This window comes from Scomber scombrus, chromosome 8 (genome assembly GCF_963691925.1).
Source record: "Scomber scombrus chromosome 8, fScoSco1.1, whole genome shotgun sequence".
NCBI classification, from domain to species: Eukaryota; Metazoa; Chordata; class Actinopteri; order Scombriformes; family Scombridae; genus Scomber; species Scomber scombrus.
In genome coordinates this window covers 21068781-21129728 of record NC_084977.1, presented here as the reverse complement: position 1 = coordinate 21129728, position 60948 = coordinate 21068781, and the positions used below count along the sequence as shown (strand labels likewise).

Sequence of the window (60948 nt, the reverse complement as noted above, 5' to 3'; positions counted from 1 at the left end):
TCAACGTCTTCAATTATGGTATCACAAAATGTGCCTTAAATGTTTGTATTGTTATAATACTGGAATTAAAAAAACAACAACTCTTGAACACATGCAACGAACACGGGGACCAGTTTGTCTGGTCTACATAGCTTTACAGCCTTCAGCAAACCAGGTGCTAATATTTTATTCCTAGGATGGCCAAGTCATAAACCGCACTACTCTGCCTTTGATTGGCTTACCTCAATATTCTTAACCCATACCGAATGGATCTCACTCCACATCCCTAAACCTAACCAACCAAACCAACAAAGGCAGCGAGTACAAGCCAGTTAGAGTCAGAGTAGGTCAAGACTTTGCCATCCTAGGAAGAAAAATTGGCAACCCAGCGATGTCTACGTGCGTGGCGTGCACATCGTTAAGTATGAGTGTGTAGGACCTCAGTAGTAGTGAGCGTCTGTTTTCATTGGCTGTAATGTCTGTCAATAACTGAACGAACCAATGATATTTCCGGGTTTGTGAGAAGAGAATTCTATCAATCGCCTCAGACAACCAATCACTAAGCGTATCTGCAGAAGTGGGCGTGGCCTTAAATAGCCTCTGCTAGCTAATGCTAGAAGAAAATCGATCCAGGGAATTTTTACAAAACGAAACCAGATCGATTGATCAAAACAGGGAGAGGGCGTTACAACTGCTGCAGGAGGTAATATTTCCCAAACGGGATTCTTTTTTTTATTCAGTCGTGAAGACCATATTCTTGTTTTAATCGTGATGTGTGATATCTGTCGTCGCGGTGTTTTTTTTTTTTCTAAATGCAGACATGGAAGTAGTTAGCCTGATGCTAGCTCGTAGTAGCTAATAATACATTAACGTGAGGTGACGGCGAAGTGTAGCTCGGTTTTAATAGTATAGTTGGTTTTGCGTTTGTGCACGGTTACAACTCATGCAGACTGCACTGGATGTGTTCGTGAATACCACCTTTGTTTCATGTTTTAAACGCTTCAGCCACAGTTTCTTCTTGTCCGCTGTCATCTTAGATTAAAAGCTAGCTGTTCATGTTAGTTGTGCAGAGCCATCGTCGCCTTTAGCAACAGCAGTCTGTGGAAACGGCAACTCGTTTTTTTACTCTCACCAAGCCACAGATATGAATCAACTACCGAGAGGGATACATGCATTCAGCTCAAGAGTGTTAGCATCTTTACCACTTGCTGCAGTATTACAACTAGGCCCAGATGGAGTTAAAGGGTCGGTAGGCCCCTTTTTGTTGTGGTTAGACAGCTGGGGGTCATGTGGCCTTCCGTATAGTGAGTAGGTCAGCCCCCTCATACAGAGAGGGTCCCTGCTTATCAGTTATATGTTAAAGATGTTATCCAGGTTTGCAAAAAAAAAAAAAAAAAAGTGAATATTACAAACCGTGAAAGTGCATTGTTTGTTGTTTTCATTCACTGGTCAAGAAATAGCATTGTGTTTGAGACAGATTTGTGTATATATTTGTCAAATTTAGCAAAAAAATGCACTTCCTCTTTTAATTCAGATACCTGAAACCTGGCAATGTAGATGCACACTAATGGCATGTTTCCTGCACTACAGGTTGTTTGTGCTTAATGCAAATAACTTTTTAGATTGCTGCCTCATTTGCCTTGTAGTAGTAGGAACCTTGAGTACAAGTAAGAAACCTCAATATCCTCGTTTAGTTCTGTTTTTGATGCGTGTAGCAGAAGTGTGAAGTTGTACATTAACAGTTGGATACGGGGCATATTTGATGCAATGATGTGTTTCTTTTTATGTCTCATGATATTTAATCTTATTTTAAATTAAATGTGTTAGAGTGAAAATGCAGATAGGAAGTGGTTACATTACATTTTTGTCATGTCACTTTTAAAGCTGAAATCTGTTTTCCACTATGTCATTGTTATATCCATCTATATGGTGGATGGTGTGATAAAACATTAAAAGTTGCTTATGTGTTGCAGCTGGGGGCAATCTCATTACTCTTCTACTGAGAAAATGTTGATTGACTTTAACAGTGCCAGTATAAGTTAAAATTTAAAATATCTTATCTCAACCTGTTTTTTCTTTTCAAGATAGGGAAAAAAAGACAAAATAATTGAGTGTTCAATGCACCATGATTTCCTCTTGAATGATTCAGCATCAACACTACAACTTGATCAGTACTTGGTGACTTTTGGGGCCGATACTAATGTTAAAAATCTAACATTGTTATGTAAACATTTTTTTGCAATGATCCCCTAAAATATCAACCTAATTGTCCAAAATAACATCAGTGCACTTAACAGTAAACTTCACAGGGAGTTTAATTATTATTAATAAAAAACGTAAATAGACTTTATATATAGTGTGTGTGTGTGTATGTGTGTAATTAACTTGCATTAAGAGAAAGGATCAAGTATGCATAAAATGCGGCCTATATAACTTTATAAAATAAAATAAAATAAATTGCCCCATGTAGGACAACATACACACCGATACTGATATATCTGGGATAGGCCAATATCTGCTGACTGACAGATATTTGAGGCTGTTATCAACACACACAACTCAAAAGCAAGGCTAGAGATAAAACGCTTGACTGAATGTGATGGACATGACCTCAATCAGCGTGACCTGAAGTTTTAAATAACTATCATCTGCAGTTACTTTTCCAGGAACATTTTAACTTTACTCAAGAACTGTGCTTGCATTGTGACTGGTCTAAATTTGGTTCCTGTGCCATATTTCTTTACTTACAAAAAGTCAGTATTCATGTGGTTGTACTTGCTGTTGGTCTTGTGATCATCAAAGTGCAAGTATGTTGTATTTAGTGTTGCTAATAAGTTAAACACCTATGGCTGCTACACCGTGTACATCTTTCATTCATGTAATAAACAAGCATTGGTTGCCAATATTGTCAATATTAGGACTAGGGGTGGAAATGTCTCTTGAACAAATGTAAGAAGTAGCCTTCCTAAAAAGATAAAAAGGGAAACAGTGTCAATGACAAAGAAAGTGTCACTTCTGGTGAGTGAGAAAAACAGAGCAGGATATTTTTCAAGTGTGGTAAAGTGCTGAGGTAAAAATAAGTAAAAAGATTGTCCCTATTTTGTGGTCATGTTCTGACATTTCAGTCCCCCTCTCTGGGTATTTCCTGTGCAGAATCCATTCAAACAGCACTAGATATATAGTTCAGTGTTGTGTCTTAAAATACATCCAGGTAATGTTATTCCTCTCTTGCTGATTGAAACAGCACTTAAGTCCACTTGCTGTCATGGTGATAAACGACAAATGTGGCTCATTTTTAATCAGCTTTGCAGTTTTGTTGCATCTTGCCTAATAACCAAAAAATCTGTAATAATTGATAACAATAAATAACAAGTCTGACCTCTGCTCTCTGACCCTTCACCTTTGGAGTCGGGACATTTGCATGTGTAGGTACCACTGTGTGGGAACAGATGATTTTCTGGTGTATTACACATAATGTTAAACAGACCCGGTACCTCTGGCAGTAGATCGGGATCTCACCCAGACTTGATTGACCATATAAAACATGGCTCTGAACTCATATGAGTCCCAGGTCAGGCCTCTAGTCCCAAGGTTTGAGTAGACCCATGAAGACCTCTAGTCTCATGTACCTGATGGAAATGCTCCATGAAAGCATTCATCTCAGCGTTGTCTAATGTTACTACATGAGTGGTGTCTTCAGGCCAGTTGGACAGGTCTAAGAGTGTGACCGTTGCCTTTAAAACGCTGGTTTCTAGACTTTTGAAATACACATGCACAGAAGCTGTTGGTGAGACGAAGCTCGAAGGACCATCCACACCGAGAACGATAACTATAACGATAACTATAATGTGGGTTATGTATAGTTTAAATATCATTCTAATTCATGTGGATGGAGGAGTGCACACCCAGTGTTTCCCCTAGAAATTTTTTGTAGCAGCGGTGCTGTGTGTTGGTAACCTAGCAACACTAGGGGGGTCCGGGGGTATGCTCCCCCGGAAGAAAAATGTGAAAAATTATAGGGCTGCAACTAACGATTATTTTGATAATTGATTAATCAGTCGATTATTTTTTCGATGAATCGGATAAAAACATTTTTTTTAATTGCTGCTTGGATGTCCCTGAGCTGTTTAAGTAATATTAAATTATAAATAATAATTTAAACAAAACAACTAAATGTTAATATCTGATAGCTTTAACAAAATAACATACACATGTATGCTACACAAAAATAGGTATTTTCTGTAAATAAAAGATAAATAATAATAATGGTTTATTTTTGTACCAGTTTTACTTTTTCCATCATTAGGCTACCATACAAACTGTGCGCTAGATTCCCCTGCTGCTCTCCTCATCTCCTACTGCTGACTGTGAGATCTGAGCAGGTAGAAGCTGATAGTTCACTAACTATAACCAGGGAGCACACTGCAACAAGGTTAATGATCCACACAGTGACATTATATCATTGATATCATATGATGCGCAAAAGCGTTTTTTTTTGTGCACGCGCGCAGTCACTCTCTAGTGCTCGCTCAAGATTCCGGGAGATTGTGTCTCATTTGCGGGCGTCAAGGAGCCGGTATCAATATACGGGAGACTCCCGAAACATCCGGGAGAGTTGGGTTGTCTGCTTTTGTCCTCCCCCTACTTCAGTAGCTTATTAAGGGAGGGGGCAGGTTGTGTTATGAGGCCTAACCTACACCGAAGCCAAAAGCGAAGTTATATGGTTAACTAGCTGCTAGCAACTTCTAATGAAATCGAGCAAGTGATCAACGTAGTTAACGTCACGTTACTTTAAGCACAGTCATTTTTGCAGCAGCACTGAGAATTCAACAGCAGCGGTGCGCCTCTGTTGAATTCTATAGGAATTCTATTATAATGTAAAAAAAACAACAACATTAGCGGATCTCTGTAAGCGGATCTGTGCTCATACTGTGGGTTACTGCCGCAGTGGTGCACTTTTACACATCGTGCTTCAACATCTGCTGCGGGTCAGTTTGCTCTGTAAATACTGAAACATCACAGCAGCTATTCTGTAGTAGTCTGAAATACTTCTGATCAACACACTGAATCAGCACCCACCTCTGAACTCGTCTTGTTTCTTTTTATTTCTCCGTACAACGTACAGCAGCTCATTTAATAATTACAAATTGCAGACACAGCTGGAACGAGCTAATAATTAGAATCCGGTGTGTTACAGTGGGGTGATACCTAAAACATGCAGGGCAGCAGCTCTCCAGGGGCAGGGTTAGTTACCACTGAGCTAAAGAGTACCTAAAGTGTTGCCTGACCTCATATTAGAGATCTCTTCCCTTTGCTGATGTCCTGAAGTTCCTGTGAGGCCTTTGCAGAGCAGGTGTAGTTCTTGTGGATGGCATGTAGGATTCATTTGCTGTCTTACTGCTGAGTAACCTGCTTGACATAGTCTAGAGCAGTAGGGATGAGGGACGGGCACAAATGCTGGAGTCTGGTGGTCATTATGTTGTTTACACTCAGCATAACGGCAGTGGCATCCCACCCAAAGTCAACCAACATGTTTTTTCAGGTCCTACTTTCCAAATCCAATCTTAAGCAGTCAAGCCAGTATGGCATCTTAAATGCCCCGGCTGTGGGCATGGTTCAGGGAAACAAACAGTAGGTACAGGTAGGTACAGTAGATTAGCTCCTGGTCCTTCACTGATTGTTAGAATGAAGAGTCAGACATGATGGAGAAGAACCTGGCTGATGATGTCTTTTCCTCGAAGCTCTTCAATGAAGCACAAACATGACTGGTCATTGATTTTGTGCTGAGGTTCAGGCAGACTATGTGATGGAGAGCCAGCAGCTTGGGGAACACAGTGAAGGCAGTCTCCTGTTGGCAATGAAGTATCCTATGTTGAAGAGTTTCACCATTTTTTCTTTTATTACTGCATCCATGCATCCATTCTGTTAAAAGTTGACACTAGTACTCTTTCTGGGTGAGATCTTGGTTGTAGGGCGTCTTCGGCTAATTAGTTCACAGTCGTGGCTGTGTGCACATTGATGCGCCTCACACTTTCTGTCCAGTTACCACAGGCTGTTCCCCATGGCCTGAGCTGGACAGCTCCTGCATGTTTTGCAGTACATAAGTTATGCAGTTTCATCATATTCAATAAATGAATGGCACTTTTTCCATTTAGGGAGACATTTTCTTTTGCATTTTCCTTCACAGCCAGAGTTACAAAATAAATAAATCCGATTTGGTCAAAAGGCTCCCAGGAGGAAAGATTTTACAAGGATCAACATGACATATTATTGCTAATCCCAAAGGGAAAAAGTCACATGAAAAGTCTTAAACACGTAAAAAAAATAATTAAAAAATTGACTGACTTCTACTTCAGAGGAAAACATTGAAACATTAAATTTACATGACACATAAATGTTACTGGATATGTTGCAGATTCAGATTTTACTTACGAAATATAAAAAATAAAATATGATGCCCCCCCCCCCCCCCCCAGTTTGATCATTAACTCTAACCTATATAAGTCACTGGGAAGTGGTATGTTGAATAGAAAAGGAGTGACTTAGGCCTGAGTTATGCTTCTGCGTCGGAACGACGCCGTAGGTACGCCGTCGGCCCGACGCCGTCGTTGACCTTTTTGAAGTTCTGCGGCGAGGGAACACGTTCTGCAATTCACCGCCATGCCGCTAGGGGGTGTGTGTGGTTTCAGAGGAGTCATATCCGTATCCTTGTTTATCTTCCGGTCACAGTAGCATGTTTTTTTTGTTTTTTGTTGGTCACAGTAGCATGTAGCATTGCGCTATGTGCGTTATGTGCGCTAATAACAGAAAACACATACCTTTTGTTCATTATTAATAACAATGGCGGTGTTGCAGGAAGAAAGACCAGAAAAAGCAACTGCCGGAGGAACTGACGTTTTGAGCGGACCAATCACAGCCCTTGCGGTCCGCGGTCCGCGTTGCCGTGACGTGTAGTTAGGATTTTTTGGAGGTGCACGTCAGGCTATGGCGTAGGGGTCTGCGTCGACGCAGAGAGTTCTGCGTAGCTACGCCGTCGTTCCAACACAGAAGCATAAATCAAGCTTTAGGCTATGTTCAGACGGACTTACACCCTGTGTGAAAAAACACAGCCCTCCCATTGTTTGGAATGGGGGCAATGCATTGATATAATCTTTGAAAATAATTGCTGCTGTGAGGACTATCCACAGTTGTAAAATCCTGTCTCATAATGTTAGAAATGGTTGTGAAGTATTTTGGCATCTGATAAGACATATTTCACGTCTCACTGGTACTTGAAGCAACACGCCGCCACCAGTGAACTTCCCCGTGTTGTTTCAATGTAGGGCTATTTTTTCTGAATCCCAACTAACAGCTTCTTCAGTTTTTTCAGTATCAGTACTTAGTTCATGTTAATTCTGGCCTGTACATTGTTCAGCATTTAAAAAGTCACCTATGTTTTGTGGTCATGTTGGAGAAAGTTGGATTATTTCGTCGTTCGCCAAGAAAATGGTAAAAAAAAATGACTGAATTGCCCTAAATGTCAATGCTCTCCTTTTTAGGTTTACCTGCAAACCTTCAAGACTCCCCAATGGCTACCGACATGCCCATGGACACAGTGCCGGCTCCTCACTCTGCCCCGGCCTCACCCCCGGACTCCACCCCAGCCTCAAATCCTGTTCTGAGCCCCAGTACAGCCCAAGACCAGATTCCGACCCAGGAGCCAGCAATAGCTGAAACTCCCGACACAACGGTGACCCAGGAACACAATGCTGTTCCAGATCTCACTCAGGCTCAGCCTACAGACCCTGATGCGTCACTAGGCCTTACTTCAGGTTCTGAGCCACCTCCAGCCTCTCAGCTGCCGCCACCACCAGCCAGCGCTCAGAACCCCAGTTGCAAGATAATGACCTTCCGGCCCACCATGGAGGAGTTCAAAGACTTTGCCAAATACATTGTCTACATGGAGAGTCAAGGAGCTCATCGTGCTGGCCTGGCTAAGGTGAGGGCACATATACACGCACCCTCACATATACACTCAAAAATGTAGTTCAGACATTTCCAGCTGTGTCATTTTAAGGTCTTTGTTATACAATCATTCCCATCAGCAGCTATATCCATTCCTGCCTAACCTTGCCTAGCCAAGCCTCTCTAAAATGATTATTAATGTCTTAAATTATAACAAAGCAGGATCTTAACATTCCATATTTTGTTTCATTAACCCACAATATTATTATAAGTATTCTATTTATAATGATGATTTTTTTTTAAATCAAGAAAATTCAGCCAAATTAGCCATATTGTTATATAGTTGCTATAAATTAATCAGTAAATTTATTGTTAAAGTAATCAATAGTATCTGATGTGTAAACTGCATTTAGTGGAATTAAATACAATGTGACTGTCCTGTTGTATTTGTATCAGTACCATCCCTAAATAAAGTTCAAGACATGGGCTTTTAATATTACGAGTGTTAAATATTTAGTTGCACGTGGCTGCAGGTCACTGTAAAATTCTCGTTTTGAATGTCTGCTTAATTGATGTAAATGTCTAATTTGTCTCTTTTACCAGGTGATACCCCCAGAAGGCTGGAAGCCCCGCAAGTCCTATGACAGCATTGAGGACATGGTGATTCCAGCACCCATCATGCAGGTGGTGACCGGTCAGTCGGGTCTGTTCACCCAGTACAACATCCAGAAGAAGTCCATGACTGTGGGCGAGTACCGCAAGTTGGCCAACAGCAAAAAGTAAGTTTGTGTTCATAGACATTTCCAATCATGTGTTTTCTTGTTTACCGATAAGGATGTGAAATTGAAAATAATGGAACTGTTTTTCCCAGCATTAATATTTTTTGCACTTTTATTACTTCTCCAAACTTCAACATCAGTGAATAGCTTAAGCCTACATCTATAACAGTTTCATTTGTGTCCATGATTTGCATGTAACTCTCCCTACAAGAACAAAACAGGAATTGAAACAGAGTTCTGTCTACAAGTGGCAACTTGTGTTGATTTTAATAAAACTTCATCTGAACATGATGAGACTTTTACTTATTGAGCAGTGTTAATTTACTGATTTGAGGTTAGAACACATTGAAACATGAAAAGGGGGGATTGGATACTCTCTTTAAGGACAACATCAAGCCTCGTTGCTGTTTGTTTCGGGGTGTCTTCTCTGCTCTCTAGTGGTTAGAAAAGTGTCTATCCATCTATTTTCACATTTGTTTTTGCAGGATTTTGTGTAGGAATGGGCATGTAAAATACTATTACCAATAATAATTATGATAATGGCATATAAAATAATAACTGCTCCTTTATTAAATGTTTCAAAGCTAGTTCTTTGAGTGTTAAAATGCTGATATGAATAAATTGTACTGCATCTCTTAATCGCTTCTCATGGGTCATGTTTTCTGTTTGTACATCAAGCTACATGTCCTGTTGTGTTTTCAGGTACTGCACACCGCGCCACAAAGACTTTGATGACCTAGAGAGGAAGTACTGGAAAAACCTGACATTTGTGTCACCCATCTATGGTGCTGATGTCAGTGGATCCATTTATGACGAGGTGAGGAGTTAAGATTTGCATATTCCCAAGAAGTGTTTCTGTTAGAGCTGAAAAGTCTGTTCTGCTTATTTTGCTAGATAGTGTTATCTGTGTAATTAACTGCAGTGTTTACTCAGTGATTTCTTGACAGAAACATTCACAGTACTTTTAATATTGTGTTTCAACATCCATACGACAGACCAGCTAAAGGACATTTTATAAAATTCTACACATTAATGTACATCTGCTATAGGGATTTAGGAATAGATACTTGTTAATTGTTACATTTTACAATATAAGATTGAACCCTTAGTATAAGAAAGCTACTTTAAAGATTCTTAATGTGTTTTATGACTTAATGCATCAAAAAAGGTTTCTGCACCAATACATAGTAATTTCAATACCGTGATCAGTCAATAAGGGATGACAGTGCCCAGATGCATCTTTTTGACTACAGCACCATCTGGTGGTGTAGAATTTTAAGACCACTTTGACATCTGTATTTTCTATCCATCTATTTAATAACCATAAAAATATGTTTATTGCCAATCAGGACATTCAGGAGTGGAACATTGGCCATCTCAACACGCTGCTGGATATGGTGGAGCAGGAGTGCGGCATCGTCATAGAGGGTGTTAACACTCCCTACATGTACTTTGGCATGTGGAAGACCACATTTGCCTGGCACACCGAGGACATGGACCTCTACAGCATCAACTACCTTCACTTTGGGCAGCCAAAGTCTTGGTCAGTCACAGTTTTGTTTTGTTTAAAAAAAAAAAATTGAACGTTTTAATTGGTTTTGAAACTTGTGCTTGGGGCACAAGGAGGGAGTTGTGGAGTTGGAGTTATGTTTGATAAGTATATACTCCTAGTGAAATAACAAGGATGGAAGTTATAGGTTGCAGTAGCAGCATTCTTCTTACAGATCATGCTTTTCTGATCGCTGATTGGATTACTGATTGCGATTGATATAATAATGATTAACAACTGGTTCCTGTTTTTAAAACTTATTTTTTATTTAAGTTTTGTTGGTGTTTTTCTTTTATTTAAAGAACAGCATCATCTCTGCAGTGTTCATAATGTGATGATTCAAAAGTACATCAATATCATCCATCAATCCTGAAAGCTAAAGAAAAGTCCATGTGGCATGACCAAAACAAAACAAAAACCACAGCCTGCTCATTCCCCTTATATATCATTTCACTGAAAAAGAAATATTAATATCAATAGTGAGACATGCATTCAAAAGGCAAAAGTAGTGTCCAGCTCCCACAGCATGTTTTCTCCTTTTATGAAAGATAGAAACTGTTTCCAAACCAGCAAAGTCTCTGTATTCAGTTCTATCTTAGCTTTTTCAGTTACTGATTATAACCATAGCTGCTGAGATAAAGCCTGTCAGGGCAAGAGCAAATACTGGCTTGGAATTTAGGGTAAACATGACCTGTCCCCCTAAAGGTAAAAGGTTGTGTTGTCTCAGGCACAGGTATACCCAGCCACTCCTGTGTTGTTTTAGCTATCTCTCTCCAGAAGGGAGGAACCAGAGTGAAGGCCTGCATTGCATCTGTTTTGAAAACTTTTGACGTAAATATCTTGCGTAAGACACCCTGCCAAAAACATTTAGCTTTATATCCAAGTGATAAAGTTAAGAAGATGAATTCCTTCATACTACTGGTTACTCATTTCAATTGTGATTTCATGCCGCTTGTACCATCTTCTTATCTTTAAAATGTTTGATTGGTCATCCTCCACTGCATGCCTCTTTGAGTTATCACAAAGCAGCTTGACAGAAACAGGAGACAACATTTCAGTTGCTCTTGATATTAATTCATGTGGGCATAAAGACGGTAACGCAGCAGCGGGCTTTGTTGCCGTCCAACCAGTTTTGAGAGTTTTGAAATCACACCACTGGATCAGAAGCTGTGTGGCAAGCCTGCCTGATTGCATCTGAAGTCCTACGGTGCTTAACGGCACCATCTGAAGTCTTGGAGCTTGACAGGAACATAATCTTCCTGTGTGGTGGAGACAGGGCAGCTATGATGAGTTGGGCAAAGAGAATACGGTTTGATTAAGGGTTATTTATTTGAAATTTTACCAGATATAATTTAGAGAATCACAGGTAGGATAATTTTGTAACAAATACAGCTCATTAAGATCAGTTGGTCCAATTAATTAGAGCGTCACTAGTATTATAATGTTTTTTATTATTGGCAACAGCAAGCAGCAGAATTTGAATTGCCTTCCTTCATAAATGCTACCTTGTTGCAAAGTTTTTGTAGAGAACTAATATGGAACAAAAAGAAAAACAGTAGCTCATGATCTGATTTGAGCAGGTGTGAAATTTGAGATTTCATCATAGTTTCACACGTTGGAATACACAGATAGTTTGCTGAAACCATTTGTAGCAGATGTAATATACAGTATTTGAGTTATTTTGCCCCCTTACTTTCTATTCTGTGTGCATCATTATTACGTTTCCTTTTGTCTTTATGTCCCTCACCTATAGAGGTCCCTGGCACCTGAGGAGAAAAATACTTTTTACTTTCACTTTTCTACCCCTTGATTTTCTCTTATTCGTGTGTATATGTGTGTGTTTCCCTTTTCCCCCTGCATGTTTTTTTTCTCCATCTGTAGCACTGCAGGTGGTGAGCAGAGCCAACCCAGCCTTGAAGCACTCAGAAATACAGTATTACCTCTGTGTGTGTTTGTGTGTGTGTCTTAAGTTTTTCTTCTTCATTTGCTCTCTCACCTGTTTTTCTTTTTGTCACAGTATGCTTCTCCTCCACCTCTCCCCTTCTCCTGTCTGCCTCCTGGAGTGGTGTGCAGTGTGTGTGAGAGTGAGAGAGAGTGGGTGTGCGTGTGTGTGTGTGTGTGTGTGTTAGTTACCAGTCCCCCCTCTCTGTGATGTGATCTCATTAAAATCAGCTTTCTGTCTCGTTTGCACACCTCTCACTGAGAGCAGGTATGTATCATTACAATTGTGTGTGTGTGTGTGTGTGTGTGTGTGTGTGTGTGTGTGTGTGTGTGTGTGTGTGTGTGTGTGTGTGTGTGTGTGTGTGTGTGTGTGTGTGTGTGTGTGTGTGTGTGTGTGTGTGTGTGAGATTCATCAAGCTGTGATTTTCAGTGTGGCATTCAGTGGGCTGAGCCTAGCGTTTGCAGTGCCATGCTTATAAATCACAGTACAGGTTTATGCCTGCAGTATTCTTAGTGTGGATGCCCACAGTCTGAATCAGACCCCAATCCTGGCAAATGTTTAACTGATGCAGTTTTATACACATTGAACATAACTCTTGCTCAAGGACACTTAGATAGAACACAGTTTTTGTAACTGTGTTATGACAGTATATAAGTAAGAAAAACCAAGGATCATCTTTGCCAGGTGCAGATTTCACATGTGATTTATGTAGTAGGATTCTGATACAGATACTGTCAGCAGTTGGGTTTTCTACAATCAAAAGTATATATATTAATTTTATTCTGTTACTAATTGTGTTTATAGATTTAGAGGTGTGTACACTTCCTGTATGGCTTTTTAAAGGTGATATCTGCTCATGCTGCATCTGCAGTGACCCATATCAGCTTTCTTCGTTTTTATACTTGCACTTGCTTTGACCGTACCATCTTCACCGTCACTATGATAAGACTAATTTACTCCCAGATGGATGGATGTACACCATTCACTTCCTTTTTTAAATACATGCTTTTTCCTGTCTTTTTCTCACTTTCTTCTAATTGTCTCGTTGTTTTTGGCACCCCCCCCCTTCTGAAATTTAATCATTTTCACTTTCACACTTGTGTGTGTGATGGGGTAATTACAGGCTGTTAGGCTGTTAAAACACACGCACACACACTCTCTTCTTCTCTCATAGTGCAGTCATTTGTGAAATTAACTCCATTCCCCCTGCAACTCTGCTCCCATCAAAGTTGTACCCCACTATGACCATTACTAGGGAAACTAAAGGGTGTTTTTCAACCTAGACCTAAGTGACTAATGGGGACAGCAGTTTTTGAAATTGGTCCAGTATTGAGTGAGAGCGCTGCATTTGATGGCGCAACCGCAAACTTAAAATCAAGTAGTCAGCCTAAAATGAATGAATTATGTTAAAAGGACTTGCGTTTTGTCCTCATAAGAGAGACAAGTCCCCACAGCATGATTGTGTAAACAGATTTACATCCCTGCAACATGAGGAGTACCTGGTCCACACACACACACACACTTTGATGGATAGCAGGTTAAGCAGTCTGTCACTCTCTCCCTGTCTTTATCGCTCCATCATTCCCTTTCTCTTTATTTTCATTGCTGAAACCTTCTCAATCACCCCTGTGCCTCAGCACACACCAGCCTATCTGCTGTCAGATGAAAGATTAGCCTCAGAGCTTTGAGAGGAAGGTAGGGAAGGGCTGACGAAAGAGAACTGAAAGGGATATTTTGAAGTGCAGCCTGGCTGCAAGTTCCCAGGTAGGGAAGAGTTTGTTATAAATCCATCAGTCCTCTTTCTCTGTAGTCCATCTGTTTTGAACCATTCTTGTTTGACAGTTGTTTCCCCCAGAGGAGAGAAATGGAGAACTCAAGATCTGCATATTACGTTAGTGGGGTTGTAACTGCAGTTTGGATGTTGGGTGGGGTGGTCTGAGCTTAGGTTTTGCAGTAATTGAAGATGGGTCTCTTTTTTTTTTTTGTAGGCACATATGCTCAGAATTCACAACAAATTGCACTTCAAGTATTTGCGGTGATCGCCTTGATTTATGTGTAGTCATCCTAATAGATGATGTAGTAAACAGGAGAGAGGTGTTTACCACCATAATTAGTGTTTCAGTGAGTAGACATGGCCTTAAGCCAGAGAACACAAAATCAGGAGAACACACATGCATAAAGTGTCTGTAAAAGGTGAAGAACACACTAACACATGCTGCGCCTCTTCTCATTCTGTCACGACACCTTAATTCCACCTGCCATAAACACTGTCCCACCGCAGCTACATCATACTATTCCTCAGAGAGATGAAAAAGTTCAAGCCTTCATTTGCTGCGTGTTGTTTTATTTTTGCTTTTCTCTCTCTCTCTGCTGCCGAAGGGACAGACGTGTTGCTACCATGGCAACCGTGGGAGGGAATAGGAGGAGACATGCTGATTGGCTGATTTGTTTAGTTTGATGCCGGGATGGAGGGATCATATGAGAGATGTTCTATGAAATATGTGTACATTTACTATGCGATGTGATGTCCCCCGAGGAAAAAAAAAAACATTTTAAAAGGAATACTCCAGCATTTTAGGAAATGTACTTTATTTGTCTATCTTGTGGAGATGACATGATGAGATCAATAACAATTTAATCTCAGAAAGGAGACAGGAAACCAAAGAGGCAGAAGAGTTCGCACAGTGTGTTTGCTGGCCATTGATAGGTTGCTATGGTACAGATAGGGTCAGAAAATGAACAAGACACAGTGATGCATAGAGTGCTATGTCTAGTCATGTTGACCGGTCGTCCAAAGTTATTTCCCCTTGTTGTTGTTTTTTATACAATGTCTATAACTCTGATCTGATAACCAGCTTCATTACTATTGTGTTACTCGTCATTCTTTATCTCAATGACTAAAACCTACAAATCTGTGTAACATATAATAAAGATAATGATTATAGTGAAAAAGGATCTCAAACCACTGCACAGTTACAGAGTGAGGCTTATGGCTTATTTCACTAAAATAGGCCAGTTGCAAATCTGAGATAATAACCTGAATTTCAGTACATGAGTTCCTTGCTGAATGTCACTTTTTTGCTCCCAAATAGCATTAAGGACTTAAGTCAGGAGTCTCTGATGTTGGATATATGTGTAAATCCTGCCTAGATTAACTGAACATTGAAAGATGCTGCACCTCGCTGAAGCTCTAAGCTTCCATCTACAGGTGGCAGTGTGGCACTGTGTCTTGACTGAAATTGACTTTGTCTTTTACTTTCTTTTTGTTTATTATTTTTCTCTCTTTCTCTCACTGAGTATTATGTTCTTGCTCATTCTTTTTCTGTCTCTGTGTACATATTGCTGCCTCTCTCAATCTTTCTTTCTTATTTTCTTGCTTCTCTTTCTCCATTTGTCCCAAACATCCATGTGGCTCTTTACGCTTGAGAAAGAAAGGAGAGATGTAGATTTTTTTTTTATCACTCCTAGTTCATTGCCTGAAGTCTCTGAAGGGTTAATCAACCCAGAGGAATGAATTGCTGTAATAAAGAAGGGTGTAATAACTTCACAAATGAATGGATCAGATTTGAGCTCTGCTGGCTGCCTCCCACTCTGTTTTGCAAATAAACTCGCCTTCTAAATGTAGCATCTGACATTTGGTATAATTGTACATACTTCACAGTACTTACCTCATGTATTAACAGTACAGATACTGCGACTTCTTCCTGGCAGTGATGGCACCTTTCTCCACCTGTAAAGCAATGCAGAACCAGGGCCACATGGCTGCAGTATGTGTGCAGTAATAAAAGTGAAGCAAAAAAACAAAAACTATAAAATACAATCAAACAAGCATTAAACACTTGGAGTCTCTATCCACCAGACATAGACAAGAATAGTGATACAAATCCATTGTGTGTGCATGTCTAAGAGAGAAGAGGAGGGAAGGATGGTTAGGTGTATGTCATGGGTAATTTAATTTCTTAAAACATGGAGCGCTGAGGGCCGTGAAATAACCCAGTGCTCCCGGAACAGTTGTTTCTGCTGGTCCTGCCCTTCATCGGTCATTTCCATCACCCTCCCTGTTTCCCCTTCTTCTCCCCTGCTTCTCCTCTTCACATTGCAACTTGTTTTTAGGGCATTCTTCTTAGGTATATTCAGACTGAACATGCTACAAATGTTTGCCCCCTGGTATTTGCATGTATTTGTCCACTAGAGGGATTTTTATAGTCTTATGTTTATTCACCCTAAACATTCCCTAAATATACCAACTATACAAATGTTAGCTGGTATTATCTTGCAGTGCATGAAGAGAAATGCCAGCAATTTTCACGCTATGATTATTGCAGGTAAATATATCACGGTAAAGGTATAATCTTTTCCTGACATCCTACAATTAGTGCTTTAAAATGGCTTTACGTTATGATCACGCTGGATTCACTGAACGATGGTCTGTTTGTTGCAGCTTTGTTGGACTCTGCATAAGAAAGAGACCAGTTGACTGGAAATCACTTTATATGCAGCTCAGTCTCTGAGATTCTACACAAACATTCATACTTTGGAAATTCATACATTTTTCCTGATGAAATTGATCAACTGAATTCTTGATGGCAAGAACTTTTGTAATAAGTGTTATCTGTTAACAGTTAAATTCAGAAGTTTTTAAATGCACGCAGAACATAAATAATTTGGGCTCTTACAGGCCAGTGATGACAAAACAAAATCCAACTACTGATGAAGGCAGGATAGCTGCTCTGTGTTCATGGTGTCCTCTGAAAATGACAATAATCACTGCAATGACAGTAATGGGAGTGGTTGCTCGTATTGACAACGTCAGCATGTTTCACTGCGCTATATTATACAAGAAGAGTAGAGTAGACACAGGAAGAGTTTATTAGTGAATCATTAGTAAAAAATATGGTTTGGTTTCATGATATTTCAGACGCCAAGAAGGCAGCCAAGTCATGCCACATCCTTACAGGGCTACAGATTCCGCTCTCTCACATATTCTATTTGCAAAATCCATTAGATCAAAAAGGTAGATTTGACTAGATGAAATCTCCAGATTCATTGTAGATTATCACCAGAGGAAGAAACTGAGATAAGACGCAAGAATTTTGAGAGAATATGTTGTATACATGTGGGAAGTTGTAAAGAAATGAGAGAAATAAGCCCAAAAAAATAAGAGTCTGTTTTACTTAACAAGGATACTGGTGAAGTATGAAATGCAGGAAATTGAACTGAATAGGTTAGAGGATAAATTGTAGTATTGATGTTGCCACAGATGACAAACTTGTATCCCTCTGTTAATAAGTCTGTCTTTAGAGTAGATCAACTTTCCACTAAACTGATCACACACTTCTCCTTTTATCCACAGGTACGCCGTCCCACCTGAGCATGGAAAGAGGCTGGAGAGGCTGGCACAAGGTGAGACCCTGGTGATGCTGTCACGTGAACATCCATTCCTTTTTGTTTATTTTAGTTTATGTCAGGAATGAAGATCAAGTGATGGAGCAAGTGCCTCAGACTCTTCAACCCACACCATGAAAATTGCTCACGTGCACAGAATACATACTAGCACACATCCAAAGCACACTTAATTCTCTCCTTTGTGCAGGAGAATGGAAAACAAAGTAGCACCTCTCAGCTACATCCAGCCTCATTCCTCTGAAGCACAGCATGCACAACACTGTTAAGAACCCTTTACCACTCACGATAAACAACATTGTGTGGCTGACGCAGTGGTCCTCACAGTAAACAGTGCTGCGCACGGTGTGGGGCACACATTGAAAAAGCTTTCTCACGTAGTTGGTGGGTGAAAAATTTTGACATCCAACTTTCTCACCGCGTACAAAAACATAGATTTCTTTGTCACCTGGCTGTGCTAAAATGGAGCTCGAGAAGGAAGAGCAGCTTGAAGCATTTAGTGTGTGCAGTCACTCGTACTAAAAAGATCAGGAGGGATGTAGATGCTGAATTTATAGCAGAAGCTGGCTGCAACTCAGCCAGCAGAATCAACTGTTCTGCAGAAAGAGTTGGAGGAAACCCACAGTACAAAGCCCACACAAACAAGTCCAATCAAAGTAATGCTAAGTAATTGTAAGTTATTACTACATTGTCTCAACACGAGCCACAAGACCATTACATATTTTGACAAATAACTGACACAATCAGACAAACTGGAACCAGTATGATGACTGGGTCAGACAGCATCATTCATAGACTTTAAAATTACATCCTACGCTAATTGCTGCAGCCAGAGTTGGTTCTGATTTGGCGGTTTTGTCCCAAATTTAAAAATGTTGTCTGAGGCAGATAAAGTCTGCAGCTATTCCACCTTTAGTTGCTAACACAAGAGCAGCCTCCTTTCATTTCCCCAGTTTTTTTCCACCACTCATGTCCTCTTCCTTCTCCCATCCCTGTTTTGATCAGTGAGGATTACCCTGTGTATTGCGTGCCGCTCAAAGTGATGTGGACGATGTGGGGATGATGAGAGAGTGTCGCCCCATCCAAACTACATTATACAGACACACTGTTTTTCCTTGTCGTTGTGAAGAGCTAAGGACAAAATCAATAATCTCCAGTGCACTTGCTATCCTTCATCTGTGCTGGAGTGGGTGGCATATGTAATGCACAATGTGACATGACACACAGAGAAGTACAGTACTGTTAAGCTTCTTGCATAGTAAAATTAACTATCCAGTTAATATTAATGGCAAACTTTCAGCAATGAGCCCACAGAATGTAGCCCTTTCTAATTTACAGGGTGATTTATAATAACAAATGCTGTTGACACGCAGCCATCGTTCATGTTGTTAGTTCCACCTACGTTCTAAATCGAAATCCTGATCAACAGTGACCGAGCCCCATTTCTTTTCAACATAGCCTTCTAATCAGTGTCTTTTTCACACTTTAGTTCAATTTCTCAGGAAAATGCTACAAAAATCAGTATAAAAAGGAAGCCCTACCTGCAATAGAATAGACGAGAATTTCACAGTGGATATTAATAACATTGATAACAGCTGCTTTCTACCCAGTAGTTTTATTTCTGCAGTCCTGTGTAGTTCATAAGGACAGAAATATCAAAGTGCTGCACAATGACTACAGGCAGATTGTAACTTCATGTCCTGCATTGTTTGGCAGGCTAAGTCAGGCTTCTTTTTGATTTGTTTTTGCATTGGTACAATTTAACAAGTAACTGAGGGCAATGAGTCTTCCTTGGCTGATTGTGACATCAATTTCAGTAGTCAAAGCTGAATATTTCTGAATCCAGAAACGTTTCAGTAATGATAATAATCACAAAAAATGCATTAAAATGGATTTTAAGATGAAATCTGTTGTTTTGTGTCCCATCCACTTTTATTTGATGTTTTCTTGAAAATGCTAGCTAAAAGGCTTAAGCTAAATAGATTTGATAAGGGATTCAAAAGGATTTCTATTCAAGGGGCAAATTCAATACTGTATTCAGATTAGATAACATGCTATTGAGCTTCAATCATTACATACATACAGTAGACCTGTCTTATCACATTTCATATTGGCATTGAGCTTTCAGTCCGTCAGATTGGAGCCTTCCTCTTTCTTCTTATCTAAGCAGCTGGCAGTGGGAGGAAAGCAATGCCAACATTATTTAACAAGCACCCACTGACCTATCAAAGCCATCGTCAGCACAGGCAGCTAACTGTTTATGATGTCCTAAAAAGAGCGTTATGAGTGTAGCAGGAATGCCTGATGGGGCCAGGATAACGGCCTTGTTACTTGAAAACTCCTTTCCAAACATTTGGCTCGACAGCAGCCGTTTCTCTTATCGCTCCTCATCTCCACATTATTTCCGTCATGGCGTCAGACTTTTTTTTGGGTGGACTGGGCGGGATGGGAGGGCACAGGGTTGGAGGCAGGAACTTAATTTTCAAACTCAAAAGGACAGAATGAAGCCTTCAAGTTAATATTACCCCGCAGAGAGCTCAGAGAGCCAGCTGCATTTTAATGGGGATTAATACCCGGGCTCTGTTGGCACATTATTCACCTTTATCAGCTCCAACAAGCAGGCAGGCGATGAGAGAATAGAGGCCCTCTCTCCCTCACTTGCTTTGTAGGGTGGAACAGAGGCTGAAACAATGCAGTGAAAATGAAGGATGAAATGGGCACCGATTATACTGTCAGTCACATTAAAGTTTAACTGGGTGGAGGCTTGGATGGACCCTCCTTTGAGGCACTGGCGTGTACAAACACTAAAGAGTTGGAGAGTGAGTGATGGAGGAGAAATTCTTGCTTTTGATTATGCAGAGGCGGTCTGAATCTCTCTGTCTCTGAGAGCAAAAGTGAACCTTTGTTTTAGAGGGAGAAAAAACCCAAAATGTCACAGGATTTATAATGATCTCGGAGCAGTCTAACCCATTGCCAAGTTTCGGCAGCTATGTAAGTGAAATTTTGCTTATAAACATAGTAGCTTTGATCCCACATTTGCAAAATACACAACTTGAGTGGTTTTGTTAAATCAATGTGTTTATTGGTAACTTGTGGACGAAGACATAGACAACTAAAGCACATCAATTTCAGACCTCCTCTTAATTGTGACACAGTGAATGATTAAAAACACACAATTGTTTCCCGCTGATGCAGGTCTTCTTCAGGCAAAAGGTTTTCTCTTTGCTTTGTGTTCAACATGATAATGATTTTTTTTGAAGTGACAGCACCCAGGCTCCAGTTTTGTGCCGAAGTCTCCCTTTGTGCCATAATACGATCCAGCAGATTTCCTCTGAAATCCATCCGGGAGGCACACAATCTGTGCATTTACATGCTGTACAGAAATGTGATTATTCCACAGCTTTAGGCAGTAATTTCATTTATGTCGGTGTCAACGGGAAGACCGGTATCCTTTTCCAGTTTGAGGAATTAAGAATAATCTGGTAAACACAGCTGTGTTTCTGTTTGGGAAACCTTTTTGTTTGCAATTCGTACCAATACCCAGCATTCTCTAAATACTCACCTGTCAACTGAGCCTTAACCTCCAATAGTGCCAATAAAACTATCACAGGTCATATCACTAAACAGGTTTATAATTTCTTTCATATGCACTGAAAAATATTCCAATACGTGTTTCAAAATGAAGGTAGTGTGGAAATGTGATTACTGATCATACTGAATGAGCATTGAGGTGTGACAGACACAATATATGTAAACATGTTTTCTGATTTCCTCGTGGAGTGATTGCTCACATTAATTTGGCTTTTTGTGCTTTTATGCGGGGTGCATTTTTTCTTTTTTAATTTTGTTGATTTTTACACAAGTAATCTGTTTTTTGTGTTCATGTGCGGATTTACTGAATGCAGCCTGTAGTATTGATCTCGACATGTTTTTTCTGGATACAATTTAACAATATTAATCAAGCTGAGTGCTTGATAAACAGTTTACAAGAATCCCAAAGAAAAAATGATGGAAAAATGTGGATCAAGATAGGTGAACTGTATGTATGGCTGCATAATGTTTGGTGTTAATGAGCCACTAATGTTAGTGTTAGTGATCATGGTTTCATCAGATAGTCTAAACTCTGGATTTTCAGTGAATAGCCCCTAAATGCCCTTTGTTCAATGTCGCCCCCTGCAGGCTTCTTCCCTGGCAGTTCCCAAGGCTGTGACGCCTTCCTTCGCCACAAGATGACGCTGATATCGCCATCCATCCTGAAGAAATATGGCATTCCCTTTGATAGGGTGAGCAGCAACCAACATTTTATTGATGCCCATTGAAAAACTGGATATGAAATAGTTGAAACTGTACATGCGATGAACACTGCTCATTCACTACGTATGTGATATTTATTGTGTTTTCAAGTCAAGTTTTCTATATTATTACTCCAGCCCGATGATAATCATGATGCTCACATTAATTTGGAGCCACTTGCCTACATTTTTTTCCCTCACCCCCTGGTCACATGACACTGGGGCGGTACCTACCATGTTTTTCAGTTGCCTAACATGACCAACAACGCTAACTTGCATGTCGTTCAGTATAACATAATTAACAGGATGCAGGCGTGTATGGCACTAACAATCACCGGACAATTCTAATATATTCAATATTTGAACTTGTTTACAGCATATATTTTTATAAAAAATTGTCCTTGCATCATAAACCTATGATCCTTTTTTAAAAACAATGTGAATTAATTGGCAATTTTTTCACCATTCTGATTTTATTCAGTTGACAGTATGAATCCTTGCAGACTGAAGGAAAAGAAAGTTCTTCACTGTCAGCAAAGGGTTTCCTCTCCACTCCGTTTAACACTTCAACACTTAAGCCCCCCCCCCCCCCCCCCCCCCCGGACGTCATTATCACGGCGAACATGTTACTTGTTACACACCTACAGTACATCTCTCGATTCATGTGTAAAAATAAAACCGTCTTCATGCATTCTTGCAAGAGCAAAAAGGGCTGTTTGATATCTGAACCTCCGCCTTTTAGTTGAGGAAGTTTATCTCCCGTTCTCAGCCTCTACTCCTGTTTCTTCCCTCATGCCTGTCACCTTGCCAGGCTTGATGTGTCTCTTGATTGCCTGGATTCAGGCTTCACAGAGAAGTTGAGATCCACAGCCAGCCACAGATATAGGGCTTACGTTTTGGGGCAACACATTAAAGAAAAAGAATCCGCTTAACTTGTCCTCACATTAAATAATAAAAAAATAAAAAATAAAAAAATCTGAATAACATTGAGGTCATGGGAAGATAGTCAACACTTCCAGCAGCAGTCATGAATTACTTTTGCTCATAAATCAGAAAAGTTGGGAGAGAGATGGTCAAGTGATGCAATGTGAGAGAGAAGACCTGGTGTAATCAGTTCAGCCATACTCTGATACTGATCCTTTTATAGAGACATATAACCAGGGAAATTAGCACTTAATTTGGTGACAAACAGTTAGGGGACGATAAGATGTAACAGTACTGCAGAACAGTAAGATACAGCGGAGTTAGTAGGGCAGGCTAACCCGCCAGCTAATAAGACAAACATCGAGCTGCTCTGGTAAAAATGAGAAGATATGGAGAATCGCTTGAGATGCAAAAACATTCACTTTATTGGAATCAGTGAGGACAAAGAAGGAGGGGATACGGGATAAAGTTGGACAAGCTGATTCCGGACCTGCTGGAAATATAGGAAAAACATGAGACTGAAGAGCACAGCAGCCATGACTAGGGGACAGACGCAGACCCACACTTTTGAAGTTTTTAATATCATCGGGCAAGGATGCGGTGCTGAGGGTAGCGAGAAACAAAGGCAAGCTGAGCTGGGGGAAACGATGTAATGCTCTTCCCAGACTACTCCAGGGCCATGCAGATGAAGGAGTAAAAAAAAAAAGAAGAAAAGCTGCATGAACTTCACAACGCTGTATTCTTTTGTATGGCAAAAGCATTGACTTAATAAGCCATCCCAAAATGCATCGTATCTCTCAGACTGCGCTATGGTGGCGATGGCCCAAACTAAAAGCGGTTGTAATTTTGGGGGCTCTATATGTGCAATAATCACCACCTTATAGAAAAAAAAAAAAAAAACGTAACTAAAAATTAACATGAACAGATCAGTCTATATTACATTTCCTTTTATTTTATTAAAATACATAATAGTATGGATTTTTATTGTAGCCACAATACAGAATGGGTAGGTGTAATCTACTGCATCTCTCTATAAATAAGATTATTTTGTGAGAAAGGAGGAGGAGGAGGAGGAGTCAATGTCAAGGGATACAATGATATGCCTCATACAGTTTAAGATGATGCATTGCTTCTGTTGGACTCCCTCCAGATTAGGAAAAATGCCAAATTGCTGGCAATGCAAGTCCAAGGACGGTCACTTAATTCATGCTTTATGGTCCTGTGATAAAGTTCAAGAATTCTGGGCCAGGTTATATGCAATTCTCTGTAAAGTTTCAGAGACCCAAATTCCATGTAGCCCTTGATGTTTTTGTTTTTGATTTATGAGTCCTAATGGGAGGAGATAAACGCATTAGAAATTGGGTCTAAACTAGTATCATGACAAGCAGACAGATTCTTTTCAGAGGTTGAAACTGAGGGAGTGCCTTCAGTCGAAGAATGGACTGCAGAGATGGCAAGAGAAGCAGCTTTGGAAAAGATATCATGTAATCAGTCTGGAAGAATGGATGTATATAATAAGAAATGGGGCAAATACTTGACATTTTCTGACTTGGGCCTTACCAGGTGAAAGTCACATGTGATGTGTTTTATAGATAGAATATTTAAGTTTAAAATATAGAAAATACTATTTTATTTGAGTAAGTACGTACTGATATTTACAATTTGTGCAAATGCACACATAATGTTTTTTCTTCAATCTTGACTTGTTACATTGTTAAATGTGTAAATCTGTTGTCTGGTTTTTCTCTTTCCTATAATCAGATAACTCAAAATGAAGGGGAGTTCATGATCACCTTTCCCTATGGCTACCATGCCGGCTTTAACCATGGCTTCAACTGTGCTGAATCCACAAACTTTGCCACCTTGCGCTGGGTGGACTATGGAAAAATGGCTACCCAGGTAAGAATATATAGACATCAGACTTACATACTGAATGCACACCTGCAATCAAACTGAGCCCACTGCCAGCACTCATTGCGTGCTGTGTGTGAATACACTTCTGCCTCTATTATTTCAGACAGTGCTGTTTTTAATTAACCTCCTCCTCAACCTCTCTAGCTGTACATTAAGTTGTAGCTATTTAATTTCCTCTTTAATAATTTGGAGGTTCAGCATTTCACTCATTTATCCTAGTCACAAAGTGTCATCTACTGCTAAGAAAAAAGAAATAGTTAAACTGGTAAAACTGAAAAATAACTTAACTTGTGATTCAAGGAGAAAACTGTTGATGTACTGTACACTTAGATTTACATACTGTACTTTTTTAAGTTTTGTGGAAAATGGCAACACATTGATGGTTTTATGATGAAGTAAATATAATACAGATGAACTTGTGACCACAGGGTTCAAATCTGGACAAAAGCCTAAAAAATGTTCAATTTCTGTGTTTTAAATTCTTATGTAATGAACTGGAACCAAATCGAGATGCTGCAAGTCTTCAATAAGAATGTTCATAAATGGACCTATTATTAGCTTGCATCTAAATTGCATTACTTATTGTAATGTAGGCCTCCCTGAGGCAATGTGGGCACCGTGCAGTTATGTAAACACCAGTTTAGACATGGTCTTTCAGGTTGATTTAAATTGGGGCAGAAACCTGAACATTTGAATATTTTATCAGTATAAATTTTGCTATTTGAAAATAATTGTTGTCCTTGAAACAAGCTTTGAAAGGAAACATATGCAAACCTTTACCTAGAACTGCACCAGTACCATCATCATCATCACCACACAAACATTCTACTCTTTAGGGGAGCCATAGTAGGCACTTGGAAGAGGTTTGATCCAACGTGTGATTCAGCAGTGAGGTAACTTCACAGCGTTCCTGCTGTGGCTGTTTGCCCCTATGAAGAGATGAAGTAATAGATCATATCGAAATATAACAGCAGCGTCTGGTTCTCTGCTACACACCATCTGTTACCGACACTAACCATACCCTTGCATCCATCCACTGACGCTAACTGCCTCTTTGCCTGTGGGCTGTTGAGCATGAAATTGACAGGGCATGGGTTGGTTGTGGACGGGAGCCCAACTACAATGTCCTCTGGAACTCCCCCCTTGTCTCTTTTCTATACATTCCACTTAATTTTCCTGTTGAATTCTTCCCTCTCTCTCACTCTCTTTGTGTGTGTGTGTGTGTGTGTGTGTGTGTGTGTGTGTGTGTGTGTGTGTGTGTGTGTGTGTGTGTGTGTGTGTGTGTGTGTGTGTGTGTGTGTGTGTGTGTGTGTGTGTGTGTGTGTGTGTGTGTGTGTGTGTGTGTGTGTGTGTGTGTGTGTGTGTGTGTGTGTGTGTGTGTGTCTTCCCTTCTTTCGCTCTACTTGGCTGCATGTCAGATTTATGAGGTGACAGTTTGCAGAAGTATGTCTCTCCCTCTTTCCCATTCTCGACCTTCCTGCTTTACTCATGTGGCCACTTGTAATTTAAGAACCAGAAGTCCAAGCTCCAGCAGTCTTCCCTCCACCCAGCCCAGTGCTCATGGGAGCATCTCCACTACACTTGTCTCAGTCTGATAAAGAAGAGTGGTCCACTCTTCTAATCCGAGTTGACAAATCGACAGCGCAGCACCACACTCAGAGAATCATAGGAATGTGAAAGAGAACAGCTGGGCCAATGAGACGGTCTCTGTCTCTATCTTTCTGCCTATCCATATTTCTACCTTACTCTTTCTCTTTGTCTTTGCACAGGTTTTAAATGTCTTTTTGGGGTGTTGGACTAGCATAGTGGTTACAGAGATCATCCCATAATTAGTGCAACATTATTTCAGGCTTCTTCACTATGAATAAATCTGAGTAAGAAGGTCAGTTTAACACTCCTTTGATGAGTTGCAGTTATCACAAATGGCACTCCCTGACTTTATCCAAGTTTTCTTATCCTCCCTAAAAGTTTAGTAAATGGCTTGTACATTTTTGGTAGTGACTCAAACCTTTTCTCTTGAATACGACACAAAAAAATGAAACTTTTTGGGCTTCTTGTGTCCCCTGTGCATGTTCTGTTTATTTAATTCTCCCAAATTAGTGGCTTCATCTGTCTTTGGTGTCACTTCTAAACAGTGACAAGATAAAGATATATGCTGTGCTTTCTTTCTAGAAAAAGTGTCAATATGTTGTCTGGAACTAATTACCAACTAATTTTAAATTTTGTACCTATTTTGACTGGATATCTTCCATAATCTCTTAAGTAATATGTACACAGGTTACTAGGAGTGCTGTCCAATAATAAGAAACAACCTGTGTAATCAGAAAGTTACTGTAGCATCACAAGCTCTAACATTACTTTCAAAAATATCAGTGCTAAAAGATGAAAAGCTAAATAAACTTGACCACCAATCCTTTGTGAATGTATACCATTTATGGTGAGAAGGTAATACCCCGTTATGCTAAGCTAACAGTTGTTATTTGGTTATTTAGTTTAATATTAATGGCTTAAAGGCTTGTAAATTTGAGGTTTAGGGTGTTTTTTTCTCTGGGGTGTTAATTTGAATGACTATATTAACACATTAGCAAGCCAAAATGAGCTTTGTCAGTTGGTTCATCAGCTTGCTTACGCTGCACTTCCACCTGGCAGTTAGGTGTAAATATTAAGTTAAAACCAATCTTTACATGAGAAGTAGTTTGTGTGGTGTAAGCTATTTTAAATTGGTGATGCTTATATCTCCATTTTGGAAAACAAAAAATATTACAACTAGGCTAAATTTGAACAAACAGATCAAGTCCTGAAAACATAAATTGGAATACATGTTTTGAAAAGTAAGAAAGTTGAGTCAAAGTCAAGTTTTTAGAGAAAATACAACTTTGAGTACACCTAAGCCCTGACGTTTTGAGCTCCTATTTAAAGTGTGAACATTGCTGTGCTGCATTTTCAGGTCGGTGATTTTATTTTCTCTCCACTCCAATTTCATTTGAAAAATTTGTGTCATATATACAGTAGTTTTATATAGTTCGCCTACGCCAGCCACTTACTTGGCAACAATGAAGTCTCCTTTCTTGGTCGCTCTCTTAACTGCCTCCCTCTTTCTCTTCCTGTCTTTGGCTCAAGCAGTCATCTGTTAACTCGTTTGGCTGTCTCTCCACCCTCTGCCGCCCTCACTCTACCGTTCTGTCAGCACCAAAAGGGACAGTGAACGATGGGGCTTGGTATCAAATTTGTCACCGTTTGGGGGCTGCCAGCGCACGACAGAGAGAAGGGGAGAGTGAGCCTGGGCATGCTTCATATGTCAGTCTTCTTAAATACAAGCTCCTCAACTGCTGACCCATCTGTCTGACTTGCTAAGTGAACATACACCTGCAGTCAAACCGAGCCCACTGCCAGCACTCCTCGCATTTTGTGTGCAGACGCACTTCTGCCTCTGTTATTTCACACATCGCAGTCCTAATTAACCTCAACCTTTCGAGCTAAGCGTTAGGATGTAGCTGTGTAATTTTCCTTTTTAGTCATTTGGAGGTTCAGTATCTCAAATAGATATGAGTGTTGATTCGAGGTGGCTGCTGTAGGGATCAGATCAATAGGGACTATAGCACCTTGTTTATTTAAAAAAAACAACCTTAAAACTAGATGTTGATCCACCAAGAATCCTCCAGTGCTTAGAAAGACACGATGGAAGAAACAGGAAAATTCCTTAGAATAAAATAGGCGAAATCTGTTGCTCTACTAGTCATACTAAGTAAATTCACATATACATTTTCAGGCAAGTTTGGTTGAAAACAACACATCAGTGAGCCCACTGATGCACCGAAGATGGGAAAAAAAATCCTTGTACATTATTTATGAAAATATTTATGTCTGCCGCACCTTCATGTTGCTGAATGTTAACAGTTTCCTCTGTATTCTCAATAAAAGCCTCTCTCCGTTCGTTTGGTGCTCAGTCACACTTTGTGGCTGTTCCCCCAGGCTGCCAGGGTGATTTTTCTGTCTTGGAGAGGAGCAGAAATCATCCTCCCAGTTCCCAGACTAAATCACATAACTTTTTCATCTTGAAAGTGAATTACATATGACTCACTCTCTTTTTATGTTTGTTTGCAGGCTTTGTCTTGTTTTGCCGAGCCCAGACATGCTGTGATTGGACATACTGAATTCTTATTAGACTTGCAGCTTACAGGATGTCCATCACATATCAAAGTGTATTATCTCAGTTGTGTGGTTTGCTTGCTGCATTATTAAACAGATAAAAGAGTATGATTGCTCTTCAAGTAGATATATAAAAACCAAGGACAAAAAAAAATCATGAATGTTAATTATTTTACCATTATTATTGACCAGACTGTTAGTTACAGAAAGCTATGGGAGTTGTTTTGGGTTTTTTTTAAAGGGAAAAAAAAAAGTACCCAGTATCCAACTTGGAGTTTCTCACACACACACACACACACACACACACACACACACACACACACACACACACACACACACACACACACACACACACACACACACACACACACACACACACACACACACACACACACACAGAAACCAAAGACAGTCTACCCAGACTTTCATTATTACATTAAAAACCTGTGATTTCATCCCTACTGCTGTCACTGCATGAAAGGTGAAATGCATGATCATCAAAAGGACACTGTTGGGGCTCATAAAATAATGTATTAGGCCAAAGGCTTCCCTTGCCAAATTGAACCGAAGTGCATTACAGATCTGACTCCGGGCAGTTTTAATTTGCAGTTTCTAAATTAAAATTGTCACAGAGCATGCCAAGCCAAGAGATTTCACTGTGTCGTGATGTTGGTGAAAGATTAGGGAAACTCTGTATTATCTTTGACATATCAACAGTGTCCAGTCACACAAAAGATGTTGTGATGTCATGATCTTTGCCTGTTATTTTTGTCATTTTGGAAATTTACTGCTTGCAATATCCCCTTAGGGAAGTTGCAGCTATTTTATAGTCTTTGGTGAGGACGAGAGTAGACCAGAGGCTTCTGGCCATACAGTTATATTAATGTTTATTGTTTCCTCACAGTTAAAATATCGCTGACATTTACAAAAAAAAAGTTGGTGCATCATAAAAATAAACCAGACAGATGCCGCAAACACAAAATGCAGTTGTGCTGTAAATAAAAAACGGCACAACTGTCCGTTAATTAAGGTCTACAATTTTAAAAGCCATACACCACAAATATATTAACATTTCTACGCCCCACCCCTTTCTTATTCAGCATATTAGACAGTTGTTGTGTATTGTAGCCAAGGAAAAATGGTAAAACATGAGAGCACTTTAGTGATTATTTAAACTTGGTCAGCATTTTCTACTGCATGCATCACAGTGAAAGGATCTTAGTTAATCTTTATGGAACAGTAGTTTCCCTCTAGGTTTCAATGTTTCCCTCTAGGACTTTTTCAGCGGCAGTGCAGTGCTGCATGCAGAGTCCACCTTGCCAGGACTCATATTTGCGCACACAAGCAGTGGATGATAACTTCAAACTAGCTTAGATCTGTTTCAGATAGGTTTAACTATGTTCACAGAGTCATGTGTGTAATAATTTAGGAGTTTTTGACACTAGAAGGGCTCTGGAGGTCCAGATAAGTGTTATTGTTAACTGCACATTATTGTTATAAATATCTAAGGTGAAATGTCTCAACACACCCGGGAACTTTGATGGTTCTCCCCCAAGAATATTGGATGTCGTTTGACTAAAAACTGTGCAATTTCACGTCATTTTGGACCATTATCATTATAAAAAAATACAATACAGGTTATAGTTTTTCATAGTACAGTCAGACATTAGCAATGTCCTGAAGGAAATCCTAATTGAGAGCAGGATTAGAATTAATTTATATTTTAAATATAACTGAACATTGTTTCTATATTATTTTTACAATAGCAAAGTCACTATACCTCTCTGGAAACATATCTAATATGTCAGAAAGAGAAATAGCATTTCTGATATCAAAATACTGAGTGAAATTTAGTCAGTCTTTCCTCCTGTCCTCTGTCCTCCTCCCTCTGCTGCTACTGTGATTCACTGAGGAGGGAGGTGGGACTGAGTATTAGTAGGTATGACCGGTTTTAATACGTTGCAAACTAACCTGAGCATTTACAGTAGCTACATACAGACAGCTTTCCTTTTAGCCTGTTCATTACAATTCGCTATACACTGCAGGCAAAGCAGATGAAAATAACCTTTTCTACATGTTTGAACAGGTGATTTGATAAAGTACCTATTGGCTTTTCACTCACAAAGGTTTTATTGCACTTACAATAAAACTTTGTGAGTGCATGTGTGTGGAGGACAAAGACGAGAGGCCATTTGCAATACCAGTTCCCATTCTCTCCCCACAAGCTCCGGTCAGTTGCTCGAAGCATGGTCTGTGTTCATTGTGATTATCATGTACAATGTGAAATTTCAGCAGTGACGTTTATCAGTTTGGGGGGGGCACTGCAGGTTTTTAACAGCATGAGCAGCTAGATGATTTACAGTCCTGCTCTGCAGTATATTCTGCATCTAATTGGTTGTGTCATCTTAGTGTTTATATCTGCCATCATCAGCAACAATGTGGGTAAAGCAACCATGAAGAATTTTGGATTGTTCGAAATGTTCCACATGCTGCGGGTCAGGTCAGCCAAAGTCACACTCAAACACTGTTTTGTTATTAGTAATCTGTATGTCCACTGATCCACAGTGTCTCCAGGCTCGAGGGTTTTCAGTGGCTCCAACAATTTAGCTTCATTAGTATCCCAAGTATACTTCAGGGCTCATTGACTGCCTGCCTCAGGGTGATCTTTTGTTTTCCCAGGTTATGCATCTTAAAGCGTGTTTCCCTAATAAAGCTTTTATGATAATAAAATGTAACTCGTGCTGGCTCTTGAGGATGGGAGCAATCACTGTAACCTCTTAATAGTTTCATAAAAATCAATGAGCTACTGTATCCTGTCTACAAATGAAAATAGCAGATTTTGTCAGGCACAATAAGTGTAAGAGCAATATTTATCTCATGTTTGTTAGTTTCCCTGGCGTGTTACTGTTTTCACTAAAGATTTCATGATGGTAACAATCAGCAGTACCCATGTTCACTTACCCTGCTCTGCCCTCTCACTTCCTGCTCCAATTGCCATTGACCACGCACCATATTTTAATGTTTCTGTCTGTCAAGTGGTGTCTAGATGGGATGTAGGCTGGATATTGTTTTGCTGGGGAGGGTGAGCTGCTGTGTTTCCCGTAATTGAACATAAGACTCTCACTACAGCTCAAAAAATAATAGGGTCAGACACAAAACAATCTCCCTCTCCTTCCCCTACCATCATTTGTTTTTATCTGCCACCTTTCATTTCCTTCATTTGAAACCTTCTTTCTCTGATTTGGTTCTTTCTGCTGTACTGATATTTCCTTTTCACTTATACAGCTTTTTAGTTTCATTTAACAGCTTGATCTCTTTACTGCTCCGTACTCCAGTCAGGTGAATGATTAATTGACCTGTATTGCCATTATGAAGATTGGTGAAGTTGTCTTGAAGTTTGATTGTTTACAAGATTTGGCTGTCTATCTACAAAGTATATTTACGAAAGTCTTAGGAACTAAGACTGTAAGCGTACATTTACTCAATGTATAACCCCACAGAACTAACTGTTGGCCACTCTGCTGTACATTCACAGCCTGTCTGGTGTGTGTGTAATGGGTTTCCTATTGAGTGATTCTATCTATCTATCATCTATCTATCTATCTATCTATCTATCGATCGATCTATCGATCTATCGCTGTTAAGCTCAGAATAAGTTTGGTCATAAAATGATGTATTCAGTTACCCCATACCTACTCTTGGCAGATACACTTCACATCCCTCTTCCAGGAATGATCATTTGCCTCCAATTGATTTCCTTAAAAGGATGAAATCGCTACAGCATGTTTATTTCTTAGGCAAACCTTTCTCAGAAAGAAGGTTGCAGTGACCGGAACATTTGACTATCGTCTATGCCAGATAGGACATGTTTCCTGGTGCTGATATTTGGGAAAGTTCTGGTTGTGCCAGAAGTTGAAGAGAGATAGTGATTTGATGACATGCAGAGCAATGGTTCATGAGGGAGATGGGGAGTTATAAAAGCTTTGTGTGTATTCATATTCCTTAGTATTATTCTGCAGAATGTACTCAGCTCTTTCGTAAATAAGAACTTGAACTTGGACCTCTTCTCCTCGATTCTTCATTTTACACCCACAAGGCTATACTAATCGTTGCTTTTGGCAGTGTATAACTTGTCTTTATAGTTACTGCTACGACTTAAGAATTGACCTGATTCTGTTTCTGTTCATAAACCCGGTGTTCCTTCTACTTGACACTGCATCAGCATGTACAATATCAATCAAGATTTATTCTCTCTTTTGATCATTCACTGCAGAGTTTTAAGTCAAAAATCTGCAAAGTGGAACTAAAAATATCATCTGTAACACCTGCTCTGTTCATATGTTGACTTAGACCGGAATTCTACCAGTGTGGTATTAAGTTCTGAAATACTTTAAATGAACTTTTCTACAGTGGACAGTAGAGTTCACTTCATGCTCTACCTGTAGTTAACCCTTACTCTAACATACAGTCCTCTTTTCTCTTCTGCTTGTGTTTTTTTATGCAGTGTACCTGCCGTAAGGACATGGTGAAGATCTCCATGGATGTGTTTGTGCGCCGCCTGCAGCCGGATCGCTATGACTTGTGGAAGCAGGGCAAAGACATCACAGTGTTGGACCACCTTAAGTCCACTGAGCTCAGCAGCCCTGAACTGGAGTCTTGGAGGCAGCATCGTGTCACTTTCCGAGCCAACCTCCTGCGAAGGTGAGGCCACATGCATTGTTTTAATTCAAAAGGTTTTCATACAAAGGATACACATCGAACACATGTAGTGATAAACATCAAAGTATGTATGTCAGTTATTTTCATTAAAACATTTTTTGTAAAGTTGGATTGTGTATATGTTCACAGTTTTGTATACAATAATTCAAAAATTGTCATCTATATGTGCGACATACTCAGCCAAAAACATCAAATGTATGTGTGTTCTCAAAAGGATATTACTGTATATGAGGTTTTTACTTACCTGTCTCTCTGCACTATCACAGGGCCATGCAAAAGATGAAGCAGGTCCGTCGTCTAAAGCTGGAAGAGGTGAAGGTGCTGGCAGAGGAGGGCATCCAGCTGGATGCTGCTGACTACCAGCGTCAGGTTGAGGAGCGCGAGGCCCAGCGGAGGCAGGAGAGGGAGGAGCGTCTAGCCAAAGAAGCTATGATGACCCTGGAGGCCATGGAGCGTGAGGAGAAGGAGGCTGCTGCTAAAGCCGCAGAGACTTCGACTGCAGAGGGTAAGGAGTTAGAAAGCAGTTGAGATTGCAGTTTGTTTAACAAGATTGTAAAAGATGTTTCCAAGCATAGGTCAAATCATAGAGCACAGCACTAGATAAAAATGGACTTCATCAAAACCCACAAAGTCGCCGCCTTTTGAATTATTACCTCTCTGGATTCATGGAATTTTTTGCAGCGGCAGCATGAAGTATGGATAACTCCATTTTAATTTAAAATTTAAGATGGAACCCTCTGAGTTCAAAGCTCAGTCCCCACCCTCATAATGACTGCACCTAATCCAATCTGTCACCTTTTCACCCTCCGCAAAGTTTTTGATGAACCATCCAAACTCCTCTGAATTCTTTTTTCTTCTCTATTTCTCTTTAGCAGCAAAAGAACCCGAGGCCAAACCGCAGAACGTCACAGAGGACATTGAGAAAAAGAAGCAGAAAAAGCAGAAAAAGATGTCAAATACTGAGAGCTCCAGCACTGGGTTCCAGGAAGCATTTGAGCAGTTTGCTACAACTGGAAACAATAATTCAAAGATTACCGTGGGTGCGAGTGACATCCCAGCAGACAACAAGCTGGATGTGAGTGCCACCCAAGTGAGTTGTTTGACTGAACTGCTTGATGTCAATTAAATGTCTTTTAATTTGTCTAAATGGATAGTATACATTTGTTTAGCCAAAATGTTACTACATTTTTTTAAACAGTTGTTGGTATAAGTTTAATGAATATAAAGTGTACTTGCTTACAGGAAGAAAATTGGGAAATGAATTCTTAACTATATTGGAAATATTTTATTTATTTACTTTTCATGAGCAAGGTTTATAGCAAGGTTAAAAACACAGTTTTTGAAGACTGTGAAATAAAAACCGTATGTTTTGTTAGGCATGCTACTCCAAGATGAAGATGCCAACAGAGGTCAAAAAGAGTCGCCGTCACCCCCTTAGCAAGCCGCCCACACGGTCCCCTCTGTCCATCGTCAAGCAAGACCCTACAATAGACAAAGGTAAACACCAACAATGGCTTTGTGTTTTGTAACTGCACATTAATTTACTCTCAAGTATGTATTATTGTAAATAATATTCACAGTTTAAACTCAGTATAGTTTTCCCAGTTACAGACGAATCACCCTTCTTTTAAATAGCATTAACACACCTACAAGATTTATAATTGCCATTTGAGAACTGCAGCGTCGGCTGATCATTCTTCCTTGACATGAATACAAATCCAGTGAATAGATTGCCATGAAAATAGTCACATTTAAAGACAGTCAGTTATCAGCATCTTCATTACCAAAACATTATCTAACAGAAATCCATATCAGTTGAACTCTGGCCCTGACCATTACACATCCACGCATCTATCCATCACCTTCTCGGTCCCCCTCATTATTCACTCGTTGTCCTCTCCATCATGGTACTTAGAATGAAGAAGACACCATTTTTGTTTTGATTATCGATCTGGAGATAGAAAAGCCAACAGGATTAAAGCTCCCAGTGGGGATAATGAAATCCAGAGTGTGAGGCCTATTTTCTCTCCCCTCCCTTCTGTCTTTTTCTTTTAATTTCCTGACTGACACTTATTGATCCAAGGATCATGACTTCCAATTACCTGCATTCAAAGTCACTTTAAGTCAGCAGCAGGGGACCCGATTCAAGGCCTGTCCTTCAGAAGGGTGGATGGGGGACAAGGAGAAAGAGTGGGCCAGTAGGGGGAGAGAAGGAAGAGTTAAATGGCCAGCTTGTGAAAAGATCTCCCTGCCTTCAGTCCAGGTCTGGACAAATGGTTTGGATCAGTAGCTTCAGGGGCTTCACTGCAAACTTGATTCTAGAAAGTTTTTGATGCCTGTGCTGTGTCTGTTCATCGGCCAATTATATCATAAGTGTTGTTGTAATTATCTGAAACAGAATGCGCCAATTTTTTGTCTTGCTTATCAGAAAGATTCCTGCACCTCTGCAAAATGCTACATCTGCATTTTGGAGAAAAATAAAATCACTATCAATAAGGAATCTTAAAAAATCCTTGTTTCAGTATGTGCACTTACTTCAGAAGTTGAATGTCCTCTTCTGCAGGATCGCCTCCTTTAATATATATATATTTTGTTTTTTTTACCGTCAGAGCTGTCCTCCCCCATGCCACTGGACAGTGACATGAAGAAACAGGAGCACCTATGGCAGAATCGCTCACCCAACTTCCTGGCAGAGAAGGCCTTCAATGCTGCTGTGGCAGTACTCCAACCACACTGTGCTATCTGCTCACTCTTCTGTCCATACACAAAGGTACAGCCAGACACTGCAGAAGAAGCCCATTCTGTATGACATAGTAATATTAGTTGTAGCAGTTCAGCAAAATCAGTATCTGTAGGAGTGCAGAAGGTTGATTGGTATTGCTAATGTTGGTCACCTAGTAGTCTGAGGTGCAGGAGTTCAGGTGTAACTAGTAATTGAAGGACTGCAACAGCAATGGCAAAAAGTACCTTTTTGTATAGTTAATTTAAGGAACTTCAAACTGCCAAAAATACAAAGAAAAGACAGATTTTAAGCCATTTTTCTCTGTAACTGCCAATGCCAAGAATTGTACAATAGCATTCTACAGTTGAGCAAGAAAGTTCATTCTAGACACAGGAAAGAGTATTTTGTTGAAAGTGTATTATCTCAAGATCTACTAATTATCTTTTACTTGCATACAAATTCAAATGTATCAAGGGGTTATTGTGAGATGCATTTGAAAGCTCCAGGAAAGGTGATAAGTGGACATTGATTTTCAACTTTTTGTTAAACACCATCTGGAGTGTTCTCAAAGATTATGCTAATACTAAATCAGTTATTAACATGGCATTATTTATTTATTACTGCAGTCAGAAACCAACATCAATTTAATGCAATCTATCGTCTTTTTTCCGGCGGCCTTTTCAGCCACACAAAGAAATCTTCAGTGACTCTCTTCCCCGTCATGGCAGTCTAACTCGTCCTCTGGTCCCAGAGATGTGCTTCAGCGTTGGGGCAGGCAACACTGAGCCTCCACCCACCAACTATCACATCGGAGAGGATGGGACTAGTCTTCTGCTTCGCTGTACTTCTTGCCACATGCAGGTTCATGCCAGTAAGCAAGGTTGATTTGTACCTGGATATCATCTACATTTAAGATGTTCTGCCTGTTTTTTGTTTTGTTTTTTTAAAGATGAGCTGTAAAAAAAAAAAAAAAAAAAAAAAAATCCTGCTACAGTACCTCTCAGGGATAAAGAAGCAACGGCAGTTGTCGAGTAGCGGGTGTGCAAAGTGTTTGTATTCTGATAATGAAAAGTCAACACTCTTGCAGCTGCGGGAAGCTTCGCAGCAAAGAGAATTAGATAACAGCTTTTACTGTGAAGCCGCCCCAGGAAGTGTGAGTTCAGCCACTGAGAGCAGCTTAGCTTAGATTACCTCTTGGTAGTTGCATGTTATTTATTAATATTTTATTTTATTTTATTTATTTATATATCTAAAGGACCGCTTCACCAATTTCCAAGTTTATTCTTATGGTTCAAATGTGGGTAGTACATATTGGACCTGATTTACTAAAGGTTTGCGTGTGTAAAAACGTGTGCAAACTTCACAGCATTGACTTCGTCACAAATACTCTCCCATCTGTCGCTTTTTCTGGTAATATTTGTTTTTGTTATAACTCAATATATTTGTTAACCTCTTCCACTAGAACCTGATCACATTTCATTTTGTGCTTGCAGCTTTCTGCCTGTCCAAACTCTCCATAAAGACACGCAAAACCCTTTTAAATACTGCTGTCTCCACCCTGTTTCACCTGTTTTCATTTACGTTATTCTTAGTAGATCACCCGCAAAACGCACGCAAACGAGAAGCGCAATCTATTGCACTGTGCACGCAATTTAGTACCCACTATTTGGGATCTTAGTAAATCAAGCCCATTGTGTGTATGAATGACATTTCAATGACTTACTTCATTCTTCCCTGTAATAAAATATCTCTCTTTGCCCAGCTGCAAAAGAGACACTGAACCAGATAATTTTGAGCCTCCGGTGGACAGAAAAGCTAAATCTAACATAAAAAACAACTAACTTTATAATATCATGTGAGCAGAGATGTGGCGCAACTTGTAGGATTCTTTTCTCGAGAAGAAGCTCTTTTTTTCCAAACATGGATTTAAAGTTGTTTCTGTTATTGAGAACACACACACACGCACACAGTAAGATTCAGACCAGTGTGAGCCTCAATGCAAGTCCATTAAACCTCTTCTCAAGTACAGCGTGCTTTATCCAAACATTTTCAGCTATCAGATACCACCCTGATGAAGGCAAAATACACAAAAACTGTTGAGCTGAATAAAATATGTTATACTAGAGAAGAGTTGTTTCAAATGTAATGGTTAATACTGAAATGTTTAAAAAAAAACAAAAAAAAAACAGGAATATGTTTTTTTGTTTCCTGTTTGTTGTTGTAGAAAAGTTGTATTTGATTCTGTTCAGCAGTGGGAGACTAGCAGCTGTGGGCTTACTGCAATGTTTGATTTATAACACCCAGAATCTTCCACTTCTATTCTCTATTCACATCTTTTTTCTTCTTCTTCTTTTTATTTTTTTTTTACCCCTGGACTCTTGAGACTACTGTTGGGAAAATAGGAAGCGCAGAAGATGAGTTTCCACCACAGCCGTGCAACAAACTGTCGGCTCAATTCCCCTGTTGCCACGCTCAGCAAGACCCCCCAATTTAACTCTTCTTGACTCGGGTTAAACTAGCCAAGATGCCGCTCAAGAAACACACAGGCCTCTCTGAAGGCATTACACCATACACTTCCCCAGCTCTTTTTTACCCTGCTTTCTGCATTTCAGTGTTTTGCACAAAGAAAGTAGACTTTTATGGGCGTATGACTTCTGTCAAAGCAAAGCGTGAAAGGACAAGCAGCTTGTTAACACTGTGTGAGTGACTTAGCTCTGGGGATCTCTGTGTGCTTGGTTCTACTTCTCATTGCCAAATGTTACGATCATTTAGCTAGACTAAACAAAACATTTGTATTTAAAAAAGAAACATGCTTTTACTTGAAAGGGGGGTGTGTACTTAAAAATAAAAGAGTAGTTTATATAATAATGTCAGTCATTTAATAACAAAAACATTATGTTTGCCTTTTAAAATGTCTATGGATGTTTTGTGTCAGGCAACACATACAGCCAGATAAATTACACACACACGCACACACACAAACCCTCCTGGGCTCTTATTATCCTTAAAGCTGGAGTACCTTCAGAAAGGCAAGGTCATTAGGCATCCAGGGAAGAGCTGGGCTCAGCTGGGGAAGCAGCACTTGTATTGATAAGAGGACGTGAAGCAGAAAGAACTCCTGTCAGAAACACCAGCTCTGCGCTCCATCCCTTTGATCCTAAATGTTTCGGAGTGGACACCCAACTAAAAATCATTCAGACCTGTCTAGGTGTTTTGTAAAGGCAGGACTTTTGGTTTAGGAGCTTAAATTGCCAACGATGATGTGAAAATTGCAAGGGTTATATGTCATAAGTGTGAAGGTTTGCTGTCAAGTGCTTTACAGAAAACCCAAAAAGAAGACAAAATCATAACAATTAGAAAAATGGGAAAGTGTTTAGTAAAGTGTCCATTAAATGTGATGTGATGTGGTATACAGTTATGAGGTCTTTAAGCTGTCCTCTCTTACAGGTTGTTATGGTGTGAAGCCAGACTCTGTCGGTGAGTCGTGGACGTGCTCCAGGTGTGCAGCAGGTGCCTGGACAGTGGTGAGTAGCAGCATTACTAAACTCTAAAAAGAAATGATGTGTGTGTGTGTGGTGGTGGGGATTTCTTCCCATCTGGTCTATATATCTCTGCATCTAGTGAATTATTTTTTTTATCCCAGGTGGGGACAAAGCTGTATCCCCCTTAAAGTGATTTATGTTGCTTTACCCATAGACCATATCAGATATCCGTTTTTTTAAAAAGTGAAGGGCTGAACATGAGAGCAGTCATTAATGCAAATAACATTAAAATCAGAAATGGACATTGACTGTCAGCTCTCCCGCTAGTGTGACAATAGAGATGACACGTGTCTATGCTACATGATGACACAGTAAATGGACCGGGGTGAGGTGGGGAGATGTGTATAAAAGAGAACACACTGCATATGACCACACCTCCACAGGAAATAATAAAAAGAACACAGAAGTAGGTCATCACAGCAGACTGTTTTTTTTTTAGTCTGACAAGTAGGCATCTATATAAAGATCTTATATGTATATATATATGTATATATATATATATATGTATATATATATATGTATATATATATATATATATATGTATATATATGTATATATATGTGTATATATATATGTATGTATATATATATGTGTATATGTGTATATGTGTATATATATATGTATGTATATATATGTGTATATATATATGTATGTATATATATGTATATATATGTATATATATGTATATATATGTATATATATGTGTATATATGTATGTATGTATATATATACACATATATATATATATACATATATATACACATACATATATACATATATATATATATATGTGTATATATATGTATATATATATGTGTGTATGTATATGTATACGTATATGTACTGTAAAGATGTTGAAAAGAGTAAATCATGTCCAGCAGCTATTATGATATCAAACTTAATGTCTAGAAACAGGTTAAATTAGCCATGGTATGGGAACTGTGCTATTGTGTTGTGCTTTTCACTGACTGCTTAAATTGCTTAAAATATTCATTTGCTTTTTGTTTTCCAGGAGTGTTGTCTCTGTAACTTGAGGGGAGGAGCTTTGAAAACTACCACAGACAACCGGTATGTGGCACATTCTTGGGTTTTGCCATGTATTTTTCTCTAACAATGTCACAAATGCCAAAACCTGGGGGGTAAACAAGCAACAACAAAAACTACTCATTATGACAAATGTAAATTAATATTTATTCACTTTCCATTTTTTCAGAGGATTTTTTTCTGATAGTGTCTTCGTTTTCTTGCGGTTAGTCAAACGGGGGGAAAAACTGTACCTAAATTGACAAAGTTTAGCTTCATGGGAGCTATTATTATTGCTGATACAGAAATGGAAAAAGACATAAGTTTCCATTCAAAATGTAAGTTCAGTCTAGTTTTGGAGACTACTGTTGTCCTGTAAATGCTGACTAGTGATGGATTTAGTTTCCATCATGGATTGATGCAATTTTGAAAAGACTTTGTGAGGCAAGCACAGAAAATTCAGTTGACAATTACTGACCACAGCGTTGTCAGCCTTGTATTACTATTAGTTCTACATTTGTCGTTCTTCAAAAGTTTAACGTTTTTGTGGTGTCTCTCTCTGTGACCAGGTGGGTCCACGTCATCTGTGCCATCGCTGTGGCTGAAGCTCGCTTTGTTAACGCCATCGAGAGAGAGCCAGTGGACGTCAGTGCTGTTCCAGAAACACGCAAGAATCTGGTAAGTTTAGGCACAGACAATGAAAAGCTTCATGCTTTCATTGTATAAAGGGATGTCAAACCATCAGGAAAAAATATCTTTACTTAATAATGGCCTTTCTCTTTGTGGAAAATTACCATTTTCTCTGTGCTCATTGCTCACTGCAGCTGTTATGAATTTCTGTCTTCACCCCTGATCTCCTTTTCTTACTCTACAGACTCTTCCTACATTAAACCAAATTACTGTCTTTCTTTCTCACTGCGTCTGTATCCATCACTCTCTCCGTTACCCTCCCTCCTTCCCTGGTGGATGGATAGATCGTGCTTTTGCAAGCTGTGGAGGACATGGGGTAAAACAGATGTGCTGAGGGGAATGGCTGAATAATCAGCTGTCATTTCTCACTGTGCCAAATGAACTGCATCGATCCCGTGGGCAGGAGGCAATTTCCCCATTGCTGCCGTGTCTTTGAACACAGCTCCCTCCCTCTGTTTTTTCTCTCCATTTCTCCTTCCCCAGGATCTGCTCACCCCTCTATTCACCTGATCCCACTTCACAGGCAGCAGCACAACTTGCTGGTGCATTATCACAAATCTACAAATAATGTCACCTCTCTCCCTCCCCTTCTCTCTGAATAATCTATCAAAGACAAGCTGGGTGACATTTGCATCCGAGTGCTGTCAAAGCAGGTTTCCTCCATCTCTTCTTAAAAGGCCACGAGAAGAAGCTTTGCGGTCTAATGATTCGGATGACTGGGCTAATCAAATGTGAAGACGCACCCTTAGAACCAGTTTATATGTGACTGTGTTCAGCAATCTGCGTTTCACCCCCATCTTTGAACGTTTAGAGCGATTTCACAATAGCTGCTTCTCATCTTTGTGATTTCAGAATTTCTCACGCACTGTAACTCCACACAAGTCCTCAAAAGATGCTCCATTCCCAAAAGTAGTGTTGCATTATTCACCTGGGGTAGATTTCTGTTCTTGTGGGAAAACTGCCTGGAGCTAGGCAAGGCAAGCTGCTTCAATAAATCAACACAATCTTTAAAACTGTGGTTTGCTACATTCTACTGCAAGTCCATTCTGCTGTTAAATACAGAAACAAACCAAAACAATATTTGTATCAGTTTAGTTACTCGCTACTGTTGTATCTCTGGAGTTGTGGAGTGATATACTTCAGAGGTTCGTGACCATAAGCGTTCATTGATGTCTGTTACAGTGGGGCTTTTCCAGCGCTACTGTTGGGCAGCGTCAGAGTCAGCAATGTTCAAATGCTGCACATACTGGCTTCAAACACTTTGAAGAATAGGTTAAAATGTCCAAGTCTGTCTTGAAAAAATAGTCTGGTGCCCACATGACCATTGCTTGCTGTTATTGTTCTTCAGTTCATACTATAAATGAGAAGATCCCGTCAGCTGTTCAGCTACATTGGAAGGATTATAACAAAAAGAGTGAATTTGGCACTAAAAAGACTAACTGTGAAAGATATTGACTTGATATTGACTAATTTGGACGGCTTAAGCTTCATATTAGTTTCAAATAAACTTTTGAATACATTTTACACGGAACAAGGACTGTGGATTTTCTACGTATTCACTTACTTTGAAAATGTGTTAATGGCTAGTATGAAACGGAGGAATAATTACAGAAAGAAAAAAACATGTCAGAGTTCATAGTGGCACTGGTGTTTGGACAAACTTGAATATTTATGAACTTAACCTTTTTTAAGGATAAAAAAACAAAACAGGATCTGGTTGATTTCTCTCAAATAGCAACTGTTTTTGAAATGCAGCTAAAAATTTAAATATAAAAGCAGCGAGGTAGAATGAGGTAAAAATAAAAATACATGTAATGTTTCTTCTCTGCAGCTCTGCTGTCACTGCCTGCCTGTGACTTGCATCGAAAACATTAATAGCCAGTGAAAAACTATAAACCATAGCAGCTGGTGAAATATCACACAGCAGAGCCCTGTTGAAAGCAGTTGTACATTTTTCTGCCCCTGTACAAAAATGAAGTATTGGCACTTTAATAAAGAATTTTTATTTCTTATTGATCGGCCGTGCGCCGCGCTACAGATGCTCGCCGTGTAATTTGTCAAACAGAGGAGACACAGACAAGAGGGATGGACAAGGAAGAATGAGAGCTAGAGGTATTGGAAAAACAGGCTGTGTGGGACGATAATTAATCACAATAAAAACATACTGAAAAATACCAGTCACATCAACATAAGCAACTTGTCAAAGAAAAAGGGATAATGGGCTCAGTCTGTTTGTTAAGCACAACGCCATGAGTTAAAAGATATTACTCTTTTCTCTAATCAATTTTATTAGTTGGCAGGTGATTTTTCAAACATAAAATATTTTCATTGGGATTTTGAAGTGAGATTATGTTTCTGAAACACACCAGATGCTGCCCCTGGTGTATTGAGAATATAACTCAATATGACAGACCAAGTTGCCTTACATGCCTTTCCTTGTCGCATCCCAGCTTTTCATCTGTCTCTCTTTTGTTCTCTCCGTTTTAACCTGAATCCATGGACAAATGAAGGCTTTAGAAGGCATGTGTCAAGACAATGAGAGGGAGACGTGGAGGGCTGAAGGATTTGAAGTCATTTTGAAATGTTGAATGAAGGTTGTGTGTGCAGGGTGCTACCTGGCAATGTGGCTCTGCAGTGAGTAGACCAGAGATGTGGTTGACTGGCGGTAATTTCACACTCAGGATGTGGGGATGGAATGAAGGGATTTGAAGGTGAAAGTGCTCCAAGAGAGAATAGCAAATACATTGAAGAATTGTGCAAGAGCAGGAGATGAACAAGTGATGCAAGACGCCAAAATGGATGCAACGGGAAAGAGTGAAAAAAAAAGATGTCAAAGTAGCAGTTCAGGCTGCTGTTATTAACTAATATGAAGTTGCGCTTTAAGAAAGTCTTGACACATTCGGCAAGTCAGGAGAAGAATCTCACTGCGCTACTGACACCGATGACTGCACCAGTACATTATGTGCAAAACTGAAGACATCCATTCTATTTTTAATGAGTGGAAACCTGTTAGAGCGCCAAACAGAATCAAAGATCTGAGAGGAGAAAATGGTTACACTGCTGACTCCTCCACAGCCCCTGTTTCATGAGATGTCCTACAAATCCTGCAATGTGTCTACGTGCCAGACTAGAGGAGTGAAATGAGTCTTGACGTTTAAAACTTGTCCGTGTTTTAACCTTCTTGGAGACAGTTCTCTGCAATTTTGAAACAGTGTGATGTTCATTCTGTTCAGTTCTGTCAGACAATTATTTGATATTACCCCTTCTGGACACCATTTTTGTAAGCTTTTATTGTTTCCTATGAATATAATCAACATCAGCCGCCTCAGAGGGAACTTTAACAGTGTTGGGGCTTTCGCTGCGTGAATAAAATTCTGACCATGGCAACGTTAAGTTCACTGAAACAGTATGATCTGTGATCATGAAACCAGTGTTTGCACAGCTAAACTTGCATTTGTAGAAAATAATTAGTGCTTTACTTTGCAACAACCTGAATCACAGGACCATAACAACTTTCTTGTGGTTCTTGAATGCCCATGAAAGAAAGAAAATTTGTCTCCAATCTGAATTACCAACTAAAGTCTTTTTTTTTTTTTTTTTTTTTTTTTCTTCATTGCAGAAGTGCGTGTTCTGCCACGGCAAGAACGCCAACCAGAACCGCGGCGCCTGCATCCAGTGCTCATACGAGAACTGCGCCACCTCTTTCCATGTCACCTGCGCCCAAATTGCCGGAGTAGTCATGACGCCAGCCGACTGGCCCTATGTGGTATCCGTCACCTGCCACAGGCATAAAAGGGTTACTCCAAAGGTAAGTGCAGTTCATATAATCGTACCGTACCGTCTTCTTCCACTTATCCAGGGTCGAGTCGCGGGGGCAGCAGCCTAAGCCAGCCGCTTCGTCCAGCTTTTCCGGAGGGATCCCAAGGCGTTCCCAGGCCAGCCGAGAGACATAGTCTCTCCAGCATGTCCTGGGTCTTCCCCGGGGTCTCCTACCGGTGGGACGTGCCCTGAACACCTCACCAGGGAGGCGTCCGGGAGGCATCCTAACTAGATGCCCGAGCCACCTCATCTGGCTCCTCTCAACACGGAGGGGCAGCGAGTCTACTCCGAGCTTCTCACCCTATCTCTCTGGGGAGAGCCCAGCCACCCTACGGAGGAAGCTCATTTCGGCCGCTTGAACACACAATCTTGTTCTTTCGGTCACTACCCAAAGCTCATGACCATAGGTGAGGGTAGGAACGAAGATCGACTGGTAAATCGAGAGCTTTGCCTTTCGGCTCAGCTCTCTCTTCACCACGACGGATCTGTGCAGAGTCCGCATTACTGCAGACGCCGCACCGATTCGCCTGTCGATCTCACGCTCCATCCTTCCCTCACTCGTGAACAAGACCCCGAGGTACTTGAACTCCTCCACTTGGGGCAGGATCTCGGAGAGTGCACTCCACCCTTTTCCGGTTGAGGAACATGGACTCGGATTTGGAGGTGCTGATTCTCATCCCGGCCGCTTCACACTCGGTGGTGAACCGCTCCAGTGAGAGTTGGAGGTCACGGCCTGATGAAGCCAACAGGACCACATCATCCGCAAAAAGCAGTGACCCAATCCTGAGGTCACACGGAAGACACGGAAGACTATTTATCAACATCATCATAAGGGGTCGTTCACATAATCGTTTTGGAAAAATCAAAAGTGATAATTGCCTCACTATTTCTTATTGTGATGTTAAAGTGCCGCCATAAACTGTTGACATTTCTGTGGCGGCAGCAGGAGTGTAGAACTTTGAGACATACATTATAAACTAAAAGATCTTAACCTCAAGTTCTCTATCTGGGTTTTTCTCCCCTCAGCCTCGGACAGCACCTAAAAGCATCCAGGGTCCGAACCTGGGTCAGAGGGTGATTGGTCGCAATAGTGACGGCTGGTACTACCACTGCACCATCATCGGCATAGCAACGCAGACGTTCTACGAGGTCAACTTTGAAGACGGCTCATACTGTGACAATCTGCACCCAGAAAACATACTAGTGAGTGCTCTTACAGTCGAGTTAGATTCCTTCATGTGCACAATTTACACTGCCAAAAGTTAACAAACATAACTTTAATTATATTAAATCGGCAAAGGATTAAATCCAGTTATTAGAAAGAGGTTGACTCAAACAAAGAAAATAAAAACTGAATCAAGTCATGTTGTAAAACAGGTAAAACTTTTCATGCCGTCAAATAACTTGATATAAATTATATGCAGCCCAATAAAATACTTGAGTTTGAATTGCAGATACCGAGTCTTACATCTGCATTTAACAACAGAGACATTACAGAAAGTCTATAATTTCACAGCAGGAAAAAAAAACATACTGTCTATTAGCTGCAAATATTCAGAAACAATTTATGTAAATCAGGTCCATTATAAAATGTCACATGTAGTTCTCTTAAATGTCATTTTTTTAAACCTTGCATTCTTGCCTCCTCCAGAGTCATGACTGCTTGCGGAGTGGTCCTCCTGAGGTGGGGGAGTTGATTGTGGTCAGCACACCCGAGGGTCAAGTCCTCAATGCTTCTTTTGTCAAAGAGCACATCCACAAATTCTACCAGGTGAGAAAAACAAAACATAACTATGATAAAAGGACAATCACAGATTCATTGTTTAACCTGTTTAAATGTCAGTAATCAAGACGACTCCAGTCAGCATGTGGTTAGAGAATCAGGCTTGTGGCCAGAAGGTCACCAGTTTAGATTTCTAAATCTGGAACTGTTGAGTAAAATAATAGAAAATAATCCCTCTGCAACTGCTATTAAAATGATGATATATGTGATGCACCAATCCAGCTGTTTGATATCTGCCCGTATATTCACTTTATCAAGCTGATAAGAAATGTGACTGATCCTTATTAAATGCAGTTTCTTCATCAATGTTGTTAAAAAAACACTAGATTCTGCTGTTTCGTTATTCTCAAACTCAATTTTCCATGTGGTGAGGTAGCAAATTTTAAATTTAGGCGAGCAGTCGTACCACATTGGCATTCAGGATCAGCATTTCCTCTGAGTTGAGGCATCAGAATCAGTATTTAGAGAGAGAAAAAGGTGCAGCAAAATAGCTTTGAGCAATGCATCTAATTCCCAACTGTAATGTGTGTAACTATGAATCATTCCAAGCTGCATCAAACAGTAAAAAGCATGTTTTACTCAGGTTTGGTTAAGAAAACACTGTTGGTCCAGCGCTCTGTAAGAAACCACATTATTTAGATTTTATTCATTTCTCTGCAAAGAATTTATTGGACACTTGGTTTAATGACTTTGCCACCCGCTGGTTCGGTTCTCTTGATCTGGTATTTATCAACATGGGAAAAGCTTGGCTACCCTTGTAGATTATAGAGTAGCAGTTTGATACAGTGTGGCATTAAAACATGAAGTGGAGAGATTTAGCATCGCTGGTGCATGCTGAGGAATGTGCTTACTAAGTGAAAAATGCAGAATAGAAAAAATTTTGAAGCTGGTGTCAGAGGAAGCCATCTTGAAAGTCATTTACACAGATATACACAAGAATGCATTAGCAACCAAGGTTAAATGAGAGTGTAAATCTTAATGACTTAATGCTGATTTTGTTCGCACATCTCTAAGTGTTATTTTAGGTTTTCTTACATGTTTATACACATGGTGCAAACAGAGTAGGGTCATAGTTTAAAGACACTGCACGTGACTTTGGGTGTTTTCACAACTATAGTTCGATTGTTTGGTCGAAAGCAGGCAATAAAGTTTCACATACACATATTTCTAAACAAACCAAAATACATAATAGTTGAGCTGACTACTCGACATAGGTAATTTTGGTGTTTATCTTCTTCGTTTTCCTCTTTTGTTAACAACCTGCACTGAAAAAAATCACTGGACACGGTCTGGTTTTGCTGCAAGCCAAATTTCATTATAAATATTAGAGCTGTCAGCATTAACGGGTTTATCGCAAAGAGATTAAAGGCCAGGTACAACGCGTTCATTTTTTTAATCACTCCTCACTGACTCACTGTCACAGTCTGCTGTTATAATCGACCTCTATACTGTGCACAGTGCACAGCATGTGTCGATGTCAGGCATCTCACTGCTGCTGTCATATTGCACTGTCAGCACGGACTCGCCCTGTCATTAGCAGATTTTGATATGCGCAGTCATATTACCGTCATTTTACCGGGGGTGAGCACACACCAACAGAAAGAAAAAAAAGATTGGTTTCATTTATTTGCACGTCATGTCTTATTTTTATAAAGTCACCGAGGTTGAAACAAGTAAGTAGCCTGTTTTGACAATGTAAGGAGTAGAAAGTCCAGATATTTGTGTTAAAATGTAGCGTAAAAGCAAAAAGCCATCAGAAAAATAAATACTCAAAGTACAGATACCTGAAATATCTACTTAAGTACAGTAGATTAACGAAGTACAAATACTTTGTCATTTGCCAAAAATTAGCAGAGGTGGGAAGTAACAGTTTGAAAACAAGGCGCAGCTCCCACTAGTAAATAATCTGATGATGTACTGGAGTCACCAAAGACGCATTTCACGTGACTTCAGCGAGAAATATAAATGAAATATAAAATATATGAAATGAAATATATAATTATATCCACAATTCAGTATCCCCCATACCCATAATTCGTTCCAACTATGTTGTTTTTACCTATTTGTTTCGGGTATCGAGACCACCTCTTTTGGTGGTCTAGGACCGGTTAATTTGGTGACGACCTAAGTGCGATTGTTGCATTCTGACCGACACAAACGAACCGAAACAAGGAGTCAAACGAACTACGGTTAGATTAAAACGCACTTAATGCTGTTGGTGTGAAAACGCCCTTAGTGAAAAAGCTGCAGAGCTTTGCCTGGATCACTCCATCTTTGTATTAAAACATCACATTAACACCTCAAAAATAATGTGTGAAATACTGAACCTGCTTCCCAGATTGTTACTGGTGAGTTCTGAAAGATGTTCTTAAAGACATTTGGGCTTTTTTTGTGTTACTTCAGATCTTAAATGCACCACAATTTAATTTCTTGTCTGTATTCGCAATGAGTTCCTCAGTATTGCTTGTTGGCTACATTACAGGATTGGATTACAAAAACAAGCCTCCAGCTGGTCGTTGTGTCAGGGAGCGACAACACTGACCTTGTCCCTGTTTTTGCTCAAAATGATTTAAAAATCTACATTTACATTTAAAACACTTAGGTGATGCTGGTTTCCAGTCAGTAAGCAGCTTTGGGGTTCAGTGTCATGGTCAGGGACATTTTGACAGGAGCAAAAGGTTGTTGATGGAACCTGTGACTTTTCTGGAATTGGTGTTTACTCATTAAACCCTGCTACTCTTTTCTTGTGCCTTCCCTCGCTATGCTAACAATGTAGCTTCCTCCTAATATATTCTCTCATGTTTTCATCCTCCTCCATGTTTGCCAAACTATGTTCTCTACTTATACGTGATACATAACATAAAATCTACATACTACATTGTATACTTTCTGTACATTTATCTTCAAACACTGCCTGCTTAATTAGAGTGTATATTGGGAGATTAACCCAAAGTTTAATCATATCTGCCCAGGTTGAGTTTCAGGGCCAGAGTCAGCTGATACTAAAACACTCAGAGATCCATCAGCTGGACCAGGAGCTACCCAAGAGGGTCCGAGCCCGTCTTGTAAGTATTTTACTGAAACTCTGCTACTGTATTTGCTCACATGCCGGAAGTAGGTTATGTATGTCAAAGTGCTTCAGACTGTTATTTGGCTTAATTGGAACAGTAGATTGGATTGATGGCAGATGAAAGTAATAATAAGTGCGGCCCAACAATAACTTGTATTGTTAAATAAAAAAAGGATACAAAGGAAGTTACAGAAAACGGAAATAAAACTATTTTTCCATCAAACAACCAATGCTTTGCAGCCCACAGGGGATAAACTCCTGTGTGTGGGTGTGGGCCAGAACATGTGGGTCGTTAGTTTGAATAGATATCTATTTTATCTGCTTACAGTTTGTTGGTATTCTTCCGAAACTTACATCCAGCTTTGACACAGCTCAGATTCAGGGCCATGCCCAGTGAGGCTTTCTGTGAATATTTGAATCAGAAGAAGAACAGTGGGTAGACTTTTGATATCCTAATCAATTTTAAAGACACTTTGTACGCACAACAGTTTCCACAGATCACGTCCAAGTGGTAAATCTGCCCACATTGGACGATTAAACGGGAAAGTTTACAAACTCCAATCTTGCAGGAACTCATGAAGTCTGTCATGAATGTGTAATATGCACATTAATCAACCACGCATCAATACCTGCTGCAAAACAACCAAAAACAAAGACGGGGAATATCTTTGTAAACAGAGTTGCAGCAGGCAGGTGGATATGCATTCTCCATAAACGAAATCTTCATATCACTCTGATACCTGACGAGGAATGAATCCCCAATCCAGCAGCTGGGTTGTAACAATAAACCACATTTGACTTTTTGCCAGAGCTGGTCCAGATAATATTTTAGGCTTTGACTGTTTGATGGAGTTTCTGAACTATTTGGCAGATAATATAAAAAAACATTAATATCTTTGTTTTCTAATATTGCAAGACAGGTTTATTTTTTATTTGAAACAAGCGTAAGACTGCAACTAACAATTAGTTTCCTTATTCATTTTAGTTTTGTCTTCGAAATTACCCAGAGTGTAATAGTCTAATCAGCACTACAAAACAAAGCTGAATATACCCATGTAACAAATATATTTAGCTCTTAATAACAGAGAATCTGTCTTAACAGTTGTACTATATGTAATATAACTAATAATCCTCTCACACATCCTCAGTCTAAATGTGTACCTGTGTTTTTTCAGGCCATACCTGTACCCCAGGAAGAAGTTTCCTCAGCAGATGAGGCCCAAGCAGCCAAACGTCGCCGCCTTCCCTCCGGCTCCGCCCTGCCCGCTGATACCCCAATGGAGACGACAGATCAACCCACCTCCCTAGTGAGCACGCCCCGAGTAGCAGCACCAGCAGCAGAACATCACAGTATTAATGCACTGCCGAGCTCACAGCCTCTGTCCCAGCTCAGCGACACCCCCACCCCAGCCAGCGGTGTTCAGATGGACGCTCAGACCTCAATGGACACGAGCGCCGCTCTGTCCAACGCTCAAACAGAGTCAGACCTGGCTTCAGACCCCACGCTGACTCTGCACTCAACCCCTTTTCAGTCGACGTTGAACTCTGACCCCCTCCTGTCCGCCTCGTCCCCTCAGCCACCTCTGCAGCACATGTCCGAAAGCTACACGCCGAGCAGCGGCTACGTTTCCTATATGGAGACCCTCCTCCATTCACATTTCCCTCAATACGATGGCCATGGACACCTGTATTAAAAACCAACTCCACTATGTTGTTACTCAGCCACTGGAGGCTGAGCCAATAGGAAGTAAGCTAATGGAGGCGGATTCTACTGAGTGCTGTATTAATGGACAAAAACATTTCCCACACCGGCTCTGAGAGCTCAAGGCGGGAGTATGAAAACACACGGACACACAGGCACTCTTTTAATGCATGTTACTTTTCTATTTTTGAGTTAATGTATTTGCAGTGGTGCTTTAGCCTGCTCTGAAGCAGCAGCTAAGGAGGACAAGGCTTTTTTAATTTAATAATATTATTATTTGTTTTTTTGTTTTTTGTTTTTTTAGCTTTTTCAGATTTTGGTCAGCTGCTGTGCTTTTCGCCTCCATCATGATATAAAAACACGTCTCTGGGTGGTATCAACTCCATACCTCGTTGCATTAATTCTACAACAGCACACTCACATTTTTTTGTACAAGAAGCTAATTACTAAGACAGCCTCTCAGCAGTGAGGCCCTGGTGGACTTCACTACTTTTCTCTCTCTCTCTCTCTCTTTTTTTTTGGAATCAAATAACCAGCAACAAAATATCTATTTTTCAATCCAGCTTTGAAACTGTTTGGTGGAACTAAACTGGTCAATTACAGACACATTTTCAACTCGGTGTTGCAAGAGGAAAATGGGGTATGTGGGGTAAAAATGTATTGTGGTTGGGGGGGGGGGGGGGGGGGACTCAGTATTTAAATGTCTTAGTCAGATAATGAAAGAATTAATTGTAATAGAAGAAACATATTGAATGCAAACATTAGTAGATTTGTCTGCAGGATGCATTGAATTTTTGTGAAGATGTGACACAGTAGTTAACAGATGAGACCTTTTATGTATTGACGTCATTCAAGTGGTCATTTGGCGGCTCTGCGTTTCACATTCAAACTGTCTCAGGGTTCCTACATCTGGAAAATACCTTTAGTTTTAACATCCCAGTCTTGGCACTGTTGAGGAAGTTTAAAACAGCCCAGAAAGTTGTTAAAAAAATATTAGTCAGCCCTTATTGGCAAATAAATACCAGTTGCGTATATTGTCATATTCGCACCCGTTAACAGTAAAGTCAACGATGCTGTAGAGTGATATTTGTCCTGTTAGCACATGAACTAGACAGAACTATGAAAATCAATTTAAAGAATGAAAGTCTTGAAAATGTAGGAACCCTTAAGTCTTGAAATATTTTGTACCATACTTGGTTGAAATAGTATGTATAAATCAATATTGTATATTATTAACGTTGTCCGTTTTTTTCTATTAACGTATCTTTCCTTCAGGTTTAATAAACGTTCTTATCTTTCTAGTTAATTTTCTGAATTGATTTCACAAACTTGGCCTATCTGAACTTTTTTTTTTCTTTTTTTCTTTTTTACAGTTTAAAACAGGAATATTACTCAGTTTGTGCTGATAACTACATGTTTTATTTTGTTTTTCTGGATATGGCCATTTTGTGCTACAGCGGTGCTAAAGAGACATTAAACTACTGATGGACTGAATAAACCCCAACACTGTCACCTTGTACATACCGCAGGCCTTGTGTATTGTGAATCAAATTTATAAATGTCTTTTCATTCCCCTTTTCCCCCCTGTGTCATTACAACTGATATGTTGGAACACTTCTATGTCCCTGTGTCCAAATGATATCCATAAAAAAAACCCAACTTATTTCATAGGGATTAAAGTGGGTTGCTAGTCGCCACTTCTTCTGTGTCCTGTGTGTTCAGTAGCCTGGAGATTTGAACATTTCTTCTCTGGTTATATCGTTGGACCAATAAGGGAAAATATGAGAAACACCCTCAACTACCACCACCATCTTTTGATCTAAACACACCAGCATCTATGAGTGGGTGATACAGATAGAAAACAAATTTGATCACTTACTGCAAATCTCAATATTTTACATTTTTAGGAAACTTGGGAAAACGGTTAATGGATAAAATAATCTAACAAGGTTGTCTTTTTGACAATGCAGTGAATACCACACCTGACATTCCTGTAAACCTATTTGATTGCAATCTGGCGAACACAACCAGAGATGATATTAAATCAAAAGATACCTTGGTAAAAATGGTGGGGCAAAGTCTATCTGAACATTTCTATTACCTCAGTATTTACATAAGCATCAGAATCTCTCAGTAAACCTCAAGTCCAATGTCTGGTTTCAGTCCAATTTCTGCTCTCTGCTCACACTCGTTTACTACAACACGCTCTGCTTTAAACATGTTGAATCAGTAGGAAAACTTGACTCTACTGGGCAGCTACCTGCATATGTTCATTAATAGAAACTGGACCCTTATGAGGGGTAAAAACTGTTTACCTCCCACAGATTAGGGAAAGCAGAAAAGAAGGCAACACTCTCAAAGAAGGGCCACTTGCTAAATTGTAGTGAGCAGGAGTTCAAGATTCAACATATTGCAATTAAGAAATGTGTTTAATTTTTACACAGTCTTGTAATTTGAGCTGGATAACAACGGAAATCTGAACTAGGGTGACTATAATCTGAAAAAAAGATCAGTTTTTCATTTTTAATGCCTTTTCAAACTCATCAGGATGTTTAGTTTTCTGGTGTATCCAGAATTATTTTTGCATGAATAAAACATTGTCAGAAGCAGCATGACATTTGCAAAGTTGAAATGATTTCTCCTTTAGGACACAGTGGTGATTTTACTTTATTCAATTTAGTGGTGACTTTTAATTAAGGCCACCAGGGTTGCCACAGTTCTATGGTGTGTAATCGCGTTTTCAAGACATGATCCTCCGCCCCCTCCTCAGACGAAGAGCTGGTAAGTGTATTTGCAATAATTGGCAGTGCAAACACAGACACTGCTGTTTATTTCTCGCTGCAGTGCCTTGTTGGCAGGAATTCTGGCTTTGCACATTAAGCACACAGCAGGGAAGTATGTCTTTGTGCTGCTTGCTGGGCTCGTCACACAACTTATTTTTAGATGATATAATTAGCAGTAACCACCATACAGACCAACTGAAACTCCCTCTAAATAAATTCTACATTTTACATTTTTGCAAACTGAATAAATTACTTAGGAAAGTTTACAATTAATGGATCATTGTTAGCATCAGATCAAAAATACAAGAAGGCACATCCTCTCCTGGTGTGGAACTATGCATGTTAGCCTGAATGCTTTTTTCCCACCAGAATTATTTTAGTGCATTAAAATGGTGATTTTATGAAGCAGGGTTTGATAGATTTTTTTCTGTTTAATTTTGCACCAACACAACACATGAGGTAAAACTTTCAGTAAGCAGGGCACAGAGCTCTGCTGTAAAAAATAATGGACATCCTAAAATATGGTGAAAAATTAGAGGTATTACTTAAAAAGAAAAAGGGGAAAAAAAGAGTAGGTACTGATTTAGCATTGCGCTCCTGTAACACTGTCTGAGTCCCTGTGCACAGGGGAACCAGAGATGCAGTCTTTTTTCTTTTTCTTTTTTTTTTACTGCATGCATTTGTCTTTTTTGCCAAAATCTGCTACCTAAATTACCCACAGTGCAACAGAACTCCATTTACAGGATACAGGATTAGGGTTATGCTAGTAGCAGCTAATGAAGCCGCTAGTCTCAAACAGAGATGAGCAAGCTACAGAAGTCTTCTTCGAACTCAACACCCCCAGATTTTTGCATCACTTCAGATTAACCACTTGACACAATTTGTCAGACTTTGTGTAGCTCTCTCTGGAGCCTCAAAAGGCTTTACATGTATGTAGTAGTACCCTCTAAGACCAGATGCTGTATCCATCAGAGAGGCTGTCAGGGGCCTTCAAATGTAGCCAACTTAAATTCATTTAACCAGGAAACAATCTCACTGCCCCGATGAGGAAAGTCCAGCCTCAGATATTCTAATAACATAATACACTGCACTTTCTTATGTAACCACTTTCTCTCCACACACTCTCTACCAACTATGTTAATTAATGTCGCAGACCTGTCAGCAGTTGCTTTGTAATTTATTGTGTCCTTTTCCATTTCCTGATACAATGTCTGTAGAAGCCAACTTGCATGACTTCTCTACAATGAGACAACCATTGAAGACGAGGTAGTTAGATTATCAAACATGGTGCAAAATGGTATCTCTAGAACAACACTTTTGCTCTTGGATTCTGAGGGACTGACTAGCATTTTACTTGTACTGTCTCCATTGTAACTTTGCAGAAAAAGAACAAGAGTTACATCATTGTCTATGCTTGCCAAAAAAGATAAAAATACACCACAAACCAACACAATGAGATCACCAAGAGCAGTTTTAACAGTATCAGTGTTTTTTTATTCTTTCATGTCCTGATACACTAACAGGATTCTCTTTGACTCCACTGTGTTAAGAGCTTTGAAAGGTGCCCAGTGAAGAGAGGATGTGGAGAGAGAGAAGGTCATTGAAAGAACAAGAAATCTGTGTCCCATGGACAAATCGTTAATGCGGACACACACGTGTGCACACATGTACACACATACACACACACGCACGCACCTCCACTACTAGCTGTGCATATGCCAGGCCTACATTGCCCTCGCTGGATCAGGGTGGCCATTAACATTCTGAAGTGCCCGCTGTGTCTTTGCAGAGGAACTGGGGATGTGCCAGCTTGGCAATTACTTTAACAACTCCAGACTTTGATTTCTTTATTCAGTTGAACCCAGCCAGGGGTAAAACTAAGGAGAAACATGAGGAAGAGGACTCAGAAGGACAAAAGTTTATGCTGACCTAATTGTAGTTCATTGTGAAAGAAAACAGTAAACTTCTCGTATTTTACTAGACAAATGTTTGATCGTTTAACTGCCATGTTCTCGTCCACCAGCACGGGTGTCTAATTGCTGGTATTACTCGCTGTGCCTTGGTAGGTTCATGTCCTTGTCTTTCCACTAACAACTTGTTTTTCAGGCCACTTCATGAAGGCAGTGGAGGATAGCATTAACCTGCTGTGTGTTACACCCTGAAGCTCATTAATGGCGTCATAGAGGAAGTACATACTGTATTTGTTTTAGACCCTGCCAAAGCCAACAGTAGAATAGGCATTAATAAAGAGTGTATACAGAGCTGAGTTGTGAGAGAAAAAGGAACCCTAACCCCTAACAGAAAACAAATATATATCACATTCAGTGGTTGAATCCCCAAATGTGACAGCAGACAAGCAAAGCTTACAAGTGGTTGTGTTACATTAATTAATAGTTCAATGTTCAATTTTTTATCTTTGAACTGATGTGACTGGATGATATAGTTCCTAAAAATATAACCAAGAGAGCATTGTTTGTCTCTTTGCAGCCATACAGACAGTACACCTCGAAGTTCAAAGGTCGCAACAGCCGTCCCCATCAAATGTCCTTGAGGACGACACTGAAACCTCTAATGTGCTTGATGACTACCAGAATGACTCACATGGAAATGGAAATAAGCGAATGCAGTGGGATCTAATTGCAGTCGGAAGTGGCAATTACGTTGACAAGCTGGTTGATATGACAGGCTCCATTATAGCCTTAAGCTTTTATTACATTTCTGCCGAGTAAATCACATCACTGAAGCAGTATTACCATAATGACTTAGGGGATCTCAATCTGTCAACACTCTCTCATTTGAATGGGACTGGACTGAGTAGTTGCTGGATGTGCCTGATCTTTATGAACTATTCGAGACACAAAGGGCTTTTAAGTTACGCAACTGTTGGATGCATTGTCTCTTTACCATCAATGGATGGCAGTGTAAAGTGTTTGAACAATCAATTGAATTCAAATGGTTCATTTCTCTGCTGTCTGTGTCCAGTTAGCGTAATCTCTGCACTGTTGTTGACACCACTGGTCAAAGACAAGGGCATATTCATTTCAGCTTGAAAAAAAAAAAAAACGAAACAATAAGTTGAAAAATGCTCAAATACTTTGATAAGTTTAGGCGAACTCACCAAGTGATATTTCTCTGTGAGTTTGTCAATATGAGCGACCACTTCCTCATTGTATGTAGTCATCTGACCACTGTTAATAAACTGCTGTTAATATAACAATATTGATAAGAGATAGTTTAGATATTTCATAACCTCTACCTCTTAAGTTATTGCATTAAGTTTAGATGAGGACATCAGCTGCATCATAATGCTCGTCAGAATGAAAACAATTGACTCTTTACATTATAGTTTTTACATCCTGCAACTTCAAACTCTTCTGTTTCCTTAAAAAGTGAAAAATTACCCTTTGATAACTTAATCCAACATATCAGCAGGAAATTTGATTACTTTTCTTGAACTGACCTCGCCATTAGGAAAGGTGAATCACTGCCTTATATATATTTTTTAAAAGCTGTACGCCATCAGAGTACAAAGATTGTCTTCAGAGTCTTTTTTGACCATGCATTTACAGATAAAATGAAGTATTAAATCATCTAAGGAAGAGAAAATGTGTGTGCTTCTTGTGCATGGGCAGCATCACCCCAATCCCACACCTCAGGCAATTTCAAACAGAATTTCAGATAATAATTTCTCACAGGAAAGTCCGTGGTGGGGTCATAATGTTATAAAGGCACCGCAGTCAGTATCCCAATCTCTCTTTAAAAATTAAAAATAAAAAAAAAACTCACATTTTTACCTTTGATAGCTGAAAGTGCAGAAAGAGACAAGAGGTTATTTCTCAACCTAGTGAGTGGAAGGTTGTTATCTTCATACAAAATGAATATTTGAAGTTAAAATTCCAATAAGAAGCTTAATTAGACAGGTGTGGCAACGGTTAGTCATTTCTGATCCCAAGGGTAAGTAGGGTACAGAATATAAAGACTTCAAGAGGATTAGGTTTACTTTACTTTTGTCATTTTGGAAGTGTGGGCAATGTCTCAGTCTTAACACACTGTTGATGTTTCTACACGGTCGCCCATAAAGTTCGAATAAAATATTTTTTACCTCTTTCCATGAAATGATTGTGAAAATGTGATTTATTCTTGATAGATAAAGTGTATATATTCTCAAAATTGTATTGATCAATCTCATTGCATCTGGTCAAAGGTGATTACTGATGTGTATAAATAGAAAATTAAAAGAGGAATGTGTCTGAAAATAAAATTATTCCAACTTTATGGGCGACCGTGTGTGTTGAAAGCAGTTTTGAAGTTTTTTCTCTTAGGGTTCATTTCAGGTGTGACATTTTTGGAAATACACATACTTGCTTTCTTGCTCAGAATTTGATGAGGACATATTTTCAAACCTGATTTTTTTTTTTTACTTTCTCTTTCGCAGGAACACCCTAATTACACCCACACAGTTACACACATTCACACCTGGAATCTGCCCAGTAAAACCACAGATTTGCTGACTCCATAGCTCCACTGGAGCAGTTAGGATTAAGGGTCTTGCTCAAGGACACCTCAGTGATGGTAATGATGTAGGTACTTTTTCACTTTCCAGATTTATCCCACATCTCTAACCACAACCATGAGCGTCGAAGTGGGGGGATAAATTGGAATGGTGTACCAGGGCCCCAAGCATGGGGGGGCCCTGGTTTAAATATATTAGTTATAAAAAACGACGTCATAAATATTAAAATAAAATCAAAGTTGCTATGAAAGTTCAATAATAAGGTTGCTTTAATCAAATTAAGACTGTCTGAGACTACCTGTACCCCCTTGCAAAAATGCAGAATGGTTCATTCCGCCTGGTAGGACTCGCTAACGGTTGTTAACTTGTTATATACAGTCTATGGTTGTTAAGCGACTCATTCCTACGCAGTGCTCTATGCAGTAACGTGTCAAAGAGTAAATTAGGCTGCCAGAAGAGGAAGTAGAGAGGAGAAGGAAAGAAGCAAAGACTAGGCAACCAGATACTTACGTTTTTTTCAAGGAAAGGTTAGTTCAGCCCAAATGTTAAAGCCCATTATGATAGATGAAATACCAGGTTTTAATCAGACCTCCCAAGATTGGCGTGAGATCGCATCCCAATCTGCTGAAGGGGAGGGGGCGTGTCAGGTGTGGTGTGAGAGTGTGTGAACTGCTTGAGACTGCTTTGAATGGAGACAACACATTAACACATCCAAGCTCACCAAAATCAATAGCCCTCTTAGGCTAAATAGACTTATAACAGTTATTATAAAATGCTATTTGTAACTATTGTAGCAGCCTACTCATTTTAAAACATGCTTAGCAGTTATTATTGATGATATTGATGCTGATAATAATTTAAAAATCTAGTTAATGGCATAAGTAACCTAGCACATAATACAGCAAATGTCCATTGCCTGTTAGCAAATCTAAATCTTAGCTTTTCAATCAAAAGTCCCTTTCAGAAGCAGTGGCAGAAAGTGGATCAGCTCCATTATCCTCTACTGCAGACTTGAGTGAAGGTCATAATGACTATTGAGTCATGGTCTGTTTTTGGATGTAGAATTTTTTTGCTGTTTATTGTTTATTAAGGATCCAGAGTTTAACATCATCACATCACAGCAATGTTAAGCCATGTGTGGCATTATGGAAACCTGTTTACATTTCTTTTGAAAGTAAAATCTGACTGACTGGTGAGTCTTGTGTGGTTGTATATTATTGTACAGTAGCCTTAGCAATTTTTTGAAGTAACCTAGGAAGTAAATTATAACAGGTGTGTTATAGTCTACTTTGGGGGTCATTAATAGGCCTTGTGATCTCCAATACTGAGAGCTCAAACTGAAAACAACACAATTCACAAACCACAGTAAAACAACTTAAGGGTAGACTACAGTGTGTGTGTTTGGAAGGCGGCGGAGGTGGGTCTAGGGTGGGGTGGGGGGCCCTTCAGGAGGCTTATGTATGGGGGCCCAGAATTTGGTGCTAAACCCCTGACCACAACCACACACATATTGATACCACTCTCATCTGTACAAACTAAAGCCAGCAGCAGGTTAGCTTAGCTAGACTGGAAACACAGAGAAACAGAAATAAAAGCCGAAAATGAGATGATCTATCACCTCTAAATCTCACTAATTAACGTGATATATATCTCTTGTCTAAACTATACAAAATCAATTTACAGTTTTACAACTTTATGCTAAACTAA

At 39.7% G+C, this 60948-nt stretch overlaps 1 protein-coding gene across 2 annotated transcripts; it reads left to right on the top strand.

Moving 5' to 3' along the window:
• Positions 1-469: 469 nt before the first annotated feature.
• Positions 470-52586, top strand: kdm4b (lysine (K)-specific demethylase 4B). Of its 2 annotated transcripts, none has more exons than XM_062423921.1 (22): positions 470-682; positions 7518-7957; positions 8527-8702; positions 9405-9519; positions 10052-10245; positions 17547-17596; positions 21776-21879; positions 24574-24711; positions 33380-33576; positions 33861-34099; positions 34467-34669; positions 34971-35091; positions 36204-36364; positions 37001-37187; positions 39764-39840; positions 40871-40926; positions 41451-41559; positions 45191-45379; positions 46417-46593; positions 47042-47161; positions 50146-50238; positions 51419-52586. In XM_062423921.1, exons 2-22 carry the CDS (start codon positions 7547-7549, stop codon positions 51935-51937), a joined length of 3636 nt encoding a protein of 1211 aa, XP_062279905.1. In that variant the 5' UTR covers positions 470-682; positions 7518-7546; the 3' UTR covers positions 51938-52586. The 2 variants fall into 2 exon arrangements, with proteins under 2 accessions (XP_062279905.1, XP_062279904.1); XM_062423920.1 differs by having other exon boundaries at positions 34467-34684.
• Positions 52587-60948: the final 8362 nt, after the last annotated feature.

Coding starts and splice junctions, on each gene's coding strand:
- kdm4b (XM_062423920.1), top strand. CDS start 7,547: ATGGCTACCGACATGCCCATGGACACAGTGCCGGCTCCTCACTCTGCC. Junction 21,880..24,573: donor ATGGCATTCCCTTTGATAGG/GTGAGCAGCAAC, acceptor TCCTATAATCAG/ATAACTCAAAATGAAGGGGA. Junction 39,841..40,870: donor CAGCAGGTGCCTGGACAGTG/GTGAGTAGCAGC, acceptor TTTGTTTTCCAG/GAGTGTTGTCTCTGTAACTT.